Source organism: Camelus ferus, chromosome 15, assembly GCF_009834535.1.
Source record: "Camelus ferus isolate YT-003-E chromosome 15, BCGSAC_Cfer_1.0, whole genome shotgun sequence".
In the NCBI taxonomy this organism is placed as follows: Eukaryota; Metazoa; Chordata; class Mammalia; order Artiodactyla; family Camelidae; genus Camelus; species Camelus ferus.
In genome coordinates, this window is record NC_045710.1 from 22239792 (window position 1) to 22311880 (window position 72089).

Sequence of the window (72089 nt, forward strand, 5' to 3'; positions counted from 1 at the left end):
TAAGCACTTTAAAATTCTTATGCCAGTTTTCAGAACAATGGAGATGTACCAAACCAAGGAAGGAAACCTACATCCCTGCGAAATTTTAAGTCTCAAATTAGAATTTCTGGAGCTAAAGTGAACAGTCTAAAACGTATGTGGATAGTGTAAGTTTTCAGGTGTGAACTGAAAAGAATTAACTTACCATTGAGCTTTCCAATATCAGCCTAGGTGAAGCTAAGGAAAGATGCATGTCATAAAACTAACACTTCTTTACTAAGATTTGAACTTGTGAGGTTTAAAATATAGAGAGAAATAAGGTGTATAACAACAATGTAAAGACAGGAAGGTGTTAAATCAAATTAAGTATTCCAAGGCTCTATTTTTGTTGAGAAATGGCAAAAATAATCATTTATGTTAGAGTGTAATAAGTCAAGGATGCATGTTGTAATCGCTACGGTAACCACTAAAATAATAGTAAAATAACACATAATTAACCAATTAATTTTTTAAAGGATAGGGTAAAATAATTTAAAATATTTGATTAGTCCAAAAGAATGCAAGAAGGAAATAAAGAAGAACATAAAAACAGGTAAGTCAAATAGAAAACTAACAGTGAGATGATAGACACAAACCCAGATTTATCTGTAGTTCCATTATCTGTAAATTGACTAAATCTCCAATCAAGATACAGAAGGACACTACACTGGATTTTTAAAATCCTATACCTATAACAGACATATTTTAACTACCGAGTCACAGAAAGACTGAAAGCGGCAGGTTAGAAAAAGATATACTATGCAAACACTCACCCCAAAAATGTTTGTGTAACTAGACTAATATCAGATGAAGAATACAGAAAGACAAAAAATATTACCAGAGGAAAAGTGAACATTTCATATGGTAAAGATCCACTCAGAAGGTATAACAAACTTAAACATATGTATACCGTAACATCGCTTAAAATATATGAAGCAAAAATTGACAAAATCAAAAACAGAAGCAGACAGATCCAAAATCACAGAGACTTTAACATACCTCTCTTGCTAACTGACAGAACAAACATACAAGAAATCAGTAAGGCTCATAGAACATAATTAACAAATTTAACCTCATTAATATACATAACATAGATATACAGAATATTGCACTCAACAATGGCATAAAACAATCTTTTCAAGTTTATGTGGAACATCTGGCAAAACTGAACACCTGTCGAATTGTGAAGCAAGAATATCCGTTTGCTAGGGCTGCCATAACAAAGTACCACAAACTGGGTGGCTTAAACAACAGAAATTTATTCTGTCAGTTGTGGAGGCTAAAAGTCTGAGATCAAGGTGTCGGCAGGATTGATTCCTTCTGTGCTCTGTGAGGGAGAAATTTGTTACATTCCTCTCTCCTAGCTTTGCTGGCGATCTTTGGTGTTCCTTGGCTTGTAGATGCATCACCCCAAACCTCTGCCTTCATCTTTCCATGGTGTTCTCCTGGTATGTTTCTGTGTCTGTGTCCCAGTTTCCCCTTTTTCATAAGGACACAGTCATATTGGATTAGGGCTGCCCCCCAACACAATGACCTCATCTTAACTTGGAAATCTGCTAAGACCCTATTTCCAAATAAGGTCACATTCACAGGTACTGAAGATTAGGAGTCTGACACCTTTTGGGAGGCACAATTCAACCCATAACAGCAAACCTCAACAAATCTGAAATGATAGAAATTACTCAGCACACTAACCATAGTGAAATTATGCTATAAATCAATGTGAAAATATCTACCAGAAATTCTCCAAATGCTTGGAAGTTAAGTAGCAATATGTCTAGTGACCCAATGGTGAAAGCAGAAAACACAAATGAAATTAGAAACTATTCTGGGCTACATGGTAACATCAAAACTTGAAAACACAGCTAAAGCAGTGCTTAAAGAAGACTCTAAACCTTAAATGTGTATGTTACTTAAAAAGCAAAGCTGAAAATCAATTATTAAAGCATTAAACTCTATAGATTAGGAAAAAAAGGGCAAATTAAACCTAAAAGAATAAAAGGAATTTCTAAAGATAAGATTAGACGTTAATGACATAGAAAACAATCCTACAAAGGAAAACAAAAAAAGCCAAAATGTTTTTGGAAAAAAAATGTAATAAAATTCACAGACCTCTAGCAACACTCAATGGGAAAAAAGGCACAAATTACCAGTATCATGACTATTAAAGGAGATACTGCTAGAGTTCCTACAAATATCAAAGTATATTATAAATGAGTTCATATCAATAAGTTTTAATTTTTAGATGACATGAAAAATTCCTTGAAAAGCAAAAGTTATCAAAACTGAAACAAGAAAAAGAAAATCTGCTATCTCCTAAACAAATTGAACTGTTAATTCGAAACCTCCCCACAAAGAAATCTCTAGGACAAGATGACTTCACTGGTAGATTCTTCCAAATATTTTAGAAATAATACTAATACACAATTGCTTCCAGAAAATAGAAAAGGTGGAAACATTTTTCAGCTTGTGAGTTATAAAACCTAATAAGGTCACTACAATGACAACAGTAAAGACCTATAAGCCAATCTCTCATGAACACAAACGCAAAAAATTTTTTTAAAAAAAGCAAATAAAAGCTAGCCATATGTATGTGTGTGTATGAGCAGTCCTCACTTTGCACAGTAGTATGGGTCCTTAAAAATGACCATGCAAGTTGAAACCACGCAAAGTGATTTAATAATCAATGGAACAATTACGGTTGTTCCAGAGGCCTTAAAATTTTTGTCAAAACATTAAAAACTCTCTTACTCTTAGTTCTAAGCATATAAGGAAATGAAACATAGTAAAGGTAATATTTATTTAGTATACTGTAATTTAACATTGAGAATTAGAGTGCTTTCTTTGTTAAAAAAAAATGTTATCAAGCGTAGTTCAAATAGTGCTTGCTTTCTTGTATGTTTATGATACAAAGTAAGATTTTTTTCTATGCCTTGGTGAAGGCAGAACTCATCTAAAGTCTCTGGAACAATGGTCGTGTCAACATTCCCAGTCAGCTATTTCTTCTACAATTCTATTCATATTCAACTCAAATTTCACTTTCAGTGTTAACACTTCTTGTTTCTTTTTGGCACTTTCATCTTTGTTGTGCAATTCTGTCTTTCAATTTTCATTCAATTTTTTTTTTCAATTAAAAAGTGTAATGTCACATGATTTTATCACTGGGAATAAGGAAGCAACCCAACTACAGAAGGCTCTCCTGACCCTGCATAACCTGAGTAACAGGTGCCCAGGGACCAATCACTGACAGACTGAAAGAAGGGATGTGACTGGTCAGTGATCACGACATGCATCTGTTATTTACATGACGATATGTAGACTAAAAAGTTTGCTGCAAAGCTGGTACTTTACATAATTCTCAGTTACTATATGTGGTAACTGAAATTTGAACTGTTGTTGGGAGACTGCTTTTATGTAACTAAATTATGTTCATGGAAATTCGTACTTATTGGAACCATGTAAAGCGAAGAGGGCCTGTATACTGAAATCGTACTGACTCCACGTCCCTGATAGAAAGGAAGAAAAGAGTAAACTCCACAGTGGGCTCCAAGTTATACTGGCCCATCTGGTCAGTTAAGTTTGCTTAGATTATGTAGGCCCAATTAGTTCTTTTCACTAATTCCCCAGGACGCAAAGAAAGGCACTCTGAGAGCACTAGGGCTGGTGCCCAGCTTCTAATCCAGCGTGTTCCATTCATCATCAAATGCACATGTTGTGCCTTCCAATTATACTGATAGCTTATAAAAACTTTTTTTTCCCTTCTTGTGTCTGATATTTTTTAAGAAAAAAAAAGCACTTTGTACCATTTTAGGATTAAAATTTCCTGTAGAGAAAACCACCTTCCATTTAATTATGAAAATTAACAGAAAAATATCTTCAATTCCAAAAGTTTGCTTTAGGGCTAACTTTTCATAAGCACACTTATACTCACTCAGGTCAGTAAACAGGACAATCTCATCTGCCTCTCGCCCGCACATTACCTCTCGCTGCCGCTCCCCACTCACAGGGATAACTGTGCTTCCCTCTTTCCCTCTTCCGGAAGCCTGTGGATGAGCACAGGACTAATGTGACTGTAAGCTGAGCTGAGGGGTCCCTCTGGGAGCACCGCCGGGCCCGAGGCCAGCGCTGGGCCCCCCAGAGGCTGCTCGAGGAGAAAAGCACAAGCAGGGTCCAACCACCTAAAAAGTGCGTATTTCTTTCTACCTAACCATGGAAAAAGCTCTAACAGAGACCTTAAAACTGATCTTCAAATGCGACTGACAACCTCAGGGGAACCAAAGAGACAAAGATGGGACAAAGGAGAGGAGTGAGTACAACACAGCTAGAGAGTTCTGTCAGCGGAAATGAAAATAGAGGCTGGGTAATAAAATAGTCTAACCTGGTTGTTTGGGTTTTTTTTTTTTTTTCTTTTCCTTTGTGCTTCCTCCAGTTGCGCCGGCTCTCAGGGTGCCACCTGCAGAGGCCTCACAGCAGGCACCTGAGAGGAGAGCTCGCGGTGAGAAATGGGTGCGCGGACCCCTCAGCTCGCCGGCCTGTGCAGAGCGCCGCGAGGCCTGCGCGGGGCAAGATGGCGGCGGTGGCGGCGGCGGCGGCGGCGGGCCGTGTGCAGCGAGGCTGTGCCCTGGCGCCCGGGCAGCGGCGCCCACCCTCGCGCCGCGCGCTCCGCCCCCTCGCGACTGGGAGCCCCACCCACGGCCTGTCACGCCGAGCGCAGTGATCTCTAGAGCGGAGCTCACTCCTCTATCCTTTGATCAAAGGGTAAAATTCTTTTGCTTCTGAACTGAACTCTGTCCCATGCTCTTGGTTCCAACGACACCAGGCAGAAGGACTCTTGTTGGGGACCAAGTCAGGAGAGCGGGTAACAGTTCCAGTTCAAATCCTCAAGAGCACAACTCATTCTGTTACCACCCAGGTTCTTGGACTCTTTAATCAGCAAAATTGGTAGGAGGCCAGGCAAGGCATTTGGACAAGGCTTTCCTGGAAGAGAAAATAACAGGTTCCCTTGCTTCCTTCTTGAGGGGCGGGGGCAGAGAGGGGCAAGCTGGACCCCTAACTGGGGTGAGGGTTGGGATGCATGTGTGGGTCCGGCTGGAGGGGTGGCTTAGGTGGCCTACCCACCCCCTTGGCTGTGCCCAGTGCGTAGTGCCCTGCTTTTGCTCCCAGCAGGCACCTCAGAAGCAGAAGTTGGGTTTGGGCCTTTTCCCGTCTTACTGTTCCTAATTTGCCCCGCATAGCTTCTTTGTATTGTGTTACTCGAGAAGACTTTTGTCTAGGTGCAAGCATTCCAGTCAAGCATCACAGGTCCCAGCTTGTCTCAACTCCAACACAGCTGGATCTGTCCCTGATGCTGCCCACCCACAGACAAGATGCAGAAAGCCCTGAAGTCACTTCATTTCCTTGGATGACTTTCTGTCTGCATCAGTGAGAGTTGCAGGGTGTTTCCCTCCCTCAGTTCTCCCTTCATCATGCTCCTTCTAGCAATCAGCTTGTTCAGTCTGAAAGTGATAGCTTTGTTAGGAAATTACTGAGTGTAAAACCCACTTTGAAAGCAGGTAAATTCAGAGTTCAGGGTTATAACCTTATACAGCATTTCTGTCACCCTTCAGTCCAAAGCCTTAATGTTCTCATGAGTCCTCTCAGCCTCTTGGAAGGTCAAGCCTTTTCTGCCTGGGTCCCGGTGACTCCCTTTGAAGGCAAGCTCAGCGGCTCCACCACTTTCCACTCTAAGAATTAGCAAATCTTTGACTACCAGCCTGCAGTTTCAGTTGCTCCAAACCATCTCTTTTCTGAAAACCACTCTGGTGTCAGCTCCTTTATCGTAGTCTGCCCTCAAACTTCTCTTGAAGTCCTTTCAGTTTCTTCACAGCCCATTGCAACCATCTGCCTGAGGACTCCTTTAAAGTTTCTGATATCCTGGGGAGGAGGGCTGGGGGAGCAGCTAGCCCTCCCCTCAGAGACCCTCCCTTCCTCTTCTTCCTGGGGCTTCCTTCTGTTATCTTTGCGTCCTCTTCAAGTGGGCCAGTTCTCCAGCTTCAGGCGCAGAAATACACAGTTACCCTTTAACCCCAGTGAAAACCAGGTCCCAGCAGCCTGAAGCCAACAGAGGACAGGAGGTACTCTTCCAATTTCCACATGGATCTTGACCAAGAAAGACACAGATTTCTTTATGTCCCAACACCCAGCCATGTGCTCTAAAATGACTCCTAGATGAAAGTGTTCTCCCCCAAGCAGAGCCATAGAAAGAAGGGAAGAAGTTGAGGGCTGTGAGGAGAGTAACTGTAAGATTCTTCAGATAGAAGGCACTCAGAAATTAGGTGCTGGAAGGCCATCCTGGTGTTTTTAATGCTGGCCCCCTGTTTGGACATCCAGTCGTGGGGGTTCTGTACGGTGAGCCTTAATTGTTGATGTTGCCCTGCAAAGGCACTGTGCAAGGCACTGGGGGAGAACAAGATGAGAAAGACAGGATTCCCTGCCCTTAGGGATCCTGCAGCTAAGACAGAAACTGAAGGCAATGCAAAATGGGGCAACATTTAGTGGCACAGTATAAGATGCCAAGCACTGGAAGGTCTGTATTGGAAGAGCTGTTATCTTCACATGAAGGATGAAAAAAATGTTTTTGAAGGCAACAGAATTTGAACTTGGATTTAGAGAAGGAAAGGGAATTGATCAGAGAGGAAATCAAAAAGCACAGCCCTGGCAGAGGGGACTTCATGAGAGAAGTAGAAAGAGGAAAGCTCAGAGTGTATTCCCAGAACAGAGAGGCTGTGGAGTTGGGCTGAGGAGCAGGGAGGGGTATGTGCAGGTCCATGCTACACAGCCCCTGCCCTGGTGTCCTGAGGCTGCTGGGCACAAACCATGACCCAGAGGGAGTCGCTTTTGTTTACCAGGTCAAAGAACACAAGCCTTTGCATCATTTGTCATCTGTGGCCACCTCTCCACATTCTCTGCCCCCACCTTCCTCTTTTGCTTTATTAATGAGTACAAGGTTCATTTTCACAGGCAACCATTGAAACAAAAAACCTGACTTCTATTTCAAGGGAAATTTTTTTTAAAAGCTCATTTTAAAAAGCTGCCTCTTAAAACATTTGCTCTGATGGAATTTTCTTACTTGTTCTCATGTATGGGAAATAGCAAACAAGAGACAGATAATATAAAGTTCTGAGATCTTGGCAGAGAGATGCAGGCTTGAGTTTGGTCAGTGAGTCTGGCCAAGAAGTGCATAACACGGTCCACAGTGCAGACCTCCTCCGAGATCACTTCGCTGGCATGAACTCTGCCAGAGACCTCAGTGGGGCTCACAGGATCGTGGTTTCCTACCACAGTCAGACACCTGCGTGGCTTCATAAAAAGGGCCCCAGAACAGAACCTAGGGGTCCTGGAGTCATATCCTGGATCTACCATAACCCTCCGTGTGACTTGCAGCAAGTCACTTCATGCCTCCATGCTTCAGTTTCTTTCTCCCCAAAATGAAGTGTCTTGCTGCTTTCAAGGGCAGTGTAATCTTTCTTTTCTCAAGGAAAGGTTAGGGTTAACCTAACCCAAGAGTTAACCCAACCCAAGAGTGCTCAAATAAATCTTAACTCTGCCCCCTTTTAAATGCATAAGTTGGGAGAAGTTACTTAACCTATGTGAGCTTATTTTTCTCCCCTGAAAAAGGAATGAATATTACCTACCTGAGGTTGCTGTGGGGAAATCAATGAGGCAATGCATGTAAAAATGCCCGGCACGATATCCAGAAAAGAATTGGTACTTGATGTCCTCCTCCATGACTCTTTAAAGGGTCATGTTGTGTTATGATGTTCTGTGTTTCCACCAAGTAAGGTCCCCACATGTTATCAAGGAGTCTGCAAACATAGCATGGCTGAAATTCACTAGACAAAAATCAAAGCAAACATTTTCAGCAGAAGGCCAATAGCGGATTAGGTTAATGGGCCAAATCCCGTGATTTAAGACACACTTTCCTCTGTGCCAGTGTTTCCTAATCATGCTTGTTAAAAACACCCAAGCCATCATCTGGAGGTTACAAAGCAGCAAGTCTGGAGAAAGACCTGGGAATCGGAATATGTAACTAGCACCTACACCCCCCAAACCCTGGAGGAGTGCTTATCCCAGAGTCAAATCTGAGAAACAGCAGTTGATACAGTTCCTTTTGAATTCCCAACCACCCACTTCTCCATTCTCTGGCCTGCTGTGGCTGCCAGCTTCACTGCCCACCGCTGGCATCTATGTGCCACCTGGAATTTTTTCAATCCTTACATCAGTTCTGCTGCTCCTCAGCCAGCTCTGTATATTTGGGGATTGACACGGCATCTGTGTTACAGAGGTGTGCCAACTCCTTCCTCCCCTCTAGAGATTTCCAGCTATATGTACCCTTGTTAAGCTGAGTCCAGGAAGAAGCTCACATGTCAGTTTCCCATTCGTAGTAGTTTGGGTTGAAGATGTATTTGGAAAGAAAATCAGAATTAAAGGCTAAAGAAGGTCTGAGCTCATACTGCTCACCAAACAACAGGCCAATACATTTATTGGTGTTGAGGCAAAGAATAGTGACTTTATTTGGAAAGCCAGCAGACCAAGAATCATCTTACTCAAGTTAGAATTCAGGCTTCTTTTATACTAAAAGGGGAGGAGAGGTGGCTGGTTGTTGCAAACTTCTTGGTGCTGGCCAGACCCCACAGGGGATGTGATGATCTTTTGTTCTTGCAGTTGTCCACATAAGCCTCCAACAAGACAAATGTTATTCTCTGTACTAAAACTTTGTATCTCTATATGAATGGAAGAGCATTATACCTTTAAAGGTCAAGCCTGGGAGACAGAGGCTGGAGAGTGAGCTATCATGTGTATTTCAGACTATAGACAGCATTCTTTAACATGGGAGCAGAGTCGGCTTGACTAAGCACAGGAAACAGAGCACAAGGGTTAGAGCTAAAGGGAGGGATCCGATATGGAGTCAGGTTTGTTCTTCTCTGTTACACAGTCAGTTTTCAAATGTCCTTATTTTCCATTAATATCATTACTGGAGACTGTCAACATTTGTCCGGGGCCCGTCAAACTTCTTCAGCTCACAGCACTGCTAGAAGGCTGACTGAACCAATCATTGCACTTTTTGGAAAGGGTTCATAGTCCTGTCACACCTGTCAAAACACAGACCTTAGGTTGACGACAGTCACAAAGTAGCACACATCCCAGATCAAGCCTGCCCAGTGACCCCCACAATGCCCCCCATGGATACCATGTGGCTCACAGCACAGCCAGGTGCCTAACCAGCAGCCACCCCTCTCCACTCCTGTAGTGACCCTCTGCTCCTGCGCCCCACCCTCCTCTCTCCACCTGACCCCCTCTCAGGTTCCCTTTAACTCTGGCCTCTGATTTCAACTTTCCAAGTCAGGAGGCTGCAAGGAGACCTGCCTTAGTGCAGCAAGGCCAATGATACACCACAAGTAGCATTCCTCATCTGCCCTGCATCTGGTTTCTCCTACTATGGTCCAGTTTTTTCTGGGATCAGGGATTGACCCTGTGACTGAAATTAAAGTCTCAGCTTGGCCCATCCCTGAGGGTGAGGGAACTTTGTGTCACATCCCTCACTTCAGCCACCTTCCACCAGCCCAGACCTCTGCATGCTGCCTAGTTGCTGAACTCCCCTGTCTGTCCACCTGTACATCCAACCTCTCTCTGGGCAGATCTCCGTGCCCAGCCTCCCCAGAGATGGAGTTCCACCTGCCTGGCTTCTTCCTACACCTGCTCATGACTCCACCTCCAGCACCAGCCTCTGGTCTCAAGGTTGACTCTGACAGGGTGTTGAGGGATAGTTTTATATCTCAGGTACATAGTGGGGTATAATAAAGTCCCCAGGAATCCAGGCTATCTCCACCTGAGTTCATGGGGATATGTGAGTATACCCCACACTGAAGCATCTCAGAGACCTAAACTTCGGAGGGAATATCTTGATCCTACTCACGTTGCTTCTACAGGCCTCTGTGCTGCAAAAGAGGGCTGCTTTCACTCATTCATTCATGTTTGCCAAGAAGCAGGCATCATGATGGGACTAGGAACGCAAGAGAGTAATAGGAGAAGGAGCACGAGGAGGTGAGGTGAGCCTCAGGCCAAGATGCAAGCCTGGCAACGACAGAAGGACAAAGGCCGGGGAGGAAGAGTTTCAGACCACACAGCAGTTCCGGGAAAGGTTTGGCCAAGTCAACGGGGAATCCTTGAACCAGAGTCAGGGTGGAGAGCCGCATCTCCCCAGAATGGGCTGGTTTTAGCAACCCCACCACGAACCTGCCATCCACGGGAGGAGCCTGCGGAAAACGTGAGCTCTGCAGCATTAGGGGCCTGAGGGGACGCTGCCGGGCCTTCTGTCAGTTATGCTCCAGCAGGAGACTGAGCAAGCCATTCTCGCGGCAGCCACCTGGGCCAGCGGGGAGCATGAGGAAGTGAGAGATCAAGCTGCCAGTGCTTTAACTTAAGAAAGAAAACAGAGCATTTCAGACGGAAGTCAGTTCTAGAAGGAGGCTGCAAGATTTCAAGATTCTCTGCTTCCCTTGGAATTTGGGTTCTCCCCTACCTGTTGGTCTGTAGGTGGTTAGGAAAGTGTCTCTGAGCAGGTAGCTGGGATCCAGAATGCAGCCCTGGAGCCAAAAAGGGCCTTTAATTTTTCCAGGAGGTAGTGGGCACAACATGGAGAGGGAGACCTGTTGATAAGTGACATCAGCCTTTGACTCCACATGTCATTTGGACCCAAAGCCCCATGCACTCGACCCAAGGCTTACATGGCCTCACCTGTGGCAGTCAGCCACCGCCAAGGCTGCTTAACTCTGACTCAGAAGCAGAAACCTCCTCCCACGCTTTCCTCCCAATCTCCCTGAACACACCCCACAGAGGAGCAGGAATTTCCTAATTAAGATTTCTAGATTGATCGTCTTCACCAAGTTCACAGAAGACAGGCCTCTCTCTATTCTTGACTTTTTAAATGATGTATTTGTAGGATTTGATACATGTGAAAGTATCGATGTGTGTGTATAATGTGTATGCATACAAAACAAATGCGCATGAGCCCACCAACCACCTGTGACGTAATCTGTGGACACATCTGCCACTCCATTATAAAGCAAATTTTTAAACTGTTTTTTTAAACATCAATCACGTAGAACAGAATAACTATAACAAAAAATAATATACCAATTAGGTGGATTATTAATAATAACAATAGAAGATTAAGAAGAAGATCTAATATGTATTGGGTGATTATTATATACCAGATGTGAGATAATAAAAAATATACATATTGGTCCCTTTCCCTGGTTCCTGGCACAGAGCTTCTAAAAGCTTTGTAATTCCCTAAGTGATAAGAACACTAGAAGCATCTATTGTTCTAATATCTGTCTTTGACCCAATCCCTGACACAGGGCTCCTGAAACCCTTGTAAATTCCAAAGTGAGAAGCGTACTAGGAGCATTTTTTGCTCTAATGAGGTGACCTAGGGTGGGCTCTTGGATGGCTCCCTGATGGGGCTGATCACCAAAAAGACCAAGCCATGATTAGAAGCTTGGAATTTTCAGCTCCATCTCCCCCTCCTCTAGAGAGGAGAGAGGCGCTGAAAACGGGACTTAATCATTGATCATGCCCACGTGAGAAAGCCTCCATAAAATCACAACAGTAGGTAGTTCAGAGAGCTTCCAGACTGCCAAACACATCCATACTTTATAACTTACCTCCATGTTACATAGATTCTCCTATGTATCAAACATTTTGTAATAAAAATAAATATCATTTACATTATTTTTAAATTGTAAAAGGAAATGGATAAAGATTCAGCTCACCTTGTGCTGTTTCATTTGCATTCAGATCCTATCTCTTCTTACTCTGTAGAAGTTTGAGTCTGGTAAGTTATATTTTATGATAGCCATGGGACTGGTGCTTATATCCTCTGTTACTTTTAGCAAATCAGAGCCTATTGTGTGTAGCCAGAAGGCTTCAGCTAATGTGAGATAGAGTAAGAAGCAGCCAGTTCCAAAGCTCATTTATGACATCTAACATTTGAGAAAGTTATTGGCATTGTCAACCACCCTCTCATTAAGTTCTGTTCTAGACTAAGCTGGAACATCAGGAAATAATACAAAAATCACATTTCCTGAGTCCCTCTGAGAATTTAATTTATTTAGTTATGATTATCCTTGGCCCCTACATCACCCACTGGGGCAATGGAAAATACATGAATCAAATGTAGTCATCGTGCTACTAAACCCCAACTAAAATATCACCTTCATATGGTGTATTCTCTGATCTCTAGTGAAAGAGATTTTCTCCTTTATCATGGCCACTTAATGATGACTTAATGATGTTACAGCACCTCTCCAAATAATACAGTTACAATGTATAAGTTACTTAGATAGGGATCATGTGCCTAACCTGCTTTATAGCGCCCCCCAGTAGGCGATTTTACAAACAGTGATTGCTTGCTCGACTCGTGCCTATCTCAGAGAGGCTAAAAGTAAAGGGTAAAGAAGGTATCAGGCAAAGGTGTCCATAGGAGAAAGATGTGAGGAACTAAGATAAAGTTACAGAAGAAACAGAACCTACATGCTCCACGGAACTCTAAAGGCTATTAAGTGCCAGAAAAATGAAAGGAAAAATCAACTTCAGGGCTCTTCATTAAAAAAAAAAAACAAAACCCACTAATGATAAAGAAATTATCCTAAAAGTGTCCAGAGTGAGAGGAAGAAGAAAACAAAACAAACAAAAAAGGTCACCAAATAGGGAACAAATTTTTAAATGATATTGGATTTCTCATCAGCAATATTAAATGCCAGCAGACAATGGAACAATCTATATAAAGTTCTGAGGAAAAATGATTTCTCAAAAAATCTCAGATTCCATAACCAAGCAAATGTGGAGTGAATGGTCTCTGGTCAATGGAACAAGAAATTAAAATTTAATAAGTCAATGATAGAGAAGCATGAAAAAAAAAGAGTGACGTAAATACACAAGATGGGGACTCAAATGTAAATCCACAAGTATCACCAAAGAAAGACAATGGACAATAAGAAATAGACGTCAAATCATTTAGAAATATGGAAGTAACCACCAGAAGAAAGAGCTGGGAGCCTGCGGGTGGGGAGGAGTTGTACACGGGGAATGTCACTCATAACCATATGCATATATTACTCTAAAAACATTCAAAATTTTTTCTATGAATGGTTTATTCTCACTAGAAATAAGAATGAAAATTAAGTATATTGGTACAAATTTACTGAAGGGTAATTTGATGAAATGTGTCCAAAAATGTTTAAAACATCCAAAACTTTTGAGCCTCTTCTAAGAATTGATTTTATTAAATAATCAAGAATGTTCACAAAGATACATTAACTAGGATATTCATCAAAGGTTTGTTTTAATGAAATATTAGAAATAACAACTTTAATGTCCAGCAATAGGGGCTTGTCCAAATAAATAATGAAGCAATTATATGATGAAATACTATATAGCCATTAAAAATAAAGTAATAGGGAAATTTTTAGTGACATGGAAAAATATTCACAATTTATTAACTGAAAAAACTGAGCTATTTATGGATAAAGTGATATAATGTCTTGGATTTGCTCAAAAAATAATTTAGGACAGGGGGAAGTGAAGGAGGGTTTATGTAAAACAAGATGGATCACAGGCTGATAATTATAGAAGTGAAATAACTGGGAAATGGAATGTCATTATACTATTTAGGCCACTTTTGTATATTTTCAAGATTCTCCACAATAAAGTGCTTTATAACTATGTACAGTATGGATGCATTGAAATATGGAAATGAAATATAGAATAAAAGACATATATATCAAAAAATTGAATGGTTATGTCTGGTCACTTTCATTACCACTTGCTTATTTCTGTTCTTTAGATGATCCTCACTAAATGCAAATACTTCTGTAGTAAGAACTTCTAAAACTCTAACATGAAATATGGCCTATTTCTGAGTTCTCTAGTCTTTGTTACTTGCCCATATTTCCTTTGGAATCAAGTATCACACCATTTTCACCACCTCATTTTGTGGTAGCATTCTGTTTTTTTCCATTAGCAGAAACTACAAGTGAAGCATCAAAATTATTTTTTGTTTTAAGGTTGAAACAATTACACTCAATGATGGGGCTTGCTTTAGAACACAGTGATGGATTTATTGTTAATTTCTCAGAATGTCTACCTCTTAGTTCAGTGGCTCTGAGCCCTGACTATCCATCAGAATCACCTGGAATTTTTCAAAACAACACCACTGCCCAGCCTTTAATCCCCCAAGGATCTGATTTAATTGGTCTGAGACAGGGCTCAGGTACTGGACATTTCTTATAAAGCACCCCCTAGTTGATTTTAATGTGCAGGCATGACTGAGAGCCACTGTCTTAGTGCTTACTTTGGACAGCGACTCTCAACCTTGGCCGCACTTTGGAGTCACTGGAGGAACTGTGCGAAACACCGATGTGTGGAGCCCACCACCCAAGATTCTGATTTAACTGGTCTGGGCTGTGGCCTGGGCATCTGAATTTTTACCTCTCCCCATACTTCCCCCCTAATATACATATCTTTCATTTATTCACAATGTCTGAGATTTATTTCTTTGCTAAGAATTTGTTTCTGTTAAAATATTAACATCCTGCTAAGAAAATATCCATTAAGATTTGCAACCCCTGACAGTTTCATGAGAACAAAAAATGTGGTTTGCATCAACATTCTGAAAAGTTTTGCACATGGGGAAAGAAAAGAGTGGTAAGACAAAGGGGATGTGAGGGCATGATATATATTAATATAGATATTAACAGAGAGAGAAGGAGAGAGAGAGAAGGGGGAAGCCTCAGAGAGAGAATGTAGGGTTTAAGACAAATGTTCCCTGCTTTAAAAGTGGAAGATGACACACAAAGGCAAATACTGTACAATTCCACTTACAGGAGTTACTCAGAGTTGTCAAAATCACAGAGGACAGAAAGTCAAAAGCTAGTTGCCAGGGGCTGGGAGGAGGAGGAAATGAGAAGTTATTGTTTAATGAGTCCAAAGTTTCAGTTTTGGAAGATAGGAAGAGGTCTGAAGACGGGTGACGGTAATGGTTGCACAATAATATGAATGTATTTACAAACCACTGAACTACACACTTAAAAATGGTTGATAGTAAATTTTGTTCTGTATTTTACCACAACAAAAAAAAATTGGGGAAAAAAAGAAGATGACAAGGATATTTGGAAACCTTGAGGTTGAGTCTACACCATTAACTGAGCTTTACTGAGCTAAGCCAAGTATCCTGAGAAGATCCAAAATCAAGGTTTTTATTTATTTTATTTATTTTTTTGGGTGGGGTAGATAATTATGTCTATTTACTTATTTTTAGAGGAGGTGCTGGGGATTGAACCCAGGACCTTGTGCATGCTAAGCATGTGCTCTACTGCTTGAGCTCTACCCTCCCCACTACAAAGTCAAGTTTCCTCATGAGACCAACTTTCCATTCTGAGCTTGGAGATGAGCTCCTCTGAGATAGAACCTCACTTCTCCTTACTCTCGTTCTTAGGATCACCATGAAAAACTTCTCTGTGGCCCCCAACATGATTAAAATTGGCTCCCCCATTAATCAAGATTTTCAACTTAGCAAAGCGTGCCTGGAGCCATTTTTCCTGTGTTAAACACTGGTGTTTAAAGTTTAACACTGACTTCCAAAGACCACGAAGAAAATCCAAAGCTTATCCAGGTCTCAGTGGTTTCACAGTACACGTGGCAGGCATTTCATGTCTCCTTTGCTAAGGACACTATTCTTTCTGGAACTCTCACTTTTCAGGAACTCATATTTTCCCAGGTATCTTGTTCCAGTTTTTTGATGCCACTTTTCCTCATCTCCAAAGTTTTCCTATTGTCTTCTGAACTTGAAGCCATAAAACACAACATCGTGAATTTTGCTTGTAAACCCTTAAATACTCAGTAAAATGGAAAATTCCTTCCAGCAATCAATGAAACAGTTACAGATGACTAGGAAAACCTCCCTGATATCGCACGTAACTTTCCGTTTTCCATTGCAAGTTCTAGCTTAGATTTAAATTGTCCTTCTTCTTGAGCATTCTCGTCCATGTTTCCTAAACTTGTCGTATGACACAGATCACTTAGGGTGCCTATAAAAATAAATGCAAATCCCCAAAACCCTTCCCTGGATACTCTGATTCAGTAAGTCGAGGATGGAATCCAAGACCTTATAACTGCCTGTGTGTCTCAGGTGATTCTGCATTAAGCTAAGCTGCCTACATATAAGACAAAAGAAAAGAGCTCTTCCCAACTCTCCCACTCCTCATTTCCTCTTGCAACCATTCCAGGATTTCCTGCGTTTTCCCCTGGATGTTGGTGTCTTGTCTCAGTCTTGCTATTCAAAACGAGTCCTCAGCTTGTTAGAAACGCAGAATCTCAGGCCCATGTGAGACTTTCAGAATCTGCACTTTAACAAGATCCACAGATCATTTATACTTCCACTAAAGAATGAGAAGCATTGAGAGAGAAGTGTTTCCCAAGGTTTTTGGTAAACGCCAAAATCATGTGAGGCCTTCTCAAAACTGCAGCTGCCAGACTCCACCCCAGACCAGCTGGTTAATTCTGATGTGTATCCGAATTTAAGAAACACTGCCCAAATGGCTCCTCCTCACAATTTTAACTTTGGCAACGACTAGACTATAATTTTTTTATCTGCCAAGGAAAAAGGGAAACTTTTAATATCTTCCAAAATGCTAAATAAGTTATTGAACACAGTTTCTGCATCTTACAATAACAGAAAGCTGGTTAAAATGTGGCTTGGCTAGCACAACATCCTAGGCATCAAAGTCCCCATTACCCATATCTCAGTTGCACCCTCGGTCAAGTTTCCAGATACCCCAGCCAAAGGGGCTCTGCCAGGCTCCATTGTGGTCTGATGAGATCCTCAGCACCTCCTTTCTCTTTTTGTTGGGTCTCCCCAAGTGCCTTCAGGACCTGAGAGGTCTATCGCTTGGCCTCTCCGTCCATTTAATCCTTTCACCAGAGTCCCTGGCTGTCTGCTTCCTCAGGTAGACATTCCCCTACCTGATTCCAAGCATGCTTTCCTGAGTTTCTGCACTATCAGTTGAACAGATGCTTCCTCTGATCTTCCTGAAAGTCCCTCCACCTTTGGAGTTACATCTTTTTCCTCAGACATCTCCATATCTCTCTCCCCACCTCCCCGTCCTACTTCTCTCTCTCTCTCTCTGTGGTCACTTGGCCTTCAGATTAGCCAACACGTATGTAGCACTTCCTCAAGGCCAAGTGCTGTCCTTGCACTTCACATATATTAACTGAGTCTTTACAACATCCCTACAAGTAGGTAGGACTACCATCCTTCAACAGATAAGAACACTGAGACATGGCAATTCACTGACTTGCTTGCATTGACTTCCCATAGCTGGTAAGTGGGACAGGCAGAGATTCAGACTTAGCCCATTTGGTCTCCAAACTCCACTGTTTAGCCCCTACACTATAGTGCCCTCCAGGACTCACTCCATCTTCCCCAGGGTTTTTCTGCCTGACATCATTGACTAACCTCCAAACCAGAGCAGTAGCAGATTTCCTCCTTTTCCTGGCTTGAGAAATGTCTAATAAGTTCTTCTCTTACTGTTAAAGAAGACACAATGGCTAGATCATGAGCCCTGATGTGGCTTCATCAAACTTTCACTCTGTTTCTCTTGGCTTCCTTTCAGGGAAATAGTCAGGATTTTAATTTTACAGAATTTAATTTTATTTCACTTTAATTAAATTAAATTAATTATTTTAATTAAATTTTCACTTTATTTAATGTATTTACTATTACACACTTTATTTTATTTTATTGAGTTATAGCCAGTTTACAACGTTGTGTCAATTTGCAGTGTAGAACACAATTTTTCAGTTATACATGAACATATGTATATTCATTGTCACATACTTTTTCACCATGAGCTACCACAAGATCTTGTATACATTTCTCTGTGCTATACAGTATAATCTTATCTATTCTATATAAACCTTTCAGTATCTACAAATTTTGAACTCCCACTCTGTCCCTTCCACCCCCATCCCCTCTGGCAATCACAAGTTTGTATTCTATGTCTATGAGCCTGTTTCTGTTTTTCTGTTTTGTATTTATGTTCTTTTTTTTTTTTTTTTTTTTTTTTTAGATTCCACATATGAGTGATCTCATGTGGTATGTGGTATTTTTCTTTCTCTTTCTGGCTTACTTCACTTAGAATGACATTCTCCAGGGACATCCACGTTGCTACAAATGGCATTATGTTGTCACTTTTTATGGCTGAATAGTATTCCATTGTATAAATACACCACATCTTCTTTATCCAGTCATCTGTTGATGGACATTTAGGCTGTTTCCATGTCTTGGCTATTGTATATAGTGCTGCTATGAACATTGGGGTGCAGGTGTCTTTTTGAAGTAGGGTTACTTCTGGATAAATGCCCAGGAGTGGGATTCCTGGGTCATATGGTAAGTCTATTCCTAGTCTTTTGAGGAATCTCCACAGTGGCTGCATTCCCACTGGCAGTGTAGGAGGGTTCCCTTTTCTCCATAGCGTCTCCAATATTTGTCATTTGTAGACTTTTGAATGACGGCCATTCTGACTGGTGTGAGATGATACTTAATTGTAATTTTGATTTGCATTTCTCTGATAACTAGTGATAATGAGCATTTTTTCATGTGCCTATTGATCATTTGTATGTCTTACTTGGAGAATTTCTTGTTTAGGTCTTCTGCCCATCTTTGGATTGGGTTGTTTGTTTTTTTCTTATTAAGTCATATGAGCTGCTTATATATTCTGCAGATCAAGCCTTTGTCAGTTTCATCTTTTGCAAAAATTTTCTCCCATTCTGTAGGTTGTTGTTTTGTTTTACTTATGGCTTCCTTTGCTGTGCAGAAGCTTGTAAGTTTAATTAGGTCCCGTTTGTTTATTCTTGCTTTTATTTCTATTGCTTGTGTAGACTGCCCTAGGAGAACATTTTTGAGGTGTATGTGAAACAATGTTTTGCCTATGTTTTCTTCTAGGAGGTTTATTGTATCTTGTCTTATGTTTAAGTTTTTGATCCATTTTGAGTGTATTTTTGTGTATGGCGTAAGGGAGTGTTCTAGCTTCATTGATTTACATGCTGCTGTCCAGTTTTCACAACACCAGTTGCTGAAGAGACTGTTACTAATACACAACTTTATTACATTATCACAATATTAAAGTGAAGCACTTACACAAGTAAAAGTGGTTGTAAAGGAAGTGCAGGACTGTTCTCTCACACATGGCCTAAAAGTTGAGGAGTTCATCTCAGGAAGAAATGGGCAGGGAAGACTGGTGAGAGGAAACATCCCAAATCAGCCCTTCCTGAGCAGGACACAGGCTTGGTGACATGGATTTCAGCAGTTGGAACAGAAGAGGCCTGCTTAGGACAGGGAGCACTGCACTGGCAACAACACTTGTTGGTGTTGACAGTAGGAGGACAGGGGCTGATGAAACTTCACCCTCAGGGAACATATAAGGAGCAGGCAGTCCATCTCAGGAGCCATCTCAGGAAGAGAATTAAAAGCTGTATATCAGGCACAACAAGAATAAAGTTCCTTAAATGGCACGATTTGCCATGTTTACATAATGAATGGGATCAAAACCCTTCAAATGAAAAGGGCTGCATGTCTCCCTTTAGAACGGTGAGGAAACTGGGTCCCACACTATGTTCGTTATAAACAGAACAGAACCCCTCCCACCAGAGAAGCTTCAAGAGGAGAGGTAGCTATGTGCTGCCACCTGCTGTAGGAAAGACAAGAACCCAGGAAGCTGACCCAGGACCAAAAAGTGGACTTGAGACCTTGCAGGAGAAGGTCCTTGGTGGGTCTCCTGGCAGCTTCTGAGAAAGGAAGATCTGAGCTGGCCGGTCTTGAAGCTTGTATGAGAATACATTTGTCCACTACTGGGAAGAAGACCAGAGCAACCTCACTGGGCCAAGCTGTAGGTATGAGGAGGTACACAGACCAGCCAACCAGGAGCTGGGTTCCCACTGGGGAGCGGGAGGTAGGGTTGGAATGCAGGTTGGAGCAGAATTGGGGCAATGTGTTTCCTTATGAGTTAGGGACAGGAAGAAGATGACGACTCTGTGCCAGGGAAGCTATGCCAACCAAAATAACCATGCCCAGACATCTTGTGATGTAGGGATAAATAAATTCTCTGAAAATGCAATTTCCCTTCATCTCTTAGGAAGGTTCATCATTTTAAAAAATCTAATTTGTCTTAGCCAAAGTTAGAAAAAGGATAAATTCACAGGGTATAGTGTAGTGACTAAGAACATGCTTTCTGTAGTAAGACTGCCTAGGTTCAAATCCACTTATTACTCGGTGACCAGAAACAAGTTATATTTTTCCCTTGTGCCTCAGGTTTGGCTTCTGTAAAAATTCTGGAGACAATAATAGCTCTTCCCTTGCAGAATAGTGTCAAGATTAAATGAAATAATAGAGATAAAGCTCTTAGAATGATACCTGGTGCATAACTAGCATTCAATAGATGTTAACTGTTAGCACTGGGTAACAAAAAGCTCCTGCAGAAGTGGGTCTCAACATCAATGTGTAAGAATTACCAAGGGAATCTTCTCTAACTACAGATACAGGGGGTGTCTGGACTAGCTATGAGGAATCAGCATTTTTAGTGTCACTCCAAGTGACACTGATGCAGGTGGTCCAAAAGCAGCCTGGAAGGAACCCTGCCCTGGTGGCTCTATGTAGTGGTGGCATCTTCCCTGCACAACTGAAAACCCAGGGGTGATTTGTAAGGGCAAACTCCAGAAAGAGGAGAGCTGGAGACAGCGGTGGTGCTACTCTCTTCCAGCCTGGAGTTTCCCTTTTACACGTCTTACTTCCGTCCAGTTCTCTGAGCCTCTACCGAAACACGGCCGTGCACAGAGCAACGGGAGTTTGACAAGGTCATCTCAGTACTGTCAACATGCAGCATCTCCCATTCTGAAAGAAACTTTTTGTGAGGACACGCCCCCGCCCCTTTTTAAAATTTGTCTGCTCCTCCACTCTGAATGCTGTGCTTTTTAAAGAGGGCTTCAAGATTTCTACTGTCCCAAAGGGATAAAAGTTGGAACTAACGCTCCATTCACAAGCTTGGGAAATTCTTCTGCAGTCCCATGAGAATATGAAATGGGAGAGCTTTCTTGGGTGCTTTGAACAGTCTAGGCAACCCTCCAGATGTGCCCTCCAGCTCCTCCAGAATGCCAGGAGTGGCCCCGGATTCCAAACAATAGCAGGCTGAGACTCAAAAATGCTCTTTGTGGTCTTGGATCCTTTTAAACACCATCCCAGATTGAAGAGAATTCAAAATTGTGCCTAACAGATTCTCTTGAAGTCTTGCCCCAAATGTCTGAAGTAAGCACTTAGCCTCCTGCTCACTTAGCAATGGCATGGCACGTGAGAACTGCAAAAGGCATGAAAGACACATGGCTGTGTTGTTCTGTGCATTTAGCTTCGGGCTCGATGCTGGAATTATCTCCCTAACCATCAAAAGCACAAAAATGGTTTGCTGACAGGGGAAGGGGGTGAGGGGTGGCAGTACACTTTCCCTTCAGGTAGAAGGCTCCTGAGCTGAAGGTCTTCCATGAGGTACTTCTGTGCTCCCTGACACAGGATTTGAAATTATGGTAAAATTATCCTACTGAGTTGTGTTTCGATTTTTTTTTAGGTAATTGAAACTCTACATGAACCATTTTCCTTATGCCATCATTTCCTTATACCAGGCATTTATCTACATTCTTTTAAATTACATACCTGCTTTTTCTTCCTTGGACACAGGCTTTGGGGTCTGGTGTGTTTCTTAGTGCCACATACTTTGTCGGAAAAGCCCCTCTACATATTTCAAGTAAGAAGGGATACATCTCAGACTTAGAGGCTTCCAAAAGTGTGGAAATTGTGGTCCTGAAAGTGCAGGAATCTCAGGAAGCTATCACTAGCAATCTCACGTGCTTGGAGCACTAAGTAGAGTGATTTTCCAGAGGCCTCTGAGAACATACCTGCTGTTCACCAAAGCCCATCCTCTGCTTACCGCTGTCCTAGGAGCAATAATGGCTTTTGCTTCTCTTCTGCCTTCCAAATCACATGTGAATGCCATTCATTGAAAGAATATAACCAAGAGTCCCACTGACATATATCCTGAAAAATGTCATTCCAACCCCTGAGACACAGGAAAGAGCACAGAGAAGAAAAATGTGCTCACTTTTCAACAATTAATTCTGTACCTAATGTCATTTCTTTAGGTAATGATGGTGATTTTAGAGGGTAGGATGCTGTGTATGTGTTTGATGTCCTTACGTGGCAAAATTATAAGCTGACGTCCATGGCAGATATCAGGGACGTCTAATTCTTTTTATTTCAGGCTTATTGTTCCTTATGGTGAGAGGTGGCTTACTTTCACCAAAGAAATTAGAAGTCACCAGTTTAACTCCACACAGAAGCCTTTCATTGCTGAGGCTCAACCCTCCACCCTTTTGTCCCACTGTCAGAGTATTCCTAGAAGAAAATGTTCATATGGAGGTAAAATGCAGAACCATCATATGGAAGACAGATATTCTGGCAAGTTCCCCAACCACAGTGAACTTTGCTAGAGCAAGAAATAAATCTTTATCAATTTAAGTCACAGAGATTTGGGGGTTATTCATTGCTGTACCATAAGCTAATCTGTTCTAACTGGTACAGTTAATGATAACAGAAAGGGAAAGGGATATTACTAAATAGTAATTTAAAATCTGTGGCCTTGGCTAAAAGATCATGCAAATGGGATACTGAGGAAGCTGTTGGTGGGAATGTAAATTTATGCAGCCATTATGGAAAACAGTGTGGAGGTTCCTTTAAAAATTAAAAATAGAGTTGCCTTATGATCCAGAAATCCCAATCCTGGGCATACATCTAAAGAAAACTCTAATTCAAAAAGACACATGCACCCCAGTGTTCATAGCAGCGCTATTTACAATAGCCAAGACATAGAAGCAAACTAAATGTCCACTGACAGATGACTAGATAAAGATATGGTATGTGTATACGTGTGTGTGTATACACACACACACACACACATAATGGAATACTACTCAGCCATATAAAGGAATAAAATAATGCCATTTGCAGCAACACAGATGTACCTAGAGATTATCATACTAAGTGAAGTAAGTCAGAGAAAGACAAATGCCATATGATGTCACGTGTATGTGGAATCTAAAGTATGATACAAATGAACTTATTTACAAAACAGAAACAGACTTACAGACATAGAAAACAAATGTATGGTTACCAAAGGGGAAAGTAGGGGGCAGGAATAAATTAGGAGTTTGGGATTAGCAGATACAAACTACTATATATAAAATAGATAGACAAGGTCCTACTGTATAGCACAGGGAACTATATTCAGTATCTTGCAATAACTTCTAATGGAAAAGAATCTGAAAAAAAGTATACATATACATATATATGTGAATCACTTTCCTGTACACCAGAAACTAACACATTATAAATCAACTATACTTCAATAAAAATGTTTTAAATGAAATGAAATAAAACTCTCTAGCCACATTTTTTTTTCAAATGGAACTTCATCAGCTTGGAGTCCTCAATGTGGAAAATACAAGTCAGAGCCCCTCATCAACCTTAAATGGATATGGAGCATGAGCAATAAATAAACCTATTTTGTGGTGTTTTTGTTACCTAGTATTGCAGAGCGTGTCATGACCGATTTAGTTTTCCTATCACTTCTCCAAGTTATTTTGAAATCTTGATTTGTGTAACTCAGAAATCTGCCTTGGAAGGTGTCTATCCCAAACTCCCTTAAAAAATACAAATGCTCTTGTCTTAATCCCAGCAGACCACTATTCCACCTACTTATCCACTTTCAGTCATGGGCACACACAATCTTGTACGTGGAGCCAAATCTGCTTCCCTATTATTTTTACCTGTTAATCTTAGTTCTTCTCACCTATGCAACCGAAAGTAAGAATAATTCTTCTCCCAAAAATATCCTCTAACAAGTTTTCTTCTCTCTAGGTTATTTAATTGTCCCTCAGATGGCAGTTTCCAGACTCCTTACCATCCTCATCACCCTTCTCTTGATTGCAGTGCTTATGTTCCCCATAGAATAGTCTCATAGAACAAATCTCCAAGGCTTTCTCAGTTTCTTAGTAAGAATTAACCATCTCTCCTCAATATTGTGAAAGCTTATTTATAAACCTCTCTTGGGGTGCCTGAGCATTACAGTCATTATTATTTGCATATGTGTCTCCCCATCTAAACTCAGTTTCTTGAGGCTAAACTCTCACTCATTAACATATCTTGAGGGACCTTCACAGCAACTCTACACATTATAGGCACTCAAAGAAAGGAAAGCCAGAAGGGGATTCATGACTCTAGTAGGCTGAATAATGGCACTCAAAGATACCCAGGTCCTAATCCCTGGAACCTATGAACTTTACCTTGTATGATAATAGGTAACAGGACAGATGTAATTAAGATAAGAATCTTGAGAGAGGGAGATTATCTTGTGTTATCCAGTTGGGCCCTAAATGTAATCAAATCACATGCAGACTTACAAGAGATAGGCAGAGGGAGATATTACTATGAGAGAAGGCAATGTGACAACCTCAGCAGAGAAAGAGGGATAGATTGATTTAAAGGTAATACTCCGTGGGCTTGGAAGACAGAGAAAAAGACCAGAGCCAAGCAATGCAAGCTATTCCACTCTAGAAGCTGCAAAAGTCAAGGAAACCGATTCCATGAGCCTCTGGAGGGAGTGCAGCCCTGCCAACACCTCGGTTTGGGGCCAGTGAAATTGATTTTAGACTTCTGGCCTCCAGAAACGTAGGAGAACAACTGTGTGTTGCTTTAACTCACTAAGTTGGTGGTAATTTGTTACAGTGACAATGCAAAAATAATACAATGCTCAAAAGGATTCAATGGGTCTGACTTTCTGACACAGCCTGAGCAGCACTGCAAGCATCTGGAACAAGCCAATGCCATGCTTGATGCCGATCAGGCAGTCTACACCAGCTGCAACTGGTGGGAGCCACCACGTCTTCCAAAGGTAGGAAAGAGTTCCTTTATTTCAGAAACACAGCAGTAATTTTCCTTCTTACAGGAATAAACCATAAAGTAAAATTTGGTTAACTTAAATTCATATTATTTCTCTGGCTTTTTTCATAGTACTGGCATGACTTAAAGTATTGACCAGCTATCAATATTCCTTTTATTCAGACAATATACTATTTATTAAGTTAAAAATGATCACAATTTCATTTCATAAAATTATATTTGAAATTGAAATTTGCACCTGAGCCTCCTCATTCTCCCATGAAAGGCAATAGTACCAGCTGCTGGTTCCTCAATTAACAAAGTGACAAGATGTAGCAGACCTATTGACTCGGTGTCATTTCTTTAGTTTCCCTCTTTTTATTAATTTTAGTATCCTAGGAAGGGAAGGAACAAAAATGCATGATTGGCAATTCTGATGTCAGGATGACACATCAATAGAATTTCAACTGCTCAGCAATAGAATTTAGAAGCTACAGAAAAGACACGTTTGAGGGCCTGCTCTCCCAACATTAATAACAATCATTGATTTTCTTAACTGTATTTCACGATAAAGTCATTAGGATTTAGAACTTTGCCATTCTTGATGGCTAGTTCTTTGGAACACTTTGCATTTGTAATGTTAATACTATAAAATGAATCTTCACTTAAAAGTGAGCATCATTATGTACTTCAACGAGGCCATCCAGATCCCATTTTAAATGATATTCCGTCCTCTCTTAAAGAAACAGCTATGACCTAGGCCCTCTGCCTCTTAGCAACTTTGAGATCTATCTCTCTCTGTTTGCTTAGATGCATTTATGAATAGAGGGCATATCATTAAAGAGAAAGTTTGGTTGCTTAACAAGAAGATTAGTTCTGGAAAATAGCATCAAATTTATGAACATGAAAATGCTGCCTTTAAATGCATCTATGTGGGGGTGATTTAAGCAGCAAACTCCCAGCTACTGAAATGACATGACTGCCTAAGACTTGGGATACATTTCTTGCAGTGCACCTGCAGAGCAGATGTGGCCATAAAAAGTTCAGTGTCTGAAGGATTCTTAAAGGCCAGGGCATGAAACTATGCAACAATACAAGTGTGTCTGGATGTACACTAACAAGGCTCATATGTGAATTTGAAAAGTTTTCAAATGAAGTTTAATCTTCATTGAGCTCTGTTTTATGAGAGAAGAAAAAAAGTTGCTAAGTTTTACATCAACTTTTTAAAGGAAAGATTTATTAAGTTATTTAACCAAGATAATGGGAAAGCCTTCCCTTTACTATAACAGGTGGGAGGTTGACTTCTCCAATCTCTTCCCCAGTAACCTTACTTTCAGCAATGGTAACTTTTTCCCAACATAAGAGAGTCTAATGGAAATTGACTGACCTTTAACACCCTCAGCCATATCACACCTCCCTTTGTTTGTCCCATGGTCACACTGAAAAAAAATCAGCTTTTCTCTCCTCCCTTATTCTAGTTACTCCCAACAAAAACGACCAGTGTTGCCTGGTTGTTCAATACTAAGTCTCTGTTAGTAGAGGCACTATATATGAGTAATTTCTCTTTCCTGAATTTTCAGTTTCTTTTTGCTTTTTTATAAGCAGAGAAGCACTGTGAATTTATAAACATTATCTCTTTGGAGGAATCCTTTATGTTCGGGGAATGATTCAAATAGGCTTTTGAGCAACACAAAACAACCTGCTTTTTTTTTTTAACTGCCTCTTGTAACCACTCACTAATGTAACTGGGGGGATGAACTACAGCTGGAAATCAAAACTGATCCACTTTCTCGAAAAAGACGTTAAGGACTTGTGAAAAATCAACAACTATAGTTTGTGAGAAAAATAAGCCTTTCCTTTCAGTTCCTATTTCAAATATTATGCACCAGTTTTTAATACCAAGTTCTGTTCTTCGTGGTTTATTCCAAAATTACTTTCATTCATTCATCATCTCCTGATTATTTCTCTTGTCTTCTTAGCAGGCAAAGTAAACTCCAACCCCGAAAAGGGGAAAAGGTGGATCAGAGCCCAGACTGGCCCTCATTCTCATGGGCTGGTTTATTTGTTACCAAGTCCTCACACTCACACAATCTTCTCTGTCCCTTTCGCTGTCTCACAAGCTGAGGTAGGAGTAGCTTTCCAAATAGCCTCCCTCCAGTGATTTTTCGTCAACTAAAAGTCCAGCTTTCTCTTGCTGGACCATACCTTGCCTTTGTTCAAGACCTCATCTTCTCCTCTTTATCTCACCATTTCCCCTTCTGCATCCAGGTTCTGACACTCTTCCTGACTCAAATCTATGCCCCTACAATCCATTCTTCACATTGCATTCAGATTAAGCCTTCTAAAGCCCAAAACTCATCATGTATGCCCCCTCCTGAGAGCCCTCCGATGGATGGATCTATGTTGCCTCTAGGATTAGCCCAGATTCCTTACAATGGCTTTTTGCGATCTGGTCCCTGCCTATCTTCTTTCACCACTCAGCACCTCCCTGCCTCCGTTTGTATTCTTTGTCTCACTGAAGGATTTGCCTCCCAAACTCCCCATCTCTATTTCTTCCCCTTCTTTTCCTCGCATTGCTACAATGTAAGGAAGACATAGAGCTAAAAGTGTGTCCAAAGTTTCTAGCTTGACTCATAGAGTGGACAGTGCCATTTGTGGAAACATGGAAGAGAAGGTGCAGACGTAGGGCGTACAAGGAGCTGTTTTTGAGAAATATTAGTTTCAATGTGCCTAAGGGCCAAATCACAGGTGGAGATACTATGCATACAGTTAGAAAGGAAGATGTGAAGTTTAGGAGAGGTGAATGCTGAAGATAAAGATCCCGAAAGTGAAGCCATGGTGGCCACCAGGAAAAGTGTAAAACAGGAAGAGATGATGCTAATGGCAGGACATTTAGGACACAGGCAGAAAAATAAGAATCAGAGAACTGAAAAAAATCATCAAAGAGATAGGAATATATAAAAGCCAAAAGAGGAGATTATGATTATAAGCCTGCCAAATGCAGAAAGGTCCTATATGATGTGAAATGACAAAAGGCTATTAAATGTAAGACTTAGGAAGTAACTAGTAGTTGTCTATCCGTTTAGCACTTTGTTCTTCGAAAGATTTTCCATGTATTATCTCTCATGGTCATTAAAACAACCCTAGAAATCATCCAGGATGCTGACCAAGGACACGTAACTAGTATTCAAGATTAAGACACAAATCTTCTGATTCCTAGATCAGTTCTCTCTCCATACACACTGCCTCTCCACACATTAGCATGTATGGGCATTAAAAAAAAAATGAGAAGCACTCATAGACTAGTGAAGGAAACAGACACCAGGAGATGACTTCAAAGTGGCAAAAGCTACAAGAGAGGATTCCAAGGGATCCTGGAGGTAAGCTGCCAAACCCACCTTGGACTCCTGGAGGAGATGAAGCCTGAGCAGAATCAGGAATGAAGGGGTGAGTTAGCCACGGTGGAAGAAAGAGCTGGCAAGGGACCAGGTGGGGCTTTGGAACAAAGCCGTCAACAAGAGCAAAGCACAGAGCAGCAGGTACATGGTCAGTGAGTCTGAAGAGCTGCAAGAAATATGGTGAAGCCAAGGAGGAGAATACGAGATGAGGTGGGAGACGGGCAGAGTCGGCCCTGGGAGGACTCTAGAGCCTTGTTAAGAAGATTATGCTTCATTCCAGGGGTGATGGTAGAGTCACCAGAGGACTCTGGGCAGGAGCACGACAGACCAACATGCAGCACAGACACATCATTCGGCAGCAGCGTGGGGACAGAGAACAGCTAGAGAGCTGTTGCATTAATCCAGGTGAGAGATGATGGGAACTCAAAACAGAGCCGCAGAAGTCAAGATGGAAAGGAGAAGCCAGTTTCAAGAAATGTGAGGGTTGAAATGATGTCTTAACATAACATGGTCAGCCAACAAGCCCATCTAACAGACATTTCCACAGCACAACATGCTCTTCTTTACGAGGCTGGATGTCTGCTTGTATTAATGACATTACCAATTTTTCATATGAAAAATAGGCATTTAAAAAAAAAAACTTGCTAAACTGTTTCTTTCTTTGGAACATTTCATATTAGTAACCAGCAAATGGAGTCATATGTGTCTTTACCTGGCTGAGCAGTTGATGACATTTTCTAAAGTTCTTTAAGTTATTGCAGCATAACTAGGTTCCTTGACTAGGCTGGAAGAGTAACCCAACACTTAACTCCCACTTAACCCTACCCACCCCCACAGCTGAAGTACATTTTTTACTATTTTTAATTGACTAGTTGAAATCTCAGGAGAAATCTTCTATGTTTGAAAGCCTCTAACTCTGGCTTTTAGCTGAAGATAAATATCTAGGATTCATCAGTCTGTAAGTGGAAATTGAAGCCATGGAGGCCACCAGAAAAACTTTGAGGGAAAAAGAAAATGTTGGTGGTAGAACACTTAGAATGTGGGCAGAAAAACAAGAATCAGAGAATTGAAAAATACCATTCAAGAGATAGGAACATACAAAAAAGGAGACCTTCCCAGCTCTTGACAGTCTTGTCACTTGAGTTTCTCTGCGTAATATACACACATGCACACACTCACACACACACACACACACACACACACACACACACACACCAATCTAAGAATTGTTTTTAAATCTCACCTCCTTTTTATCAGTTCTGAAAGTGCTGGGTCCCTAAGAGCCCTCGATTACTAGAGAAGTTATCAAGGAGATCCAGAAATACTTCTGCACCACAGAACCTTGGTGGAAGAAGGAATGAGCTGGGCCCCTCACTATCTCATTCCAGCACATAGAGTGGCACTCCATAAAATTCTCCACCAGCATGTCCTTCCACCCACCCAGCCCCACTCCCATGCACAGCACCAGAAAGGCAACCCCTGGGAACAATGAATAAAATGTTAAAAGTGAATGCCCTAGCCTAGATCCTTACTAAAGGTTAGTTGGGCTATGGGCCTAAATAATTTATTAAGAGCAATTCTCCTCCCTCTCAGATATTCTGCTCTGTCTTCCTCTATATTGTCATCAAAAGTTATTTATTGATTTTTGATGGGGAGACTCCTCTGTCCTTAAAGAACATTTCTGTCTTGACCCTGTCTTCTTTCCAAAGTTCTATTTAACCTTTTTTCCTTTACTTTACCAACAGAAATTAATAATCATGTCATGGTCTGCTCAATAAATCTTCAATAACATCACAAAGAATAAAATACAAATGTCTTAGTCTGGGATGCAAGGCCTTCCACAACCTTATCTTGAAGAAGAATGCTCCCCGTCCCCCATGGTTTGGCCATACTGAAGTGCAGACCACTTCTGGGACCCTCCCTGCTTTTGCCCATCTCCATGCTCATACCCCTACTATTGCCTTTTCTTCACTCTCCCTCCTCAAAACTCCACGTCTACTTATCTAGTCTTAAAGTCTGATTCATCAGCCAAAGTCTAACTTCATCATATCTTGGCTTCAGGGTTTCTCCAGATGCTCCCAGTCAAAACTAATCTGTCCTTCTCCCCTCTCTCATCCCATTTTATCATTCCTCAATAGCACCTCTCTCAATTTGCCTTATATCATAGTTTCTTATGAGTAGAGCTGTCTCTGTTTCCCTCTGTGTTCTCCCCCATCCTTCCACGTACATGCACATAATCATGAAAGCCTGAGACTCTGTTTTCCACCTTTTCACTTCTCACAGGGCCTAATACAGATTTTGATACATAGCAGAGTCTTAAGAATATTTGGCAGACTGAAAGGCATTGCAGTCATTATGAAGAAAAAGTCATATACACAAAGAAATCGGCAAACTAGTGACTATTTTTATTTGGAGGAAATTTAAAGATCATCTCCTCTAATTGTTTTATTTAATAGAAGAGGAACTTGAGGTTAGATGTGTGTAAACTCAAGAAAGTAACCTGTATCAAAGACCATATGAATAATCCATGTCACATCAGTATGGAATTTTTTTTAAAGTATTATTTAAGAAGATAGGACTTGACTAGATCTCTAAGGGATGAGTATGAATAGGGCATTCCAAGGAGGAAGGAGGCAATCAGCAAAACTATGACAATCAAAAGGAACATGATATGTTGGGAAAACAGTAATTCAACCAGTTTGGAGGGGGCAGAATGTTCTTTCAGGGAATCTGTGGGAGATAAGGCTCAAAGAGCAGGTTGGGAGTCCTTAAAGATCAGAGTTCAGACTCTACCCAGAGACACTGAAGTGCCCTTAAAAGCGTTTTACTATTGGGATGACTTGAACAAGATGGTGATTGAAAGATGAATCAGATACCGAGGAAGGTCAGGGGACTGCACTGGAACCGGATAGACTAGCTAGAAAGTAGGAGGTGAGGCTGTCTGGGCTGGGACACCACAAAAGAAACTGAAGAGAGACTGATTCATCATCAAAACTTGAGAAGGATGATGGGAGAGAGGGAAACATCAAGAATGACTTAAGGTTTCCAGCCTGCGTGGCTGGGAGGGTGAGGATGAGGGTCTGGGGTGGCGGGGGGGGGGGGCGGAATGCAGGAAAATAAACTACTCTTAGACCTGGAAAATTCCTTGCAGATTATTTTGTCCAAGTAGTGCGTTTTACAGATGACGACCAGGTGAATACTGGTGCTGGAGAAAACAGGAGGACATTGCTTTTAGTCAGAGCTCTCAGAACGTGGCTCGTGTCACTTTAAGGACAGGAATGGAAACACCCACTGATGGAGAACAGCAACCTAGGCAGTGTCACATCTGGCCCCTGGGTGGGGCTCATCCTGCTTCTCTTTCTCTTTTTCTGGGCTGTGCAGCCCAGGATCGGCCCTGGGCATGGATGAGATCATCTTCTTCAGCAGGATCTCCATGGCTTCCTGGTTCCCCTACCTAGAGTAACCTCTTACTTAAGACTAGGCCTTCTACTCTGGTCCCAGACTCATCCCCTCTGTTTAGATCTCCCCTGAGCAGATGCATGCTAGGTCCATAACATCCCTTACTCCGTTCTCCTTCATTCACACTTTCACATTATTGCATTCAACACTGTATACATCCTAAAAATACAATGGTAAGCAAGACATGATTAGTGCCCTTGTAGGGCTTACATTTTAGAATTGAAGGCAGGTTCTTCCCTGCAACCCTTCAGAGAAAGGAAACAAATAATTAAAACAAAATAATTTAAAATCATAATAAGTGCCAGCAAGAAAAACAGGGCTGAGATGGAAAATAATGGCAGCTTGCAATCTATGTGGGGAGTCATAGAGTCAGCTCTGAGAGGTGTCACTTGAATTGAGATCTAAGGGATGAGGAGGAGAAAGGATTCCAGGTATGTGCAAAGGCCCTGAGACTTTATGAATTCCAGGAATTCAAAGGAGGCCAGAGAGACTGAAGCACAGTGAGTAAGGCAGAGACATACAACCAGGGAACTAGGCAGTAAGGAGAACTCTTTAAGAAAAATAATACAGAATTTTGAGTACAATATTAGACACAAAAGTAAGTTTATTTAGAATGAGAAAAGATATCACATAAAGTACAAGTTTGTAAAAGCTTACAGGAACTAAAATTTTAGAATTATTAAATCTTTCTAGTTGTTTGCACCTTTTATCATGAAGTGACACACTCTAATAATGCTTTAACTTAAAGTCTACTTGTATGACAGTAACCATACCAGTTTTCTTTTAGTTTTTTCATGGTATCTTTCATTGTTTTACTTTCAACCTTTTTGAAACCTTATGTTTTTAATATTTTTCTTATAAACAGCCTATAATAAGTATTTTTCAAATTCTACCTTAAAAAATCTTTATCTTTTAACTGGAGCACCTGGTTTTACATTTAATGAAATTACTGATACATTTGAATTTAAATCTATCATCTTATTATTTTCTTCTCTTTGAGCCACGTGCTCTATGTTCTTTTTCTTCTCCTTTCATGCCTTCCTTTAGATTGACTGTTTTGGGGTTTTTTTTATCATTCTACCTTTTCCATCTGTTAGTTTGGAAGTTGCACATACTTTTTCCACTCTCTTAATGATTATCCCAGTGCATCTTTGAGGTATCAAATTCTGATAGTAATCTTTACTTTTGCCCTCCCCCTGAAAAAAATGCAAGAAACTTGGAGTACCTTAACTACCTCTTCTTCCCCCACCAAATTACATGTAATGTTATCATTTTGATTGCATATAGTTTTAAAACCTCGCAAGATATTGTTATTACTGTTGCTTTACATGGTTAATAATCATTTAGACTCACCTACATACTTACCACCTTCTTTCCTCTCCTTTCCTTGCTATATCACAGAGCCTCCTTCTGACATCATTTTCCTTCGTAAAGAACATTCTTTAAATTTTTCTTTAGTGTGTGTCTGTTGGAAGTAATTACATTTCCGTCAGCAGTGTACTGAGAATTCCAATTTCTCCATATCCTCTCCAAGCCTCATTATCCTCCAGTTTTATGATAACCATCCTAGAGGTTGTGAAGTGAAATCTTGTGCTATTGACTTGCGTTTCCCCAATGACTAATCTAGTGAATATCTTTTCGTGTGTGTTTTGATCATCTGTATATCTTCTTTATAGAAATGTCTACTCAAATTCTTGGCCCATTTTTAAATTGAATTATTTGTCTTTTTATTACTGAGTTGAATGAATTCTTTATATATTCTAGATACCGATCCCTTATCAGATATATAAACTGCACATGTTTTCTCTCATTCCATGGACTGTCTTTTCACTTTTGTGATTGGATTGCTTTTAGCATAGAAGTTTTTTATTTGGATGAGGTCCAATTTATCTATTTTTTTCTCTTGTTACCTGTGCTTTTGGTGACACATCTAAGAAACCATTGCTTAATCCAAGACAATGAAGATTTATTTCTATTATTTCTAAGAGTTTTATAGTTTTAGCCCTTATAGTGAGGTTTATGATCCATTTTGAGTTAATTTTGTGGTAAGGGTTCAAATTTATTCTTTTGCAATTGTCCCAGAAATACATTTTGAAATTTTTTATCATTGAATAGTCTTGACACTCTTATCAAAAGTCACATTACCACAATATAAGGCATTATTGCTGTTTTTCAATTCTATTCCATTTGTCTATATGTCTATCCTTTGCCAGTACCACACTGTCTTGACTACTATACATTTGTAGTAAGTTTTCAAATCAGAAACTGTGAGTCCTACAACTTTGGGGTTTTTTTTCAAGGTTGTTTTGGCTATTCTAATTTCCTTGTATACTCAAATAAATTTTAATATCAACTTGTCCCTTTATGGAAAAAAAAATCAGTCAGGATTTTGATAGGGATTGCTTTGAATCTGTACATAAATTTGCGGAATATTGCCATCCTGACAACATTAGGTATTCCAATCCATGAACATGTATTTTTTTTATTTATTTAGATTTTCTTTCATTTCTTCCACCAGTTCTTTGTAGTTTTCAGTGTACAAATCTTGTACTTCTTTTGTTAAATTCATATCCAAGTATTTTCTTCTTTAGTACGCCATTGTAAGTTGAATTGTTTTCTCAATTTCATTTTCAAAATGCTCATGTTCGTACATGAAAATGCAAGTTCTCTTTGTGTGTTGATGTAATATCCTGCAGCCTTGCTGAACATGTTTACTGTTCCTAAGAGGTCTGTAGTGGGGTCTTCAGGAGATTCTCTACACAAGATGATGTCATCTGTGAAGAGAGGGAGTTTTATTTCTTCCTTTCCAATCTGTGTGTCTTTTATTTATTTATTTTTCCTAATTGTCCTTGCTAGAACCTTCAGTACAATGATAAACAGACGTGACAAGAGCAAATATCCTTTTCTCATTTCTGACGTTAGGGGGAAAACATTGTGTCACTCTTTATAGGTTCTAGTTCTCTGCTGAAATTTTTAAGCACCAAATTGACCTCCATGAATTTAGTAAGCAAAGTAGTTCTATTGTCCATGTCTGATAATTCCAGTATCTGATGTCTCTGTGGATCTACTTTTTCTGCTGGTTCTGGCTTATAATGTTTTATCTCTTGGTGTATCTTATTGTTTCCAGGTCATTTCACTTTTAACTACTTACAGAAGTAATCTGAGGCCTTAGTTGGTGTTATCTTCCTTCAGAAGAGATTTTTTTTCCCCCTTCTACTGAGTCACCAAGATGACCTACTGAAGTATAGTCCTGCGCAGGGACTGTTCCAATGTTTTTCCTCCCTTGGACTGTGCTGGACTCCAATCCTTGTCTCTGCCAAGATGTAGTTCTACCTCTCATTCTTTCCCCTGAAACGGGTGTATGCCCCCAGAATGAAAACATTTCTGAATGGTGCAGCTCTCCTTTTAAATGGTACAGGAGCCTCACTTCCTGATTCCAACTCCTCCCTACACTAACCTGCCAAAAGTGTGGCTTTGTCCCACTCAGTGAACACCTCTAGGGCAGAAGCAGCTGAGGCTTATCTCTCTGCACTGACTTTCTCAAGTTGATCACAACCCCATAATTATTGACTATCATTTTTTCCTCACTATTACTATTAAGACTTTTTCTTCTGTCCAGCTTTTTTAGTTGTCTTCAGAGGGAATGCTGTTACTAAATCCAGAGAATTCCTTTTCATTTTAGTAGCACTGCTCTCCCAATAGTAAAGAGGCTATTTCTCTTTATAGATGAGGCCCAGCTAATTAATGAAAAAAGAATGACAAATTTTGAACATCATTTTTAAAATACGTCTAGTGAAGTATTGAATCTAAGTACTGAACTGATAGCTGCTAAGACCACAAAAAGAGAGATAACCAGACATTACAAGCCTTCTAATAGAAAAACATGACACCTGAGGAAAAAAAAACCCCACCAAACCTGAATTTAATCAAGCCTCTAAATCCATCTACCAATCTATCCACAAGAAATGCTAAGGACAAAGGGACATGTTAAAATGTACCATAAAGATGCAATTATCAAAATCTAGACTGTGAGATGCTCATGAGAAAGTTTGGTTTCTTTAACAAATAAATTGCATGGGAAAAAAGGAAGGTTAGGAGACTGAGAAATTAAAATATATCTATGAGACATATGAAAGAATCATAATGCACAGATCTAATTTGAATCTTGCTATTTTAAAAACTATTGAAACTATGAAATTTATGATACAATTGAGAATTTGAATACTGACTCAAAAATATTTGGTGATATCTTTAAATATTATTACATTTTTAAATATAATAATACCATTGTGGTTATATCTAGCAAAAAGGTTGTGTGTATCTGTGTGTGTACACACACACATGTATATATACATATGTACATATATAATATGTGTATATTATACTATACACATATATATAATATAGTAGTTATGAATGTAAGTATCAAGATGTCTGAGAATTGTTTAAAACTAACACAGGAAAGGTAAGAAGTTGATGGGGGTATGGATGCAGGAAAAAGAAGACTATTGTGTGGAAAACAGGAGAATGAGTTGGTAGGAACAAGAAAGCAGACAAGGAGGCCATTGGGAGTCTGTTTGGTGTCCAGGTGAGAGATGATGGTGACCCAGACTAAGGCAATGAAGCAACATGGAACATTTTAATTATCTGAAGATGGCCTTGATCGTAAATTGAATGTCTGGGTCATGGAAAGGAAAGAAAAGTTCTGTGAGACTATATCAAGAAGATAGTTGCCAAGGAGGGATCATACAATTTGGGATGAAATTATATCAATGAAAAGATGATTTTTTAATATTAGTTGAATTAATAAGCCTAGTCAGGTGGAGAATGTAAAGGCAAACATTTATTGAACCTTAATATAGGCACTTAGACGATTTACAGTCTAGATGGGGGAGACAAGTCAATGGTAAATGCTGTGATGAAATACAGGCAAAGTAGAGTGTTGCGTGGGGGTAGGAGAATCACTCTCCATTCTAGCTCCCCAGTCAGTTTCAGGGGATGGACTGTAAACAAGAGTCAACAAATGTAAGCTGATGTCTGAGATGTTGTCACACTCTGAACTTTTCAACTTCCTCCAAAGGAAATCGCCATTTCTACTGATAGCATCATTCTTCTAGCCTTGTCTGGGAACATATGTATGTGCACGTAATGGTGAAACATTCTACTGTACACCAGAAATTGACACCATGATGTAAACTGGCTATACTTCAATAAATAAATACTAGTAAACAATTAAAAGCTTTAGGCACTGGGTAACATGTCATGCCCAGCATTTTGGATGCCCTCGGTGTCAGGAACAGATGAAGCCTCAAGTTGCCGGTCAGAGCAGCCACGAGCAAAATCGGCTTCAGTTTTCCTTGGTAGGAGGCACTGGAACAGCCAAACAGGCTGAGGGGGGAAGCCAGGCCCAGAGTACACTCTCACTGGCTCGAAAGAGCTGTTTATGCAACCCCTCATGGCCTTCAAGTCTTCTCCCACCCTGAATGCACAGGCTGGGTGAGTGCTAGTTTATAGGCACGGCTGATTCCAATCTCTTACTTGTCATCTCCTAATGTTTTATGATGTGTTGAGAAGACCTCTGGCAAAAAATCTCTGTTTAAATGCCTTTTATTATTTTCTTGTTTGTGATGTTTCAGGCCAGAGGATGTGTGTAACCTGATCAACCTAGTAAAAATTTTAATCCGTTCTATTTTTATGGCCTTCCAGGAAAAATCCATTTAGGGGAAAAGTAATGAGTTTCAGAACTAATTCTCAAACATCCTATCAACATGTTACCAAAAATGGGCCCCAGCTTTCTCAGGGGTCTCACCCCGTCTAAGTTTTCCTAATTCTTTTTGTTTAGAACATCGTGTGTTGGAGCACTTTGGAAGCAGAGACTTGAGCAGTGGAGGGGTGAAGGGTTCACCGAGAGTGTGTGTGTCTGTGTGGGGGAGGAATGGAGGAAGACTTCAGAGTTGAGGGCTGTTAGGATGCCATTTTCTAGGACCTTTAGCCCACTGAAACTAAAGGTCTTGCTTGCTACCAGATCTCTCAAAATAGTAAGCACAGCTAGAGTCACAATCTCCCTTGGGTCTCACGGTAAATCGGTGCAGTAGGTATACACATGTTACAACCCCACTTTCCAGACAGGGGAGCTAAAGCTGGGAAAAGCTAAATGACAGCTTAATGAGCATCAGCTTTGCCCTGGTCACTTCTGCCCTCCATGTCTACTTTGGTTCCTGCCCTGTGCCTAGGCCAAATTACCTTCTGCATAGAAGACTGCTTCCTGATATAAACATCCCCCTGCCTCTACTCAAATAGCCTGGGAACCAAAGGAGAGGACATTTGAAAGCAATATACACAAGAGCTGCAGCATCATTCCATGTTTAACATCTTCCATCTAGTGATTCTTACCTCCTTTCTATCTCACTCCCAAGATAGTTACCGTACACTTGGGATCACTTCACTAGTGCAGGAACACCCATCTGTAATTCCACTACTTTCTCTCTCACTTAAAGAAGAGCATAGCAAAATCCAGGTAAGAGTGATATTAAATCATCTCTAACTCATCTTCATGTAAGTCATTCAAAACATTCCATTATCAGTAATAACAAATTATTAGTAGTACAAATTACTTATAATATAGTTTCAAACTGTCACCATAAGTGACACCTCCATCCCTGTGATAACCACTTACTCTTTTTCACGTCTACTACTGTTTCCTATCCACAACCACCCAGACTTACTTTTATCTACCAAACTCTCAGCATTTCAGGAGGGTAAAGAGCATGAGATTTGGAGTCAGACATAGTTGTTTTCACATCCTTGCTCTGACATTTGCTAGTGGTATGTCCTTGGCAGGTTGCTAAATTTCTCTAAGACTCAGTTTTCTCATATGTAAAATGGAGATAATAAAAGTATCTGCCTCATATGCTACTCTGAAAATTAAGTGAAGATTAGATAGATAGACTGATCAATTCATAAATTGATACTGAGTATGCAAATTATCACAATGTCTGGCATACATTAACCTCTGAATAAATCATAACTATTATTTTTATTACTTTATCCTATATCTATCCAATCCACTTTCTCTACTCTCCTTTTCTTCAGGTTTTCATGGGCCTGTGTTTACTGTGGACAGTAGCTTATGTTTTGAACTCTTTGGTAAAGAAAACAACAAGATACTATGAGTAGAATTGGAATGGAAGCCTAATCAAATTAATCAACACTTAAATCATTTTTCCTGCAACCCAGCCATCCTAAATTAACTGGGCTTACCTTATCAAGAGATATATTAATAATAGGGATGGTTGCATTGGTGTACTGGTGAAGCCATAGCTCCCCTCTCCATTTTAAAGACCACTTACCCATTTGGCCATTTACTGGGTTAGTTTCCTAGACTTATGGAAAGACTACCTAGAAGCCAAGTCCTAGCTACACTCTGCTTCCTCTCTACTCACCAGCATCAGCATTTCTGACCTGCTCCCAAGCATTTGCTGAGTCACTGCCCAAAGAGAGGGAAGCTGCCCCAGCTACCAAGATTGCTTCAAGAACACTAACTGAGGTCAGACCACATGTCTGCCTTCAGATAATACCAAGAGAAGAAAGAGACCTGCCCCCATGGAGGAGGCCATACACAGAAGTGCGTCAGAGGAACCCCAATGGTGAATGACTCTCACACTGTGAATTCCAACACCATAAGTGCAAGTGTAATAACAAGAGCTAAATCAGTAACAGACAAAGCAAAAGCCCAATAAAACATGAGATCATCTCAGGATCATATGTTAGTGAATCATTAAAGGAGTCATGGGATTCTACCAGAGGAGTTAGCTATAGTTATTCTATCAGCTGTCAAATCCACTTTTAAAATCTTAAATCTGACACTGATCTTCACTGCTCACTAAAAATCTATCATGGTGCCACCCTGTCTTACAAGGGATTCCTGTTCAGTACTCTCTGTATCAAAAAGTGACGATACGCTATGTTATCTCAGCTGGTGCCCCAGGGCCACTCTCTTTCTTGGTTGACTCTTCAGCCCAGTTCTGCAGTCATCACTCCAGACTTTTTCCATTCTCTTTTAAGCCCTCAAGTAGAAACACCACAATCCCACATCCCCCCCAGATACACAGATGACCTGGCATTCTATTAGGAGGTTTTGTGAACTGTGAAGCTTATATAATTTGGGGAGAAGGGTTCTTTAAGAAGTAGAATATAAAATTATGAATACAATATTTTTATTCATAAGAATAATACAAAGCACATATTTTTAAAGGTGGAAAATACCATGTCATTATAACATATAGAAAAATTACATAATGTCTTTAGTAATTAACTGCCTGACATACCTCTATATTTTTCTTACAATTTTTTGCCTGCATATTCTGTGATCATCTCTTCATATGGTAATGGCTTTCTAAAACCATTTTTTATAGAAAGAACAGAAAGGTAATTATATTCCCTTTAGCATGGTTGATCAAAACTTGTGGGTTTTTTCAACTGATATTTTAGAAAACTTCTTTCGATTTCCTAATTCTGTTATTGGTGATGTCAGGTAAATTTTTAGGACCATTGTCAAATTTAGAAACTCTAGTAAGTTTCTTTCATATATAAGCTATGAGATACAAGAGAAATTCCCATAGACTAGTTTATTTTTCAAACTTTGTTTCTCCCCCACTATCCACATACTTCTGATGCCAAACACTGTAGAAAATATTCATGTTGGATTATGACTTTTTGCCCCCATACCTTCATCATGATGCTAGGTTAAATCAGCTCAGTGAGCTAGATGTATTCCTGGATGCCATTTCTACCCCAGGATTGCTAGAAATGACCTAACTATATACAGAAGTGAATAAGAACAAAATAAACATATCCCACTAAGCCCAAATTAAATATATCCTAAACTTACTTCCCCATCGCCAGATCCTCAAAATGCCCTCCACACTCCAATGCCAATTCACATGAGGGAAAAGTATGACTAAGAGGGAGCTGGAGTAGAAAGAGAAAGCAATCTCAATCAAGTACATTTTAAATATTGTACTTCCGCAAATTTTGTAAAAATATGTGAACATATTGCTAGAAAAGGGAAGACCCTATGAAAGTAAGGGGTTCTGAAGCTTTAAGTGTCATTAAATTCATGGTAAATCTACCTCTGTCTCCTAAGGAATTTGAAGTCATCCTACGTGAACTTCCTCAATTCCTCTCCCTTCTTTTTCAAAATGTTTCCATATCTTAAACTGTCCTCTGACTGTTCCTTTTGTTTCATAAGAAAAAGCATACCAAGCTATTTGTAACACCAACCCTTCCATTTAATCCCATCTCTGCTGAGCTCTTGCCCTGTCAGTTCCCCCTTCTTTTTTTATCTCCCCCTTCCCTGCCCTAGTAACTTCTTTGACTAAGCCTGGAAATACACCAAAGTCCCAGGACAACTTAAGGTGTTTAAAGTGTGCTCTTCATCTTATCCACAAATCTGCTCTTTCTTTGTGTTCTTCCTTTTTATTACGACTTTCATCATCATCCTAGACCCACAGGCTACAAGACTTTGACATCTTTTACTCCCATATGAAAACTTTTGCTAGGTTTGGTCAAGTACAATATCTATCTTATCAGACCCCCCCCCCAATTTTTATATGGCCCATGTACAGTAAACAAACAAGGTTCCCTAGTCTCTAGTCTTCCTGCTCTCTTACCCAGCCAAATGCTGGGTTGACAGAGTGGACAGCTTGAGCCCAGGCACATGTTATCTTTGCTCCCAGAGATGAATGCCAAGCAACAATAGCACTTGGCTGACTCTCCACTTCTCTAGTGTTTTTTAAATTTCTACTAATTGTGTGTGTGTGTGTGTGTGTGTGTGTGTGTGTGTGTGTGTGTGTGTGTGTGTGTTTCATTTATGGCTCATAAAATGTATTCCTCATTTGTGTTAGCAAAGGTTAAGAATTTGGCTTTGTGTATGACCATTTTGGCAATCTCCAAACTGCATTAATAGGTCATAGGGATACTTTTTGTTGTTGCTGTTGAGTTAGAGAAGATAGAGAATTTGTTTGTTTGTCTATTTGCCTATTTTTGAGCTCAAACCACTCAAGAATTTCATGCTCACTGGGAAAGAGAACAGCTCTTTGATATCTAGACCAGAGTGCTTTGGCATCTCTGTGTCAACTCTTGACTGATGGCTAAAACTATAGAATTGAAGCTTTAAGCTTTCCATCCATATGTCTATGTGTCTATAATTCTGATAGTCTTCTACCTCTCTTTGTGAGTGTATAATGTTTTCCTAACTCCCAACGATATTAATAAATTAGATAATGAAGACTCTTAAAGAGTTCTGTGTGATTAATTACACAAGACATAAATAAGACCAGGAGCCCTAGGCTATTTGAGGGACCTCAAGAAGAGAGGAATTCAAATTCATAGATACTGCGGGTGAAATCTGTTGGCGTTTAATGGCCCTGATTTCCTAGCTTCAAGATTCCAAATAACAGGCTTTTGAAACTCCAATCTAAGATTCCTTTTGAAATTTTACAAATAAAAATTAATTTTGTAACTCTTCAATACTGTATGGCTCTCGATTTGGCAAAGCAAATCTGAGGAGGCCTGTATAGCAAATTAACACTCTTGCTTCACCTATGATAACCAAGCCAAATCTAATGAGTCAGATTTATTTTGTGGTAATTTTTCTCTCTCTTTTTTCAACATTATTATGATCACAAGGTGAGGAAATTACCAGAAATTTTTGCAAAAACTTGGAAATGAAGAGAAAAAGATTAGAGTGTGTTTTGCCTAGGTCACCAGATTAACTTAGACTTTCCATGTCTTTGAGCTATTTTACAACTCTGTAAATTATAGATAAATAATAGAAATGCAAATGATACTTTTCCATAGTAATGCAAATTGTCTAGTGAAGATGCTGTTGATTCCCAGAACCTTCTCCTCAACCTTTGCAGAAAAAGCCTGTTTTCAAATTTCAGAATTTTTAAAATTGAAGCATAATTAACAAATAATATTAAAAATTTAGACTTTTTTTCTGGCTACTTTTGCATGTCTCCTTTTCCATCTAAATATTAGAATTAGCTTATATGGCTTTTTAAAATTATTTTGACATTTTCACTGGGGTTGCATTAAGTTTATAGATTAATTTACAAATTTTATCTTTGTGAAAAAAAGAAAAAAAACAAATTATATCTTTATGAAGTTGAGTTTTAATATCCAAGAAACTCCACCAGATTTCCATTTATTCAAGTCTCCTTTTTAGTGTCCCTCAATAGCATTTAAAATTTTCTTTTTATGGGGCTTGTACTTTTCTCGTTAAGCTTATTTCTGGGCATTTTATTGTATTTGCTATTACTGTAAATGGGACTGTTTCTTCCAGCCCCAGAGATGTGATTCATAATTAATTTAAGCCAAGCAGGATGGTACCATTTATCTTCCCAGTCCATACTCCTCTGGATAAATGAGACATGAGAAGGAGATGTGAAGGAGAAAGGTTATCTTCACTGATCTCACTGATCTGAAAAAAAGCACATGGAAAGGAACAGACCCTATCCTCCTTTTTTTCTTTTTTTCTTTAATAAATCGAGTTCTGTTTTCTGTAACATGCAGTAATACATAATCCTTTATCTCTTTACACTTAACCCTTCATTTCTTTAGGCAGTCTATAAGCTCCCCATAATGAGCAATGATATTAGTACATTTCCTTTCAGGTGTGATATTCAGACATACAGTCCGCTATGGAAATAAATGAAGCTCAACCAGATGAGAACGGGCAAGGCTATTTATTCAGAGCTTGCTGTAGCAAAGGAGCCAGTCACCATCCCTTGTGTTTTGGCAGAGACTCAAAGGCTGTCAGAGAAGTGGGGAAAGCTTTATCATGGAGAAAAGGGAAGCCTTAAGCCCTAGTTGAAAGCTATCGGTGGAGAAGTTTAGGTGCACTAGCTAGAAGTGGGACACCATACATGACTGGTTAGCAGTGCACAGTTGGCTCTTTCTGGATGTCTGAAGTGGGGTTACTGTGGATAATGGGCAGGTTTCCTGGAGCAGTTATGGCAGCTTGTGGGTCAGATTCTATTTGTATATACACTCTGGCCATTTTGTGTTTGAATATTCAGTCTCTCACTGCTACAACTGTAGTGGTGGCTCAAATACTAATATACTTCCATAATAGGCTCCAGTGTGCCCTCCCTACCACTCTTCTGGACCCCCAAGCCCCCCATGCAACAAAAGGACCAATGTCTGACGTGGCAGATGACTGCCAAGATCCTACTCCTGTAATAGCCAGTGTCCATTCTGACTGCGGGGGCACAAGTGCCTTACTGGTTGTTAAATAACATTTTAAATATCACTCCTACTTCTACTTCCTCTTACCTTCTATCTTCCCTTCCCTTTTTCCCACCACCAAATTTTAGTAGATCATATTATTCCCTTAGTTCTCCCAGTATTTACTTTTAGACTATGGTAGATTATATTCATGGCACCAATTCTTCACCTCCTTCTACAACCATTCCTCTTGCCCTGGGACTTGGCAATTCCTTCCACATAATAGGTAGAGTCTCTTCTCTTTGAATCTAGAGTTGGCCATGTGACTTCCTCTAGCCAATAGAATGTTAGCAGAGTTGATGCAAGCAGAAGCTTGAAAAAATACTTGTATGCTTCTGTGCTCTCTCTCTCTCCTTTTTATTTATTTACGACCAGAATATGACCAGGCTAGCCTGCTGGAGGAGTGTGACAGGCACATGCAGGTGAGTTGAGTTGTCCCATCCAAAGTCACTGTAGACTAACTAGACACCAGCCAACTAGCTAGATGACCAGAGACACATGAGAAAGCCCAGCTCAGATTAGCAGAATGACCCAACCAATGCATAGATTCATGAGAAATGATAGTTATTTTAAATTTCTAAGTTGTACAGTAATATGTTGCACAGTAATATGCATATGCATTTACAAGTACTTAGATGGTTTTTACTGGATTTTAATATATCTTGACCCTTATAAAAAGATAATCCTTGTATTTACCATAACTGCTACCTTCTCTTCCTCAACTTTTATCAGTTCTATCATTCTACAAGTTCTACATCATCTTCCCTAAATACTTGGGTTTTCTTTGAGCATTGTGAGATTTTCAATAACTTCTTTGAAATCTTGGTGACATGTTTAATCACTATTTTTATCCAGTGAGTGTCAATATTTTTCTTTGGAAGGTCATCTTTCATCAGTTTTTCCTGTTTTTTCCTCACTTTTTTCTTACAACATTAGTTGCATCTGTCTTCCTTTTTTATGATTATTCATTTTGAATGACATGCGTTCTTCCTGGACTAGCAACTTCCAGGAAATTTTAGTTAGGGAGGTTCCAAGGTAGTTCTGAGCTAAGAGGTATTTGCCCTGAATCTTAGTGTAGTTTCTTATAACACAATGTGTGTGTGAATGTGTGTGTATGAGTGTATATATTTCCTGTGAGAATGCATTGTCTACATTTTTCCTATTCAGTGCCATCTCCTCTCCCTCCTTCCCGCCATGGCTTGTACATTCACACTCCCATGGTACCAACAAGGTCCTGGGAGGTACCTTTCTCCAGCTGGGTCATCCTATTTCCATTGTCACAAACCAAGTATGGTTGGCTTTGCTTTTCATGTATCTCAGCTACTTTGGAAAACAGACCTTGTCTGAGATCTGCAGCTGGTCATAATCTATTTGAGAACCTTTCCAGATACTATCAATATTTTAACTGAATGTACCTCTACTTAAATTTGTTGTGAATCTAATATGTTTGAAATTAACTCCGTTATTTTATTTTGTGCATTTATTTGTTCTACTTTCTCTATGTTTCTTTTTTTGAGGGGATTTTTTCCTCATTTCTTTTTTCTCCTCTACTGGTTTTGAAATCATGTTTTCTATTTCTTTGTTTTAGCAATTAAATTTAAAAATTTTATGTGCATACTTAACAAAGCCAACATTGCTACCCTTTTTCTGAACAGGATATTGGAATGTTTTAATTCCAGTCACTTCTTCCAGTCTAGTTGCTATTGTAGTCTGGCATTTTCATTATTGTATTTATCTAACTCCAAAAATTAAACATTTAATTGTTTTATATAATTGCTGTCCATTTAGAATAACCAACATGACATTCTTGGCTCACTACTCATTCTGACAGTTCAGACTTTCCTTTTCAGATTATTTTCTTTTTCCTGAATACATCCCTGGGAAGTTTCTTTAGTGAAACCTAGTGATGATAAGGTCTCCGTTTTTGTGTGTCTGAAAATTTCTTTAATTTCACCTTTAATTTTGAAAGACTATTTTCCTGGATATACAATTCAAAGCAGACTGTTACTTGCTTTCAGCAGTTTGAAGATACTATTTTATCATCTCTGGCATCCATTAACGTCAGGTTTCAATTTAACTGTCATTCTTACACATGCAATTTGTCTTTTATTTCTGGCTGTTTTTAAGATCTTAACTTTGTGGCTGGTATTCTCATTTTTACTAGAACGTGTCCATTTTACTTATCCTGTTTAGGATTGGTTATAATTCCTGACTCTGTAAATTTACATCTTTAATTAATTCTGGAAAATTCATTCTCTCTTTGAATATAGCGTCTCTCCCATTATCTCTGTTTTCTTTTTCTGGGACTCCAATTAGACACGTGTTATACTTGCCCATTCCTTTTATCTTAACCTCTTTCATATTGTCCATCTCTTCATCTCTCTGCAGCTTTCTGAATTGTTTCTTCAAGTCTTTCTCTCAGTTCAGTAATTTTCTATATCTATATATAATCTTTTTAACATTTATATTTAGCATTCTATTTCAATTGCATCTTATTCTTTAAAGAAAAATGTAATTTGATCCCTCTTCAAATTTGGTCATTTCTTAATAGTCCCTTTTTCCTTATTCATATTTTTAAATTCTTCTTTCATTTCTTTAAAAGTAGTAAACCTTCTTTTTATATTCTGCATCTGATGTTTTTAATATCTGTTGGTCTGGTCTTACATTTTGTTGTTTTTTTCTGACTCTCACTTATAGAGATTGATTTTCCTGTGTGTTTAATGATTTGTGTGTGTATGATCTCGTGTTCTTTGGAAATTTATCTCTAGACTATTACACACATGATTATAATTTATTATAGCTAAAAGATAGAGATTAAAATCAGCAAAGGCCATATGGCTGATCTTAGTTACTCAGTTCCTAGCCCCTTCAGATGTGAAACTGATACCACATGTCCCAACACACCCACTGTAAGCCACATTTTCAGTATAAACTGGTGTGGCTTTAAGACCTAGGTAAATAAAGACAGGCAGGATATGTCCAACTTGTCAGAAGAGAACAAAAGAAGAAATAGAAGAAAATAGAAGGCTTGGGCAACATTATAAGCCAACTAATAATAACAGACATCTATAAAACATCCCACTCAACAATAGCAAAATACACATTCACCCAAGTGTACATGAAACATTCTCTAGAAGAAAATAATATCACATTCTATTGTGTTTCACTTCATTGCACTTCACAGTTATCGTGTTTTTTTACAAATTGAAGGCTTGTTGCAATCCTGTGTGGAGCAAGTATACAGCACCACATTTCTAACAGCATTTGCTCACCTCGTGTCTCTGTGTCACATTTTGGTAATTCTCACAATATTTCAAATTGTTTCATAATTGTTATATTTGTGACGGTGATATGTGATCAGTGATCTCTGATGTTACTATTGTAACTGTGGATGTAGTAGATAGAGCAAGAGAACAAAAGAAGTGGATCCTGAAGGTGGGACTGAATTGCTGCAATCTCATGATTAAAATTTAACAGATGAGGAGTTGCTTCCTGTGAATGAACAAAGAAAGTGGTTTCTGGAGCGGGAAACTACTCCTGGTGAAAATGCAATTAAGAGTGTTGAAATGACAACAGAGGACTTAGAATATTAGGTAAACTTGATAAAGTTGTGTCAGGGTTTGAGAAGATTGACTCCAATTGTGAAAGAAGTTCTACTGTGGGTAAAATGTTACCAAACAGCATTACATGCTACAGTGGAATCATTCGTGAAAGAAAGAGTCAATCAATGCAGAACTTCACTGTCATCTTATTTTAAGAAATTAACACAGCCACTCCAACCTGTAGCAATGACCACCCTGATCAGTCAGCAGCCATCAATACTGAGGCAAGACTTTCCAACAGTAAAGCTCACAACTCACTGAAGGCTCAGATGATGGTTAGCAAAGTATCTTCTAATTAAGGTATGTACCTTATTTTTCTAGACACAATGTTATTGCACACTTAATAAACTACAGTATAGTGTGAACCCAACTTTTATATGCACTAGGAAATCAGGAAAATTGTGTGGCTCATCTTCTTGTGATACTTGCTTTATTGTGGTCATCTGGAACTAAACCTGCAATGTCTTTGAGGTATGCCACAAAACAAGCCTCAAAAATTTAAAGAGATTGAAATTATACAAAGCATGTTCTCTGACCACAATGAAGTTAAATTAGAAATCAACACAGTAGGAAATTTGAGAAACTGATAAATATGTGGAAATTAAATAATACACTCCAAAATAACCAATAAGTCAAAGAAGGTATCACAAGGGAAATTAGAATATACCTTGAGATAAATGAAAATGAAAAGAAACAATATATGCAAATGTATGAGACACAGCTCAGAGGGAAATTTAAATACCTATATTAAAAAAGAAGAAAGATCTCAAATCAATTACCCAATGTCTAGGCTTGCGGCTCTGGCTTTGTTGGTCTATGGACAGATAGCAGCAGCCCTCCTGGCCTCTGTGCAACCTTCAGTGACCCCACTAGCTACAGAGTCATTCTTCCTTTTCCTTGATGAATAACATGTTTGCAGTAGAATAGTCTTATCAGCCTGTTTCTTGCTGATAGGAGTTTGGAAGACAGACAGCCTTCTCTCATTGTGCCCTGTCTCTGTCCCCTTCAGTCCAAGCTAGCAATGTTTTTTCGAGGACAACATTCTCAAAAGCCTTGTGGGCCTCCTGTGTATGTCATGGGGGAGTCACACCATGAGATAAGAGAGTCTCTGCAGGTACTTCCTGGATAACCTCACCTCTATTCCTAGTTTCTGCTGGGATGACTGACTGGGTCCATGAGTCACATGCTTATTCTCTTTAACAAAATGTTGCCAAGTCACATCCTTGGCCATCTCTCCAGAGCTTGCTTTCCCAACAATAAATTTCCTAATTTTAGCATCCTTTGCAATCTAGATAGGCCAAGAACATCTCAAATCATCAAATGCTGGTTCTATTTTGTTTAACAAATTCTTCCTCGATTCATTTCATTTCTCTTATATTTTACTACAAACAACAAGAAGAAACAAGGCTACACCTTTAATACTTTTGCTAAAATCTCCTCAGTTAAATACCCAAGTTTATTGCTTGTAAGTTCTGCCTTCCACCCAATAGAACACAATTCAACCAAGTTTTCTGCCACTTTATAACAAAGACTGCCTTTCCTCCAGTTTCCAAAATATGTTCTTCATTTTTTTCTGAAATCACATCAGAAGCACCTTCAGCATTCATATTTTTACTGACATTCTGTTCATGATAATGTATGTATTCTCTAAGATGAAAAAAAGCTTTCTCTATCATGCTTTTTCACTTTCTTCTGAACTCTCAACAGAATTATTTTTAACATTCATATTTCTGGGCAACCCAGGCCTTTTCTACTATGCACCTCAATTTTCCTCTAGCCTCTACTCATCACTCAATTCCAAATTCAACTCAACATGTTCAGACATTTATTATAGCAGCACCCCACTTTTCAGTACCAAAATCTGTATTAGTTTCCTAGGGGTGCCAAAACAAATTGCCACAAATTTGGTGGCTTAAAACAATAGAAATGCATTCTGTCACAGCTCTGGAGTCCAGAAGTCTGAAATCAGGGTCTCAGCAGCACTGGTTCATTCTAGAGTCTGAAGGAGAATTCATTCCATGCTTCTCTCCTTCTTTCCTGTGGCTCTGCCTTCCCTTGACATTCCTTGGCTTGCAGATGCATCACTCCATGCTCTACCTTCATTATCACATGGCTTTCCCCATGTCTCCCTAAGTTGGTTTTTTTTTTCTGACTCTTATAAGGACATTAATCATTAGATTTAAGGTACACACTAATTCAGGGAAATCTTATCTTGAGATCCTTACCTTAGTTAGATCTGCAAGGCCCTTTCTCCAAGTAAGGTCATGTTCTGAGGTTCTGGGTGAATTTATCCTTTGGGGGAAGATAGGGAAAGATAGAGGGAAGATGGGGAAAACCATTCAGCAACACTACATTGTGCAACTCTAAATATACTACAACCATTACACTGCATTATTTAAATGGGTGAACTTTGTGGTATGTGAATTATATCTCAATAAAGATGTTTTTTAAAAATATAATAGAATGATCTTTTTTGAACTTCTGGAAACATTAGTAGAATAATAACCACATAAAAACATGTAAAAGTTATAAAAATACTTACTACTAAAACAAGCCACTGAGCCCAGAAAGATTTATAGAGAATATAAAAGGAGAAAATGTCCCATCTCTTTCTAAAATCTAGGATAATTTTTATACCAACACAGACTAAGGATAGCACAGAAAGAAAACAATATTCTAATTTTACTCAAAACAAAGATGCAAATAAGAACTCCATGTGATCATCTCAACAGATTTTATAATCATTTAACAAAATTATACATCTATTACTGATTTTTTAAAATCTTAAGTTAATAAAGGATCTCTTGTAGAAAACTGGTAATATAGTACAAGCATTTGTTTTAAAGTCAGAGAGAGGATGATAGAGAGAGAAAGTGAGAGGAAGAATCCTATTGGTTATGTTTTTTTCTGGAGAGCTCAAACTAAGACACATCCTTTTTCTTTTAAGCTATTTGTATCTTTATATTTCAGATGAATTACTTGAGGCAGCACAAAACTGAGTCTTGGTTTGTTTTTTTTTTATTCAATTTGGTAATCGCTATCTTTTAATTGGAGTGTTTAGAACATTTACATTTTATGTTAATATTGGTATGGCTGGACTTAAGTTTTGTCTTTTTTTAAATTTGTTTCATTTGTTCTTTATTCCATTTTTCCCTCTTTTTCTATCTAGACAGACAGAGAGAGAGAGATACCACCCAAAGATAGATAGATCAAGCAAGAGACAGAGACAGAAATATTTCCTTTAGGGAACTGATTCACATGTATATGGTGGGGTGGAAAGGCCAGAATCCATAAAGCAGACCAGTAGGCTGGAAACTCAGACAGTATTCCTGCTATAGTCTTATGGCAAATTCCTTCTTCTCCAGGAAATTTCAGTTTTTGCTCATAAGGTCTTCAACTGATTAGCTGAGGCCCACTCATGATATGGAAACTAATCTGCATTACTTAAATATCAACTGATTGTAAATGTTAATCACATCTACAAAATACCTTCACAGTAACACCTAGACTAGTGTTTGACAAAACAACTGGGCACCATAGCCTAGCCAAGTTGATACGTAAAATTAATCATTACAGATAGAAAAAGATATACTATGCTAACATAAGTCAAAAGAAATTTGGAATGGTTATGTTACTATCAGACAAGCAGATTTCAGAGCAAAGAATACTGTCATATATGAAGAAGGACATTTTCTAATGATAAAGGTGTCAATTTTTTAAGAGGGCATAGCAATCTAAATATTTATATACCTAACAACAGAGCTTCAAAATATGTCAAGCAAACAAATAAACAAAGAATCAAACAAACAAAGCATAAATACAAAACAGAAACAGACTCATAGATATAGAATACAAACTTGTGGTTGCCAAGGGGGCAGAGGGTGGGAAGGGATAGACAGGATTTCAAAATTGTAGACTAGATAAACAAGATTATACTGTATAGCACAGGGAAATACACACAAAATCTTATGGTAGCTCACAGAGAAAAAATGTGACAAGGAATATATATATGTTCATGTATAACTGAAAAATTGTGCTGAACACTGGAATTTGACACAACATTGTAAATGATTATAAATCAACAAAAAATGTTAAAAAAAATGTCAAGCAAAAACTGAAAGAACTGCAAAGAGAAATAGACAAAAACACAATTATGGTCAGATATTTCAATACCTGTATCTCAATAATTGGAAAAATAGAAAATCAGCAATGATATAGTAATTTTGAACCACACTATTAACCAAATTCAACTGACCGACACTCATAGAAAACCACATTCAAAAAACAGCAAAATACATACTATATTCAATTATATATATAATATTTACCAAGAAAGATCATGTTTGGGGAAAAACATGAGACAAGTCTCAATAAATTTGAACTAATTCAAATCATACAAAATTATGTTTTGTGACCACATGGAATCCAAACAGAAATCAGTAACAGAAAGTTATCTGAAAAATCTTCAATATTTGAAAACTAAAAACCACTTATAAATAATCCATGAATCAAAACAAAAAATCCAAGAGGTAAATAGAAAGTATTTTGAACTAAAGGAAAATGAAAACCCAACATATCAGAATTTGTGAGATGCTGTTTACACAGTAATTAAGGGGAAATTTATATCATTACATGTCTATACAAGAAAAAAAGAAAGTTCCCAAATCAATGATCACAGCTTCCACATGAAAAACCAGAAAAGCAGAGCAAATTAAACAATCAGAAGTAATCAAATAATAAAGATGAAAGCAAAAGTTAAAAAAAAAAAAAAGAAAACAGAACTAATACAGAAAAATCAAACAAATAAAAAACTGGTTCTTTGGGAAGGCTGATAGACCTCTAGTTATACTAATTGGAAAAAAGAAGATATAAATTACTAATTGCAGGAATGAAATATATGAACTCACCATAGATTTTATAGAATTACAAGGATAAAAAGTAAATGCTATGAACTACTTTATGTCAAAAAACTTATAATGGGTGAAACGAACAAATTCCTTGTTTGTCAATTTACCAAACTTCACTCAAGGATAAACAGATAAATCTAATAGCCTTATATCTATTAAAGAAACAGAATTTTTAGCTAGAAATCTACCACCCAAAAATCTCGAGACACAGATGACTTCACTGGTAAAGTTTTGGAAAAAATAACACCAACACCAATTCTACACAATTCCTTCCAGAAAATTGAAGATAAAGGAATATTTCCCAAAACTCATTCTATGAGCCTCACATTACTCTGATACCAAAAACCAGACACTACAAGAAAAGAAAATTAGAGGTCAATATCCCTCATAAATATACATGCAAATATTCTAAATGAAATTTAGCAAATGCAATCCAACAATTCATAAAAGTGATAATATACCATGACCAAGTGGGGTTTCTTCCCAGAAAGAAATTGATTCAAAAATCAATCAAAATAATTTACCATACTAAAAACCTAAAAAAGTCACATGATTAGCTCAATAGACTCAGAAAATGCTTTTGACAGAATGCAACATCTACTTCTGTTTAAAAATCAAACAAAACAAAAACAAAAACTCTCAGCAAACTAGGATAAAAAAGGAAATTTCCTCACCTAATAAAGAGCATCTACCACTGTAAACTGACTATACCTCAATAATAAACAAACAAACAAACATCGAGCATCTACCAAAAAACCTACAGCTAACAGCATACTAAAGCATTCCACCTAAAATCTGGAACAAGAACATCTGTCCTTACAAATTTTATTCAACCTAGTGCTGGAGTTTCTAGCCAGTGGAACCAAGCAAGAAAAAGAAATTAAAGGCAGGGAGGTGTTCTTCAGTTTCCCAAGTCTCTAGGGAGGATCACAGCCAGTCCCTAGTGCCTGCTAAAGTAGAAATCTGGCTCTCTGGTGGCAGCTTTTAAAGTATGCAGATAAACTTCTTTCAGAGAAAGACTGGGAGATAGGTGATAGTGCCTGCTTCCTCTGGGCTGAGCCCTCAAGGAATAGCCATAGTGAGTGCTTGCCTGCTCCTTAGGAACTGTGCCTTTGTTTGCTGTAGTTTTGTGGGTCTCATGGACACAACCCTTGTTGGCTTTAGAGATAAGGCATTTGGGGAGCCCATTCTTCTGGTGGAAGTCTTAAAGGTTGAGTGCTAGATGTAGGGTTCCAACCTTTTGCTCCCTGGGGAAAAGGTAGACGTTGGTTTCCCTCTTGACTGTATGGCACTGTGTTGGGGAGAGGTTTATAGCAAGCCTTTCCTACCTTGCCTCAGCCTTTTCTACCCATTTCGATGTGGGTATTTCCTCATTCATCAGATGTGTAGGAGTCATTCCGTTAGTATCTGCATCTCTTTCAGAGGAAATTACTCCATGTGTATCTGTACATTTAATGTGTCTGTGGGAAAGGGGAGCCCAGAACCCTACTATGTCACCATATTGGTTGACTCTCTTCAGAATCTGCTGACATGTTATTCTTTTAATGATCTACGTAATCTGTCCTCCCTTTCCTTCCTAGTCTCATCTACTTCCACTCCCTCTCACTAACACTTCTCCAGCCACACTGGCCTCCTTGACGTTCCTTAAACATTCCAGGCATGATCCTGCCCCAGGACCTTTATAATAGTTGATCCTTCTGCTTTGAATGACCAACTCTTACCTTCTTACAAAGTCTAATCTAGGCACCCTAGTTAATATGGCAAACCTCACTTTATCAACCCCAACATTGCCAACTCTACCTTTCTTAGTCTACTATTTTTTTGTCCTTAGCACTTATCACCTTCTAACATACTATATATTAACCTATTTGTTAAGTTTATCTTTTATTTTCTCTCCTCCTGCTGGAATATAGGCTCCATGGGGCTACAAACCTTTGTTTTATGACTGTTATATCACCAGTGCGTAGAACAGTTCCTGGCACATAATAGTCACTCAATAAATAATTCTTGGATAAACTGTTTTCCTCTTACTTCACAACTTTATTTTAATCCTGTCTCTCAATTTCAGTTTGTTCAACCAGCATTTTTTATGGGTTTGCAATGTCAGGAACTAATATTCTAAATAAATATACTTGAACACAATACCAATTAAAGCATGGCAACAGCACTCAGGATAATAAAATACAGTGAAAGAGATTAAATTTGCAAACAAACTACCATAATATTGCAAAAATATTAATTCATTCACTCATATTATGTGCAAGGCATTGGCTTATCAACAGTCAATTAAAAATAGTCACATATTGAGAGAGAAGCAAGATAGCAGAGTAGAAGGACGCTTGTAGCTCACCCTCTCCCACAAATACACCAAAACTCACATTTACGGACCCACTTAGCCAACCAGAGCACCTACCGAACTCCAACAGAACATCGCCCTCTTCAAAAGACAAAGACGCCAAAAATGTGGTAGGAGAAAAGGAAAAAAGAAAGAAGAAAAAGCAAAACAGTGCAGGATGGTCCTGCGGGGAGGGAGCGGCAAAGGAGGGACTAGTGCTCGTTCACTGAGTCTCCCCACTCCAACAGAGAAGCCAACAGGATAGAGGGGGAACCTCCGAGGCTCAGATCTGCCCCAAGCACCCCTTGACAGACAGAACTAAGTTAAACAGGCACAAAGGGTCCCTGCGACACCCAGCCCAAGACGCAAGCCAGCAGCTGGGGCCTGGCACTGAGGCAGCCCCGGGGGACTGCAGGGGGCTGCGCGCCGTGGCTAGGGGAGGATACGGAGCAGAACAACCTCGGCCCCCATAAATTGAGAAAAAAGCGAAACAACATGGCTGGTGTGCCCTGGGGGGAGGGGTGCCGTAGCCTTTGTCTCCTCAGACCCGTGGTGCCATTACTGGCTCTTCTCGCGAGAAGAGAGGTGGTGCGCAGCCACAGCTGCAGTATCCTCTGGTGCACAGCGCTCGGGCAGGGGCGGGGCCGTGACCTGAATCTGCGCCTGGGGCTCCGCAACCTCCTAGGCAGGACTGAGACTTGTTTACAGCCCGAGGCAGATAGGATCTTTCTGCCCTGGCACCTCAGAGAACTCGAGCCACCAAGACGAACAAGGAGCTGAGATTTGGCACAGCGCAGGGGCGGGGCCGTTCTGCGGTCTTCCCTGAGCCCGCCTTCGGAGTGCCGACCTGAGACAGTGGGCAGCTGCACAGAGCAACGGAGCAACCGGCACCAGGAGAGGGCGGGTGGCCACCTGCCTTCCTGTCAGGAATGCAGCACCTGACCACGGTGCTGGGAGGGTGCATGATCCGCCCACCTGCCTCACCCCAGCGCAGCATCTGATTGTGGCACCGGGAGGGGGAGTGATCCTCCCGCCCACCGGGTAAGAGCTCAGCACCTGAACCAGTGTTGGGAGGGGGCGCGATCTGCTAGCCGACAGCCACTGGGAGCAGCAGGGAGGAGGGCACCAACAGAGGGCCTCTGGAAACGGCAAGCTGAGTTTGCGAAACAGGGCGAAGACACAAAGACCTCTCGATAAAATCATTAAGAGCACACAGTCTCCAGAACACATCCTTTTTGTTTGTTTGTTTTGTTTTTTGTTTTTTTAATCTTTTTTATATCCGTTCTACTTTCTATTACCTTTTTAATTTTTACTTTTTAAACAATTGTATGTCTACAGTTTTAATCTCTTTAAAATTTTTCTTTTAAAATCTTTTTATTATTATTATTTTTAAAAATCCACCTTTCATTTTTAATTCTGTTGGTTTTGATCTCCTGTTATTGATTATACACAGGTTTCAAATATTGTTTTTTGATTTTTCTCCTTTTTTTAAGGTTTTTAAAAGATGTCTCAACTCGATTGCTATTGTGCTTCAACTTGCTCTTCTATTATTGATTGTACACTGTTTTCAAACCTTTTTTTCCTCCATTCTTTTAAAATTCTGTCTCTCTTTTATAAGTTTTATTCCTGCATAGGCTTTAGATAGATAAATAAATAAACTCCTTAAGGACCACAATAGATAACTGATACTCCTTAAGCCACAGTGCCAGAGAGATATGAGCAATATGTAGAAGCAGAGGAACCACTCCCAATTAAAAGGCCAAGAGAAATCCCCTGAAAGCACGATCAATGGAATACACATTAATGGCCTACTAGATCAAGATTTCAAAAAAGGAGTGATCAAAGTACTGAAGGAACTAAAAAAAATAGTGTTTAGAGATATAAAATATGTCAAAAATGAAATAGAAGCTATAAAGAACCAAGTAGAATTAGTAAACTCATTTGCTGAGATGAGAGCTGACCTAAAGGCTGTACAAAGCAGGCTAGATAATGCAGAGGAACAAATAAGTGACCTAGTAGACAGGACGACAGAAAGCACCCAATCAGAACAGCTGAGAGACAAACAAATAAAAAACAATGAAAACAATATAAGGGACCTATCAGATAATATAAAGCATGCCAATCTACTCATAATAGGGGTTCCAGAAGGGGAAGAAAGAACAAAGGGGATTGAAAAGGTATTTGAAGAAATCATGACTGAAAACTTCCCAAACCTAAAGAAGGAATCAGATATCCAAGTACAGGAGGCTCAGAGGGTCCCAAACAGGAAGAACCCAAACAGACCCACACCAAGACATATCATAATCAAGATGGCCAGAATCAAGGATAAAGAAATGATCCTAAAGGCCACAAGATAAAAACAAAGAGCGAGTTAGAAGGGAACCCCCATAAGGCTCTCAGCTGATTTCTCTACACAAACACTACAGGCCAGAAGGGAGTGGCAAGATATATTCAAAGTCCTGAATGAAAAAAAGATGCAGCTTAGGATACTCTATCCAGCAAGGCTATCCTTTAGAATAGAAGGAAAGATAAAGAACTTCACAGACAAGCAAAAATTAAAAGAGTTTAGCAAAACTAAACCCATACTAAAAGAAGTATTGACAGGTCTACTCTAAATAGAAAAGAAGCAGGATGCTACAAAAATGAGAAACTCATAACTGGAAAGGTGATAACCACCATGAATTACAAATGGAATAAACACAAAATTGTAAAAGAAGACATCTAAATCATTAAGAGTGGGAGAGGGAAGCAAGGAAAGCCACTGTGGAAAACAGTATGGAGATTCCTCAAAAGACTAGGAATAGACTTATCATATGACCCAGGAATCCCGCTCCTGGGCATATATCCAGAAGGAACCCTACTTCAAAATGACACCTGCACCCCAATGTTCATAGCAGCACTATTTACAATAGCCAAGACATGGAAACAGCCTAAATGTCCATCAACGGATGACTGGATAAAGAAGGTGTGGTATATTTATACAATGGAATACTACTCAGCCATAAAAACTGACAACATAACGCCATTTGCAGCAACATGGATGCTCCTGGAGAATGTCATTCTAAGTGAAGTAAGCCAGAAAGAGAAAGAAAAATACCATATGAGATCGCTCATATGTGGTATCTAAAAAATAAACATAAATACAAAACAGAAACAGACTCATAGACATAGAATACAAACTTGTGGTTGCCAAGGGGGCAGGGTTGGGAAGGGACAGACTGGGATTTCAAAATGTAGAATAGATAAACAAGATTATACTGTATAGTACAGGGAAATATATACAAGATCTTATGGTAGCTCACAGCAAAAAAAAAAAAATGTGACAACGAATATGTGTATGTTCATGTATAACAGACAAATTGTGCTCTACAATGGAATTTGACACAACATTGTAAATGACTATTACTCAATTAAAAAATGTTAAAAAAAAATTTAAATAGTCACATATTTACTAATTGATTAGGAATCCTCACTGAAAATTATCTATCTTCCCCCAGCCACTACCATCAGATCATTTTCATTTCAGGATTTCAAAATAACCATGTACTTTTTCTGATACAATAGGAAGAAAGGAAGGAAGGGAGGGAAGGAGGGAAAAAGTAAGAGAGAGAAATCCTCCATTTTAGAGCAGTCTCCTTTCTTTGAACCTGCCAGCTAAAATAACCTTTAACTCTCAGGTAATATCCTCCTCTCAACTGAAACATTTCCCTCCTAAATTGACCTTTGGAATATATCTGACTTCTAATAAGCTTCTTAAATTAAGCCAATGACTTGAAAGTGGGGAGGTAGAAGTGGGTAGTGGAATGGAGTAAGGTATGGGAATGAGGGGAATAAGAATCATGTGAGTTTTAAATATATATGTTTACACATCATATCAGACTGCAGGACGGGTAGGCATTGTATTAGTCAGGGTGGGCTGAGCTATGCTACAATAATAAATAAATCCCTAATCTCAATGTCTTAACACAATAAAGGCTTATTTCTTTCTTGTGTCATAGAGTTGGACTGTTCTACCCCAAGGGGTGCCTGAGGGTCCAGGCTTTCTTCCATGCTTTGGTTTTACCATCTTCAACACATATTTTCAAGATAGCCTGCAGCATCCGCTTGGTAGGTGGGGGATGAATGTACATAGAAGGCACTCACTCTTAACTGCCTGAGACCATGTCATTCCTTCTCACATTCTATTAGAGAGAACTAGTCTCATAGCTGCACCTTAGAAACAAGGAGCCTGGGAGATGTAGCTTTGCCTGTATCCAGGAAGAAGAAACATATTTGGTGAGATTTCTGCCATCGTTGCCCTTCTGGTCACCAGAAATCCGTTTCACCCTCCCATCCATTCACAGAACACACTCCCTCCCTCCTAAAGGGACATTCTCAAGTGACATCCAGTCATTACATCCAGCTCCAAATCTAGCATTCCCAGGTGATATGCAATCATCTCCATCAAATCTGGAAGAAGTTCCTTATAGTCTGACAAACTAAAATCTAAAATAAAGGCTATATTTTCAAACGTCATATCAATATTCCAAGCAAGAGGGAAAAAGTATAATAAGGGGCAAGCTTTTATGCCAGTTGAGTCCACTTCTTTTTATTAGAAAAAAATAATAGACTTCGTGGATTTAACACTTGGGAAACTTCTGCATTTGTTTTTTCATTGTCATAACTGGGTCACATGCCCATTACTAGCTGCGAGGATGTTTATGGAGGTGAGCATTTTTAACTACCATTGCCACCCCAAATAAAATGAAGGTGTGCTGAGTTAGGAAAAAGAGAATAGGCAACTACAAACAACTACCAAGCACCCCTTCCAACACCTCAGATTTTTTTAACCGTTCATTATAGAAAATTTCAAACATTCATAAAAGCAGAGAATATATTATAATAAACTACAATGTGCCCAACACCCAGTGTTTCAATAAGCTATTGCTTCATAGCAAGTAACCCCCAAATTAGTGGCTTAAAACAACAACCCTTTAGTTGGTTCATGACTCTGCAGGCAGGCCGTTTAAGACTGGGATCAGCTGGACAATTGTTCTGGTCTCTACCGGGCTCCCTCCTGTAACTGTAGTCAGCTGCAAGTGAATTAGAGAGCTCTGCCAAGGAGGTTGGCAGGCTGTTCACTGATGTGTCCCTGCTCTTCTTTACATGGTCTCTTATCTTCCAGGAGGCTGGCATAGGCTTGTTCTCATGGGCAAGGTTCTGAGAAAGTGAAAGCTCTTAAAGCTAGGCTTTGAACTGGCACGCAGTTACTTTTGCTGCATTTCAACGGCCAAAGCAGATTTGAAGAGTGAGGATGTAGATTCCATCACTTGATGGGAATAGCTGCAAGAGAATGGGTACAAGGGGAATAGAGAACTGAAGCTATTTTTGTTAACTCACCTGCCACATCCAGCTACAATAATCATCAATTTGTGGCTATTTTTCTTTCCTCTATACTTACTCCTAACTCCTGCCACTGGAATATGATGTAGCAAATCCCAATCATCATATAATTTCATCCATCAGAATTTTAGTATTTACCACTGGAAGATAAGTACTCATTCTTTTTAAAATAAATTAATGATAATTCCTTAACATTGTCATATAGTTTAATCAGTAATCAAACTTTCTTTGTTGCCACATATATTTGTTGCCTTCTACAATATATGTTGAGTCATGACCTAAACAAGGCCATATCATTTCATTTGGTTATTGAGTCTCTTAAATCTTTAGGTATCCCTTTCTTTTTCTTCCTGCAACTTATCTGCTGGAGAAAAAAATTACGATTTCCCAGAGTTTGAAGTTTGCTGATTGCACCCCTGTGGTGCTCTTTCACATGTTTCTAATCACCATATTTCCTGCAAATAGGTAATTAGATATAGAATCTCTTGATACGGGTTTGATTTTCTTTTGCAAGTGCTTCATAGGTGGTACTGTGAGCTTGCATCATGAAGCAAATATTGTCTAATTTTCTTTTGTGTGTGTATCAGCAGTCGTTGAGAATCATTTCCTGGGTCCGTTATTTCATTAGGGGTTGAAAATGTGATATTTTAAATATATCATACTTTCTTCATTAATTATCAGGGATACTTCCAGAGAGACAAACTCTTCTTTATCAGCAAGTTGTTTTCATTATGAAACAATTCATAAGGAAAGACAAGGTAAATTCTTGAAAATTTTCCCTCTATTTAGCACTTCTCTGAATAAAAAAGCTTATTCCCTAGCATCTTGACAAGATGACCAATTAGTTGATTTTTTACTTCTTATATCATTATGAATTCATGAACTTTAAAATATATAATGTGTTTCAATCCATTGAGGTTATTACTCTTATTGACACTCATAGTGTCCCATATTTTGCCACTGGTAGGTGGCCACTTTTCAAGGTGGTTCCTAAGTTTATCATCCTTTTAACAAGATTTCAGCAGTCTCTAATTACTTCCTTGCTTTTATTAAAAAAAAAAAATGCCTCAGACCTGGAATCAGCCATTTTCACAAGGACCTGGATACTATAAATGGAAAATGGTATTTAGAGACCATAAATACCTCATTGCTACTATCTTGGTCATTGTTCTCAGGTGTTTTCAAAAAATTGAGTTATCAAAGTTTTTTTTAAGAAAAATGTATCATGAATTTGTTCAGATATTTCCAATTCAAATTTAGAAATACAGGGTTTTAACTAAACTTCAATAATTTTAATTTTTATATTTATTTTTGTTCATGCCAAGAAAATCTTAGTTACTAATGATATTAACACCACTACATATTTTTATTTATATTTATTAATCTATGTATACTATATATATGTTTTAAATATGAATGCCAAAAAAAATATGAATGCCAAGTTTATTATTGACTATATAATTACTGAAAACTGTTTTATAAATAGTTTCCAGGTCTCTTTGTCTGGGCATTTTCACTAGGGATGTACTGTCAAATTATGATTCCCAAAGTTCCTCAAATCTCTCCATGTGGTTAAGCAACCAACTCGATACAAACTCAATTTGTTTCATTTGCTTTTGGTTTTAAGAGATTTGTTAACTTAATTTTGTTTTATAATTATTTAAAATTAAATCATTTATATGGTTCCAAAGTCAAATCTACAAAACAAGGGGAAAATGACCTAAATATCCAATGAGAAGGGTTTGAGTAATTAAGTTGTTACATTCACACAATGAAATATTATATAACCCTTAAAATTACCTTATTGAAGCATATTTATCAACATGAATAGATGGTTAAAATGTAACGTTAACTGGGAAAAAGTTATTATAAAATAATGTACAAATAATACCATTTAGAGACATTGTTTGGGATAAGAAGATTTGGAAGAATATACATCAAAGTATCAATAGTAGTTTTCTTTGGGTGATTAGGCTTTAGAATAAGTTTTCCTCTCTATCTTGCTTTTATTATTCTTTTTCCTGTGATAAGTATATTGCTACTATAATAAAATTTTAACTAAAATTTTTAATTAAATTTTACAATTTTGCTACCATAGTATTATCATATGTTTAGTGCTAAGACAGAAGGTGCTGGAAGGTCCTTACACAATCCTGCATAAGTAGCCCATAAAGTACTTTGGTCATTTGCCATGAGACAGTACTTCCTTTATCAATGATCATACCGATTTAACAGATGAAGAATAGGAGCATTTGACATGACAGGACTACAGCTGTAATAGTCCCACGAAATGTTATAACAGGGAATAAAGAGAGAGTATATGACATTCTTTGTTAAATCTTGTACTGTATAATGAGAATTTTTTTCATGCTTACAACTTTGTGATGTCTCTATAAGGAAAGAGAGAATATTTGCCTCTTAATGACTTATTAAGAAATAAAAAAATTATAATTACTTGGCATCACTGTCACCCATCTTGAGAGAAAGAGATTATCCAAAGGAAGAGAAACAGGGATCAGGCCTCATCCACAGACCTTAACCATGGAAGAATTCATCTTAGAGGATGTCTTGAATATCTGCTTAAATGTTGGAATGATTAAAGAAGAGAGGCCTCACTAACAGAGAGAACGATGCACGCTAATATCCCATTATTACTTAATATTGAGTAGACACCAGAGGAGCTTTGCTGAAAAGCCCTTTTAACAGATAACTGTCTTGGAGATGCCTAACCCTTCACTCACTGAAGGAACTCATCAGGGAGAAAGGAATCTTCTTGACATTTGCCAAAACTTCACCTGAAACATAAGCATATGCCCAGGATTTAACAATTTGTTTAATGTCTTTTTCAACCATTGAGCTCTAAGTTCCATGAGGACAGGATGATTTCTTTCTTGTTCACCAACAAGATACTTGAACCACATTCTGAAGAGTGAATGAGAGTTAGCCAGGGAAATAAAAGCAGAAAGGGTGTTTCAGACAGAAGAAGTTCTGTGAGAGACACTGATGATCAAAACAACACAATGGCAGTGGTGAGTAACTACAGCCAGTTTGATATTGGTACTTACAGAACCTGAAGTGGATGGCAAGGAGCTGAAAAGACACGAGGCTGGAAAGATAGGCAGTGGCTAAGACAAAGAGGGATTGTTATGCTGGCTAAGGTACTTGAACTTATTTTTATAGGTGGCAGGGACTATGGTAGGCTGAACAATGACCCTCTAGAGATGCCCACGTCCTAATTCCTAGAACCTGTGAATATGTTACTTTCCATGGCAAAAGGGACTTTGCAGGTATGATTAAGTTAAAGATCTTAAAATGGAGAGATTACCCTGAATTATCCAGGAGTATCCAATGTAAACACAGAGTACTTATAAGGAGACGGCAGGAAAATCAGTGTAGTAGTAGGAGCTGTGACATCAGAAGATGGAGCGATACAAAGAAGGGGTCCCAGGCCAAAGAATTCAGACAACCTCTAGAAGATGAAAAAGACAAGGAAACAGACTTTCCCCTAGAGCCTCCAGAAGCAACACCTTGATTTCAGCCCAATGAGGTTGATTTTGGACTTCTGACCGTAAGATACTGTATCTATAGCAGAACTATAAGATAATAAATTTTTGCAGTTTTAAACTGCTAAGTTTGTGGTAATTTGTTACAGCAGCAATAGGAATTTTAACCAGGGGAGCAACATGATTATACTCACTTTCTAAACAGATCATTTTTAGTTAAATGTGTGAACTATGTAACATGTATCTAAGACAGAGAGTCTGAACTAGGACAATGACAGTAGAACTAAACAGAAGAGAAATATCTAGGAGAGGAAGGTAGCAAAACTGGCAACTGGACGTGAGGAGTGACAGAAAGGGGCTATCAAAGATGAGTCTCAGTTTCTGGCTGGCATGACCAGGTGGAGTGGAACATCAGCCTCCCAGATCCAGGAGGATATCCAAATATACAACTCCAGCCCACAGTGGGATAATTGGTCTGAAACCAGTGACAAGTTCAGCCTGGAGATTCAGATTCAAAAATCATCAACGTACATATGGAAATTAAAAACATGAAAGTGGATGAGGTGGCTCACAAAGAGCATTTAGAATGAAAAGAGCAACTGGGCCATGAAGAAAACTCTTAAGAAAAATTAACGTGTAAGGATTGTGCCCCAGAAATAGGCCTACCTCTTGGTCTATCTGCAGATCTTGAAACAGCCCTGTGATCCGACTCTAGTCCTCCATAGCCACAATTCTGGGGCAATTTTGCCAACCCAGGAACCCAGCGGGAATCCCACCCACCTGTGCCAACAGAGGTAAGCCTGCAGGGCTCAGTCACAGCTGTGACCCTTGAACAGACCTGTGACTCAGTCCCAACTCCTTCTAGCTGTAGTCCTGGGCCAATCCTGCTCACCCAGGGACCTGCCCAGTGACATGTCAGGAGCCCTCCCAAGGGCCCAAAGGGAGTCACACACTAGATTTCTAGTCATAATTAGAAGGGTAGTCTGTACTCCAAAGTTATAAAGGAATTTTGTTATGTTTTATTGCATTTATTTGACTTCATTTTTTTGTCTAAATCTTTGATTTACTTTGAATTTATCCTACTGTAGTATGAAGTACAGATCAAAGTTTATCTTTTTCTAGGTGACCCTAGTTGTCCCATCACTACTTGAACAGTCCATCTTTTCCCCTACTGATTGGAGATAGCTTATCACCTACTAAATTCCTATATGTATATGGGTTTGTTTTTGGACACTCTATTCTATTCCATTTGTCCTCTTGCCTCTTTCAAACACCAGCATCATACTTTTTAAATTGTTGATGGTTTAATATCTGGTGGGTTTAGCCCTTCCCCACAGATCCTTTCTCTTAGAATTTTTTGGTTGTTCTTATTTGTTTCATTTGACATATGAACTTCAGAATACACTTTCCATTTCAGGGGAAAAAGTATTGGTACTTCTATTGGGAGCAATTGAAATGTATAATTTAACCTGGGGAGAATTACCAGCTCTATGAAGAATGTTTGTATCTATTTAATTCTTCTTTTGTCTTTCTAAAGAGTTCTAAAGTTTTCTCCAATATGCATCTTGCTGAATTCTTAGCTATTTTATCTTTCTGATTGCTATTTTAAATGAAGTCTTATCTTCTAACTGGTTGATATATATTGATATAGATATATCACTACTGATGCCTCTATATTAATTTTGTGTGCTATTTTATTGAATTCTCCTACTGTTTGACATAGCTTTTTAATTTATTTACAATTTCAAAGTATAGAGTCGTATCATCTCTACATGTAATAGTTATATGTCCTCCTTTAAAATTTTTATGTCTCTGTAATTTATTTGCTTTTATAATGGGATTGGCTAGTTCTTCCAGTACATTGTAAAATAACGATGGTAACAGGCACATGTTCCTGGTTTTAGCTGAGATCATTATATCAATAAAATTTGCACTATTCCTATTTTATTCCTCTTGTTCATGAAAAATCATTGTTGATTTTCTAATATGGACCTTTCCTTGTATTCCTGAACTAGATCCCACTTGGTCGTAATGTATTTTTTCATTTGAGGTGCTCCTGGATTCTGTTTCCTAATATTTTATTTATTCATTTTCACTGATAGTCGTAAGTAAGGACAGTATGTATTTTTCTGTTTTAGTGCATGCATCTTTGTCAAGTTGTGCTTATTACATTCTCTTCTTGCTTGCTCTGGAGCAGTTTAAACAGCATTGGAAATATACGTTCTTCTTTGTGAAATCTTTTGAACCAGATTTTCTTTTTGTGAGAAAAATATAATCAGTTTTGTGACTATTTTATAGGCACTTGAAAAAGGAGTGTATTCTTTACACTTAAGGTTTAGAGTTAGCTCCAGCTGCTGGACACCACCATTCTACCTTCTGTCACTGTGAATGTAACTACTCTAGGTACCTGAATCATACACTATTCATTCTTTTGTGACTGGCTTACTTCAAATTCTCTTCTTTTTTTAATGTATTATTTTTCACTAAAGTGGGTATAGAAAGAACATATCTCAACATAATAAAAGCTATTATGACAGACCTACAGCTAGCATAGTACTCAACAGTGAAAAACTCAAAAGCTTCCCACCAAAATCTGGGACAAGGCAAGGCTGCCCACTATCACCACTCCTATCCAACATAGTCTTGGAAGTCCTAGCCACAGCAATCAGGCAAGAGAGAGAAATAAAAGGGATCCACATTGGAAAAGAAGAAGTAAAAGTGTCACTATATGCAGATGACATAATACTATATATAGAAAACCCTAAAAGGTCCACACAAAAACTGCTAGAAATAATCGAAGAATTCAGCAAGGTAGCAGGTTACAAGATTAACGTTCCAAAATCAGTTGCATTTCTTTACACTAACGATGAATCAACAGAAAAAGAAAGTTAAGAAATAATCCCCTTTAAAATAGCACCCAAAGTAATAAAATACCTAGGAATAAATCTAACCAAGGAGGTGAAAGACTTATACATGGACAACTATAAACCACTGATGAAGGAAATTAAAGAAGACTTTAAAAAGTGGAAAGATATCCCATGCTTCTGGATTGGAAGAATCAATATTGTTAAAATAGTCATATTGCCCAAGGCAATCTACAGATTTAATGCAATCCCTATCAAATTACCCAGGACATATTTCACAGAACTAGAACAAATCCTAGTAAAATTTATATGGAACCACAAAAGACCTAGAATTGCCAAAACATTACTGAAGAAAAAGAAAGAGGCTGGAGGAATAACTCTCCCAGACTTCAGACAATACTATACAGCTACAGTTATCAGGACAGCATGGCATTGGTACAAAAACAGACATATGGACCAATGGAACAGAATAGAGAGCCCAGAAATGAACCCACAAAGTTTTGGTCAACTCATCTTTGACAAAGGAGGCAAGAATATACAATGGAATAAAGACAGTCTCTTCAGCAAATGGTGTTGGGAAAACTGGACAGCAGCATGTAAATCAGTGAAGCTAGAACACTCCCTTACTGCCATACACAAAAATACACTCAAAATGGATCAAAGACTTAAATATAAGACAAGATACAATAAACCTCCTAGAAGAAAATATAGGCAAAACATTACCTCACATACATCTCAAAAATGTTCTCCTAGGGCAGTCTACCCAAGCAATAGAAATAAAAGCAATAAACAAATGGGACCTAATTAAATTTGCAAGCTTCTGCACAGCAAAGGAAACCATAAGTAAAACAAAATGACAACCTATGGAATGGGAGAAAATTTTTGCAAATGAAACTGACAAAGGCTTGATCTCCAGAATACATAAGCAGCTCATACAACTTAATAAGAAAAAAACAAACAACCCAATCCAAAAATGGGCAGAAGACCTAAACAAGCAATTCTCCAAGGAAGAAATACAAATGATCAATAGGCACATGAGAAAATGCTCAATATCACTAATTATCAGAGAAATGCAAATCAAAACTACAAGGAGGTATCACCTCACACCAGTCAGAATGGCCATCATTCAAAAGTCCACAAATGACAAATGCTGGAGAGGCTGTGGAGAAAAGGGAACCCTCCTACACTGCTGATGGGAATGCAGTTTGATACAGCCAATGTGGAAAATAGTATGGAGATTCCTCAAAAGACTAGGAATAGACTTACCAGATGACCCAGGAATCCCACTCCTGGGCATATATCCAGAAGGAACCCTACTTCAAAAAGACACATGTACCCAATGTTCATAGCAGCACTATTTACAATAGCCAAGACATGGAAACAGCCTAAATGTCCATCAACAGATGACTGGATAAAGAAGATGTGGTATATTTATACAATGGAATACTATTCAGCCACAAAAACCGACAACATAACGCCATTTGCAGCAACATGGATGTTCCTGGAAAATGTCATTCTAAGTGAAGTAAGCCAGAAAAAGAAAGAAAAATACCATATGAGATCACTCATATGAGGAATCTAAAAAAAAAAGAACATAAATACAAAATGGAAACAGACTCATAGATATAGAATACAAACTTGTGGTTGCCAAGGGGACAGGGGGTGGGAAGGGACAGACTGGGATTTCAAAATGTAGAATACATAAACAAGATTATACAAGAAAATATATACAAGATCTTGTGGTATCTCACAGCGAAAAAAAAAATGTGACAATGAATATATGTATGTTCATGTATAACTGACAAATTGTGCTCTACACTGGAACTTGACACAACATTGTAAAATGATTATAACTGAATAAAAAAAGTTTAAAATAAAGTAAAAATGTATTATTTTTAATCTTTTAATCAGTTATTGAGATATAATTTATATACCATAATGTTCATTTGTTAAAAATGTGCAGTTCACTGATTTTTAGCATAATTACAGAGTTGTGCATTCATCACTTTAACCTATTTTTTTTTTAACATTTTCATTACACCCAAAAAGAAACCTATACCCACTGGCAGTCACAACCTATACCCACTGGCAGTCACAACCCCTGACCCTTCACTCCACACCTTTCCTCTCAGCCTTAGGCGACTACTAATTTTTTTTTCTGTCTCTACAGATTTGTCTCCTCTGAACATTTCATATAAATTGTGTCAAACAATATGTGGTCTTTTGTGACTAGCTTCTTTAGCTTAGCATAATGATTTGAGGTTCATCCAAATGTAGCATGTGTCAATACTTCGTTCCTTTATATTGCCAATTAATATGCCAATGTATAGATATGTGATATTTTGTTTATTCACTCACCTGTTTATTGACATTTAAGTTCATTCCACTTTGGGGACAGTATGAAAAAAGCTCCTGTGAGCATTCATGTACAAGTTTTTGTGGGGATGTATGTTTTCACTCTCTTGGGTAGATAGATATTTAGGAGAAAAATTGGTGGGTCATATGGTACCCTCCAGGTTTAACATTTTTAGAAACTCAAACTGCTTTACCAAAATGGCAGTATCATTTTATACTCCCATCAGCAATGAATGAAGGTTCCAATTTTTCCACATCCTTGCTTGTCATCTGTCTTTTTGATTATAGACATTCTCACGGGTGTGAAGTGGTATCTGTCTGTGGTTTTGATTTGCATTTCCTTAATAGGTAAAGATGTTGAGCATCTTTTCATGTGCTTATTGGTCATCTGTATATCTTCTTTGGAGAAATGAGTACTCAAATCAGTTTGTTCATTTTTGATTGGGTTTGTAGAAGTTTTCGTATATTCTAAATACCAGTCCCTTATCAGATACATGATATGAAAATAATTTGTCCCCCTCTGTGAGTTGCATTTTCATATTCTTGATGGTGTTCTTTGAAGCACAAAAGTTCTTAATTTTAATGAAGTCTAATTTATCAATCTTCTCTTTTATTACTTGTGCTTTTTGTAACCTATCTAAGAAATCATTCTTAACCCAAGATCATGAAGATTTACTCCTGTATTTTATTTTAAGAGTTTTATAGTTTTAGCTCTTATAGTTCAATCTGTGGCTCTCTTTGAGTTAATTTATGTGGATGGTGCAAGGTGGGAGTCTAAATTCATACTTTTGCATGTGGATATCTAGCTTCCCCAACACCACTTGTTGAAAGGTCATTATTTTCCCCAATGAATTGTCTTGGTGTATTTTTCAAAAGTCAATTGACCATAAAAGTTAGAATTTACTTCTGGACTCAATCCTATTCCATTAGTTTTTACATTTATTTTATGAAAGTGAATACTATCTTGATTACTACAGCACTGTGGTAAGTTTTGAAATTACAAGTATGAGTCCTACAATTGTTGTTCTTCTCAAGATTATTTTGGCTATGATAGGTTCCCTTGCATGTTCACATGAATTTTAGAATCAGCTTGAGATTTCTAGGATTTTGATAAAGATTGCGTTGAATCTATAGAACAACCTAGGGAGTACTGCCATTTTTAACATATTAAGTTTTCCAATCCAGGAACATGAGATGTCTTTTCATTTATTTAGATCTTCTTTCATTTATTTCAGTAATGTTTCAGCATACTCATTTTAACACTTCTTTTGCCAAAATTATTCTTGTTTTATACATTTTTATGCTATTATAAAAGGAATTGTTTTTGAATTTCACCTTCAGATTATTTATTGTTAATGTACTGAAATGCAGTTGAGTTTTCATACTGATCTTGTACCCTCAACCTTGGTGAAATTGTTTATTAGCTTCAATAGGTCTTCAGTGAGTTCCTTGAGGTTTTTTATATAATATCAAACATTTGCAAATAGATATAATTTTACTTCTTCCTTTCCAGTCTGGGTCTTTTCTTTTTCTTGCCTAAATCCCTTTTATAGATTGAATATTTGTGCTCCACCCCGATATTTGTATATTGAAATTATAACCTCCAAGTTGATGGTATTAGGAGTTGGGTCATTTGGGAGATAATTAAGTCATGAAGGCAGAGTTCTCATAAATTGGATTAGTGCCCTTATGAAAGAGGCCTGAGAGAGGTCCCTTGCCCCTTCTGCTATGTGAGGACACAGCAGAAAGACTGCTGTCTATAAGAAGTGGGCTCTCACCAGGCATGGAACTGCCAGTGCCTTGATCATGGACTTAGCCTTCAGAACTATGAGAAATTAATTTCTGTTATTTATAAGCCCCCTAGTCTATGATATCCTGTAATAGCAGCCTGAATGGACTAAGACATTGTCCTTAGCTCAAATCTCCAGTACAGTGTTGAATAGAAGTGGCGAGAGTGACATCTTTGTCTTGTCCCTGATCTCAGAGGGAAAGCCTTCACTCCTTCACCATTAAGTATGACATCAGCCATAGGTTTCCATAGATGTTTCTTATCAAGTTGAGGGTCTCCTCTTCTGTTCATAGTTTTAAGTATTTTTATCCTGAGAAGAACTGGACTTTATCAAATACTTTTCCTGCATTGATCAAGGGATTTCATCCCTTTTCAAAAAAATTAATGTGGTATATCACATTAATTGACTTTCAACTGTTAAACCACTTTTGCATTCATGGGATAAGTCCCATTTAAGATGTGTAATTCTTTTTATATGTTGATAGATTGAGTTCACTAGTATTTTGTTGAGAATGATTTTTGCATCTACATTCACAAGGGACTGGCCTTTAGTTTTCTTTTCTTGCAATGTCTTTGGTTTTGGTATCAGGTTAAAATTACTTTTAGAGGATGGGTTGGGAAGTGTTCCCTCCTCTTCTGCTTTCTGGAAGGTTGTGAATTGAATTGTTCGATATTAAAATTAGAACTCTCATGTTGTTTATGTTTGAATTGTCTGGTCTACTTTTGCCCATTCTTTCATTTATAACCATTTTTTAAAATTCTCATTTTTTATTGAAGTGTAGTCAATTTACAATGTTAGTTTCAGGTTATTTCTAACCATTTTTAAGTAATTTACTTTAAAAATGTGTCTTGTAAGAATATAATTAGGTTTTGTTTTGTGATCCAAATAATCATTTTTTGTTAATGGTTAAGTAAAGGTTTAGAGCCAGTTTGGACAAATTGCTTGTCAATTCAATTCTGCGCATTCACATTTGGCATAGATCTTCCAAGTAACTTTGGATGTCACTAAACCCTGACTTGGGGAGAGAGAACAAAGGTGGACTCTTAACCATTCATAAATGCCTTTCTGCCATGAACCTGATTAAGCCACACAAATATGGAAGTGAAC